The 72,089-nt window shown below is 36.2% G+C and overlaps 2 protein-coding genes across 2 annotated transcripts; both read left to right on the forward strand.

Moving 5' to 3' along the window:
• Positions 1 to 38,316: 38,316 nt before the first annotated feature.
• On the forward strand, positions 38,317 to 47,113 carry pks3 (polyketide synthase; the record flags this gene model as incomplete). The annotated part of the gene is made up of 12 exons (XM_067652593.1): positions 38,317 to 38,502; positions 38,582 to 38,726; positions 38,787 to 39,055; positions 39,115 to 39,548; positions 39,685 to 39,841; positions 39,891 to 40,704; positions 40,752 to 41,947; positions 41,994 to 43,673; positions 43,733 to 43,794; positions 43,995 to 45,738; positions 45,790 to 46,110; positions 46,167 to 47,113. The coding sequence occupies 12 exons, from the start codon at positions 38,317 to 38,319 to the stop codon at positions 47,013 to 47,015; spliced, it is 7,857 nt and encodes a 2,618-aa protein (XP_067508698.1). The 3' UTR covers positions 47,016 to 47,113.
• Positions 47,114 to 47,754: 641 nt separating this feature from the next.
• K441DRAFT_692812 (MATE efflux family protein) lies at positions 47,755 to 49,537 on the forward strand (the record flags this gene model as incomplete). Its single annotated transcript, XM_067652594.1, has 4 exons — positions 47,755 to 48,456; positions 48,513 to 49,004; positions 49,063 to 49,151; positions 49,211 to 49,537. 4 exons carry the CDS (start codon positions 47,755 to 47,757, stop codon positions 49,308 to 49,310), a joined length of 1,383 nt encoding a protein of 460 aa, XP_067508699.1. The 3' UTR covers positions 49,311 to 49,537.
• Between the last annotated feature and the right edge of the window lie 22,552 nt (positions 49,538 to 72,089).

A 72,089-nucleotide genomic window follows, 5' to 3' on the forward strand; every position in this document is an offset into this window, starting at 1 on the left:
TTGCTAGTAACTGTAGGTATATAAGAGTCTTTAAGCTTCTAGAGCATCTAAGTATTAGGGCTTATTTAGCCGTCTTACCTAGAGGGTTATATTATTATAATCTCTTACTATTAGAGGGACCTTCCTACCTTTACGCGACGGCTTTCTATAACGTAATCCACCCCCAAGCTGGCCATACCCCCAAGCTGGCCACCTCGAAACTCACCAAAAATTAGAAAATTCATACTTTAATATCTTAACAACCACTAAATAATAAATTCTAATAATTTAGATTTAGACTTTCATATATGCTCTACAGCTTCTATTAAAGTTGCATAGTAATTAGTTTAGTAGTTTTTAAGATATTATAATTTGGGGGCTAAAATAAAGCTAAATTACTACAAATTCGTATATCTTGAAAAGCACTAAACTAATTACTATGCAACTTTAATAGAAGCTGTAGAGAGTATATGAAAGTCCAAATCTAAATTATTAGAATTTATTATTTAGTGGTTGTTGAGATATTAAAGTATGATTTTGGTAAGTTTTAAGGTGGCCAGCTTGGGGGTATGGCTAGCTTAGGGGTGGATTACGTTAAGGTATCTATAGAGTTTCTATTTAGGTCGTCGCTATAACAGCGCTATCGCACGTTACCTGCCAAATTCTACCAACCTACAATTGGCTCGCCCAAAGCTAGCGCCTTAGCGGCTCACTCTATATATTTATTTACATCGGTCCTAGCGACCCCTTTTTTCCTTCTCCTTAGCTTAGTATCTTCGTAATATAGCATTCGTTTAAGCTTCGGTTTAAAGGCATTTATTTAAGCCGTAATATTATACTAAGCTTACCCTACCTTACCTAGGAAGGCCTTAATAATATCCCACCCTAAAGAAACTTTGTCTGCAACAACGTATTAACACGCTATACTTAGACACTAAAACAACTCTATATTACCTAGGAAGGCCTAGATAATATCCTACCTTATAAGCTAAATAGGACTAGACCTATACCCCTAGAATTAAAACTAAAGCGTACGATACCAACGAACCTTAGAAAGCTAACGATAGTACCTAAAGCAAGCTTATTTAAGAGAGCTGCCTCTACCTAAGAGGAACCTAAAATCCAATTAGGATTAGAAATTAAAGATAATAATAATATTATAGACATACGCAAGCAGATTCGCGCCCTCGTAGCCAGCCAGGAAGCCAATCGTCTTAAAGTAAGAAATATATAAGAAACCCTATAAGAGATCCTAGAAAGCCTCACGGCCCTATAAAATAGCCTAGCTTCCCCTTCTTAAAGCCCTAGCCGACCTATTTACTCCACCGAATATAATATACTAGGGAGTACGGATACAATAATAAAGTAATTAAAGTCCGTTAAGCTCTTTAACCCCCTACCACTATCTAATGGGATAGACCCTACCTTTAAGAATTAGAGAATTTAAATATAAGGAAAGCTCCGCGTTAACCATAACTACTTCCTTTCTAAAGAAGCCAAAATACTCTACGTCTTTAGTTAAACTATAGGGGACGCCTAACAGCACCTTTAAGCCAAGTTTAAGGACGACTTCCCTATCCGATTTATATCTATTAATAAGATAATACGGCACCTAGCGGCTATTTATGTTAACCTAAACAAAGTACGGGATGCCCGTTATAACTATAATCGCCTAATAATAAAACCAAACCAACCCTTTACTAAATTCTAGACTTAATTCCTACACCTTACAGGAGAAGGCCAGGTTCCCCTTAAGAACTACCGATTAGACCTATATAATAAGCTAACAATCCAGCTATAAGAAAAGATCGCTATAGCCTTAGATAACCTACCAACCCACAAAAGACTTATAGCTCGTTGCCTATTATTAGACTTAGAACTAAAGCGGATTAACGCCTACCCTAATTAGCAGAAGCAACTCTGTAATAATTAGAACTCGCCAGCTATACCTATAGAAGCTAGAGCAGGAAGATAGGTTACGACTGCTCCTATACTAAAGGCGGTTACAACTATACACTAGTAAGCCTCGCCTAACTAGTTATATACTATACCATTAACTAGTATTCACCGCAATACTCTAATTAACCCTGCCTCGGCCACGTGCTATAACTACGATAAGCAGAGTTACTTTACCTCATCCTACCCAGAGCTAAAGGATATAGGCGATATTAAGGAGATAGAGGAAGGAAAAACGTCCAATAAGTCGGGAAAAAAAGAACCCTAGGGAAAAACTCCCCCCTAGGGTACCCTATTAATCTCAAAGAGATTAATCTTAGTTAGTTAATAGGTAGAAAGCATTTTACGGTTCTATATATAGTATCTTAAAATAGATATAGAGTTAATACAACCGCCCTTATTAACACTAGAGCAAATAGCTTCGCCTTTATAAATACTACCTATATAAATAATATTGCCAAGTTTCTAAATGCAGAAGCCATCTAACTAGAGAAGCCTGTCTAGGTAAAAGGCTATAACGGCCAAGCCAGTCAGCCCGTTACCTACGTCTTAAAGTTATATATTGCTCTTAACAGACGACACTAATATAGTATCCCCTTTTGCATCCTAGACCTAGGGTCTTATGATATAATCCTTAGACGAAAATGGATATCCTATTTTAATATTTAGTTAAATATATAATAAAGATAGTTTGTCTAGCCGGAGGATAGACTAAGGTTACCCTCCTTTATTAGGGAGATCCAAACCGACTACAAGACACTAGCCGTAAGGGCTAACCCTACCTACTAGTAGAATGTCCGGGCCCGTGACCTAGCCTTTACCCAAAAAAACGCCCGCCACGAAGCTGGAAAGAACTCTATACCGACAAAGATACTCTCCTAAAGCGCTATATTTAAAGAGGACTCTATATATAGAAGCGGGACAGATAGTAATATAAACAACATCTAAATTGCACGGATCCAACCTATATAGAAAAGAACGTATTAATAGGATATAAGAGATAACCTCTAAAAGATATAACAGGAGCTAAAAGGAGTAACAATAACGCTAGTACCCTAGAAGTCCCTAAAGTCACATACGCCCCTATTATTAGGCAACCCCCCTACCATAAACATTACTATAATTAGCGCTATAGCGTTCCACTTTAATATATACTAGAAGGATGATAAGGTTTTTATAATAAGCCTATATAAGATTAACCGAATTATTAATAATAGAGAGGAAAGGCTAGCTAAGGAAACTAACAAGGAACTAGTTAAACGCCTCCTTTTTACCATTTATATAAACTACAAGGATATATTCTTAAAGGCGGCTTTAGATAAATTACCCCCCTACTAGACGTACGATTATAAAATTCAATTAGAAGCTAATAACTCGCTAGGCTATAGCCCCCTCTACTATCAATTAATAGATAAGCTAAAAGCAATAAAGCAGTACTTAATTAACAACCTAGATAAAGGGTTTATTAAGTTAAGTTAAGCCCCTTTTACTTCCCCTATCCTATTTATAAAAAAGCCTAATAGAGGCCTTTATTTTTATATTAACTATCAGAAGCTAAACGCTATTACTTAAAAGGACCGGTATCCTATTCCTTTAATTAACGAGACCCTTACACGTCTAAGCCAGGTAAAGATCTTTACCAAACTTAATATCCGCCAAGCTTTCCACCAAATTAGGATAGACCCTATATTTAAAGATTTAACAACGTTCCGTACCCGTTATAGTTCCTATAAATATAAAGTTCTTCCTTTTAGACTAATAAACGGACTAGCTACGTACTAAAGGTATATAAATAACGTTCTTTTTAATTACCTTAACAAATTCTGCACGGCATACCTAGACAACATTCTTATATACTTAGATAATAAACTTAAGCATTAAGTTTATATTAAGAAGGTTCTAGAAAGACTACAGAACGCGGGCTTATAAGTAGATATTAAGAAATGTAAGTTTAGGGTAAAACGTATAAAATACCTTAGGTTTATCGTAACTATAAAAGGAATTAAGGTCGACCCTAAGAAGGTAGAGGCAATCCGTAACTAGAAGCCCCCTTATATAGTAAAGGGAATCTAGTCCTTCCTTAGTTTTTATAACTTCTACCATCAGTTTATCCGTGACTATAAAATTATGGTAAAACCTCTTATACAACTAACCAGGAAGGATACGCCTTTTATCTTTAATAATAGCTATATAAAAGCCTTTAAAGAGATAAAGGATCGGCTCATCTCTTCCCTAGTCCTTTGTCACTATAACCTAGACCTTAAATTAATGCTAAAAACGGACGCCTCTAATAGGGTCGTAGTGGGAATCCTATTATAGTTACATTCAGACAGCGAATAGTACCCTATAGCTTTCTTCTTAAAGATAATAGACCCGGCTAAGTATAACTATAAAGTACATAATAAAGAAATATTAGCTATTATTTAATCACTCTCCTAATAGCGCGCAGAGCTTAAAGGTACGAACTTTTAGATTAAGATATATACAGATTATAAAGCCCTAGAGTACTTTATAACTATAAAGCAGCTTACTAAACGATAAGCCTAGTAGGCCGAAATACTCTCCTAATTCTTCTTTACGATTATATATCGTTCTAGTAAGTAAAACTCTAAGGTTAATGCCCTAACCTAAAGAGAATAAGACGTAGGGCCCTAGGATAAGTTAAAGACCCAATATTAGACGCGCGCCCTCCTTTATCTAGAACAGCTTAACCCACGGATCCTTAAGGAGCTAGATTTACAGTAAAATAAGCTAGCACTAATAGAGGAGTCCTTAGATAAGCTAATAGGGCTAATTAACTACCTCCTAACTATAAACCGCACGGCTAACGCCCTAAGGGCTCTCCACAAATAAGTAGTAAAAGGAGACCCCAATTTTAAGACGGAGGAAGGATTGCTACTATACCAGAAGCGGCTTATAGTCCCTAACGTTAACAATCTACAGACTAAACTAATCCGTAAAGCTTATTACTAAGTCTCTACGGCACACCCTAGCAAGAACAAAACCCGTAAAATCATTAACTGCCACTACTACTGGCCAAGAATGGTTGTAAATATTAATTAATATGTATAGAACTGCAAAGACTGCCGGAGAGCTATAATCCCACAAGATAAGACCCTAGGACTACTTAAGCCACTCCCAATACTAAAGCGCCCTTAGCAGCATATCTCTATAGACTTCCACAAACTACCTAGGGACCGTAACGGATACGACATAGTTATAGTTATAGTCAACCGCTTTAGAAAACGCCCGTTCTTAATTCCCTATTATAAGAACATCAATACCAAAGAGGCAGCCTGGCTATATGTCCATTACGTCTACTAAATCTATAGACCACCAGATACTATTATGTCTAATTATAGGCCATAGTTTATATTAGCTTTCTAGAATAAGTTTACCCGGATCCTAGGCATTAAGCTAAAGCTTTCTACGGCTTACTACCCCCAGATAGACGGTCAGATAGAGATTATAAATTAGTACCTAGACCAGAGGCTTAGGCCCTTCGTTAACTATTTCCAGGATAACTAGTCTAAACTACTACCCTTAATAGACTACGCGTAAGCAACCCTACCCCATAACTCTATAGGGTTTGCCCTAATTTAGCTAGAAATAGGGTACTTACCCCATATAAGCTTTAACTAGGAAAGGCCAGAAGAACCCCAGACTGTATAAGAGAAGCTATCCTATACTAAGGCCCAATAGTACGCCAAACAATTAGAGGAGGCCTAAACGGTAGCCCGCAAAAACCTAGAAAAAGCTTAAAGGTTAATAGAATAATAGGCGAACAAACACCGTCAAGAGCCCGATTTTGCCCCTAGCGATATAGTCTAGGTTACTATAAGGAATTAGAAGACTAAACGACCTAGCCGTAAGCTGGACTACTAGATAGCAGGACCATATAAGGTTCTTAAGAAGATAGGCAACTCGTACAAGATAAAGCTCCCAGATTTAATTAGGGTTCACCCTATTTTCTTACTAAATAAGTTACGGAAAGCTATAAACAACCTATTACCTAGATAAAAGAATAAGCCTCCCCTACCAGTTTAAGTAAACGGTGACAATAAATAGAAGGTTAATAAAATACTAGCCTATAAGATAGTACGGGGAACGCTAAAATACTATATCTAATAGAAAGGCTACGATCCTAACCTAACCTAGTACCCTGCGTAGAACTTTATAGGCTGCCCCTAAAAGCTTAAAGAATTCTATAACTAATACCCTAATACGCCTAGACCCCCGAAGTACCTAGACAAATAGATGGAATACTAGTATAATAGAGACAATAGGTTACCGGAAGAATATAGGAACAAAAACGCCCTAAAGCCCTAATATAGCTATCTGCCAAATTCTGCCAAATTCTACCGTTTTCTGTTAGTACCGTAAAATTTCAGATATTAAGGAACTTTAACTACCAGTTAAAGTTGTCTAATTAGTCAGATCCATGCTAAGACTTTTAGCAGTTACTCTTTCTAGCCTAGTGCTTCCACTTAGCCCATAATCGCCCTTTGTACTTAGTCTGGACGTACTTATATCCCTTTTATCTCCTTATCTTATATTTTTGTAATCCTACGTTTATAAGCCTAGTGCTACCCTATTTCTAACTAAGCCTAAGGGCAGGCTTTCTTTTAAAGAGGGGGGTGATATAACGGCGCTATCGCACGTTACCTGCCAAATTCTGCCAACCTATAATTGGCTCGCCCAAAGCTAGCGCCTTAGCGGCTCACCCTACATATTTGTTTACATCGGTCCTAGCGACCCCTTTTTTCCTTCTCCTTAGCTTAGTATCTTCGTAATACAGCATTCGTTCAAGCTTCGGTTCAGAGGCATTTATTTAAGCCGTAACAGTCGCGAGATTTTAAGGGAGAATAGTAGTTATAAATAAAAGATATAAATAAATAATCTGGTTCTTAAAGCCGACTACCCTTCTAAAAAAGAGTAGGAAGGATTTAAATGTAAGGGGATCTTATAGATAGGGGGCTATAAGGACACGATTATAGAATAGGATAGATTGGTAAGAGAGATAAATCCTTAAGGAGGTAAGGCCTTTAGGATTGTAGAGATTATATACTATAGGTATATACCTTTAGTACGTAACCAGCGACTATCTAAGGGGTGTCCGGGGGTTGTCCTAAGGGTAACCTAAGGTGTTTGTAATAATATCCCTTATAATATCTAGCTAATAAAATATTGGCAAATACCAATATTTGCAGTGCTAATATTTAATATTTATAATACTTTTAATAAAATAGTTCTAATAGTAACGTATTTATTATATTAAGAATTTGTATATATTAGCAAGTTTTTAAATTAGGTTACGTAATTGGTTATTATATAATTGCGCGCCTTCCTTATATAGTATTTTAGTATTAATTCTAAACGCTACTCTACCTTACTTTACCTTAGCAGCAGTAGCAGCAGTAGTAGTAGTAATAGTAATAATAACAACAACATTAATAGCAGTAGTAATAATAATGTAAGTATATCCTCCGGATAGCTTGCATAAAGCTAGCACCCTTTATATTACGGACGCTTTAAGTATAATATTATAACTACTTAGAGAAGAGTTAGAAGAAGCTAGTTGGTTAATTTAGGTATGGTCTAAGATGGAGCTAATAGAACTATATAACGAGGAATAGTAACCGAGGTCATATAATATGCTACGTATTAAATAAGAGGAACGAGAGGGACTTATATACCTCGCGTATAATATATATATTACGTATAAGAAGGATTTTATAGGAGTACGGTTGTGTATTTAAGGACCCTTAGTCCCTACTTAGATAGTTCCTTCCTTATAGTAATTCTTAGAATATAATTAGAGTTAATCTATTAGGCAACTACTCCACCAGTTATTATTACGTTGTTAACTTTAATTTGCATTACCTATATACCTAGCCTAATAATAAGCCTATCGTAGTACCTGCTACAAGGTTCCGTTATATAATCACTACTTAGTTACGGTATTAAATATAGAAAGTTAAATAACATGCTACCAAAAGCAGCCACTATAACGCCATTAACGGCAGCAACTACTTTAATGTTAGGTAGTACTAGTATGGCAGATACCAACTTATAGTAACCTATAACGGTTAGACAGTTATAAAAGATAGTCAACTAGTTAATAGAGAATAATATAACGTTAGAAAATAGGATTAACGGGATAGGAGTAGTAAAGATTAAGTTACCATTAATTAAGAGATTCTTAGAAGAGAGGTTAAAGCTTAAAGGATTTCTTATATAAATGCACTTTAAGGTTATATAAGAAGGGGTAAAGCTACTAATACCTATAGATCGAATAGCCTATGCGAGATTATTCTTATTAGGAAGAGCACTTAAGTAGTTTAAGCCTTACCTTATAAAAATATAGGCAAACGGAATAACAACCACTAACTAAGATATGCGATTTATATTCTTAAATTAGGAAGAGTTCGCGGAGCAACTTATGTAAATATTTAGAGACCTAGAATTAACAACCACAGCGGAAAGGAAACTCCAAGATATCACGCAACAAACCTTAGCAATTAAGTATACTATATAGTTCCAGACGTTAGCGATATAAGTTAAGTAGAATAATAGGGTGCTTATAGCATAGTATAAGTAAGGACTTAAGGCTAAAGTTTAGGATATAATTATCCTAATAGAAAATATGGACACCCTAAGGGAGTTAATAGATTAAGCGATTAAGATTAATAATTAGATCTACTAAAGGGAACAGGCTAAGAGAGGTTAGGATAGAGTTCTATAGTTATTTAAGGCATAGAGTATGCAATAACTAAAGCTAAGTTAGAAACTATAATATGGTGCAAAGTTAATAGACCTAAGTAGTACCAAAAAAGCCTATAAGAGATAGAGTAAGAAACTATAGAAACCTAGAGGTTAAGGATCTAGTAATTACAGGACTAGGGAGTAGAGGCTAAACTAGGGATCTTAGTAGTAGAAGACGTTTAGGCGGACTCTATAGCAAAGTTAGTGGTTTAAAGTTAGAGCTTATATAAATTGCGGAAAATAAGGTTATTTTATAAGGGATTATAAAGATGGTTAGAGTTACTATATAATAAAGGGAACTAGACTAATAGTAGAAGATATATATATATAAAGGGATAATAGTATACTACAAGGAACTAAGGAATGTTTAATTAAAAGTTTCGCGTTTTATTATAATAACGCATACCAAATTTATAAAGACGCTAAGTACGGCGTAAGCTATTAGCTATAGGAGCTAAAACCTATAAAATATAGAGGAACTAATAAACTATCGCGTAGATCGGATATTAAAGATAATAAGTTTGACGTAGGCGAAACATTTATAGATAATAAGGAAATAAAGGCAGTTTACTAGGAACGTGCAAACCTTAGAGAAGTTATATTAGAAGTAGAGACTAAGACCACCATAGAGCAAGGTTCAGTAACGGGCATTATAACACTATTAGATACGGCATCCATCGCTTTATAAGATAAAAGGAAGAGTGTTTTATATAGACTAAGTAAGCAAACAACTGCTAGTGCTACTTTATCACTTAATAAAGGCAAAAAGCCAAAGGCTTAAGATTCTTAAGAAGAGATAAGGTATACCTAAGGACCTATAACGGATAGGAACCGATAGAGTAGGGCGGTAGCTTAGTTTAAAGATATACAAATAAGCTTAAAATAGAATTTCCTATAGGTATAAGACTCTTAAGACGAGATAAGTAAGATTTAAAACTCTTAAGACAAGATAAGAATACCTAAGCCTAGTTAGACTAAGGCTAGAGTAAAGCTTAAGAAAGAAGCAAGCTTAGGATTAAGAATCCTATAGAACTAAGATTTTAAGATATAAATAAGGACTATTAACAAGATTAGAGAATCTATGGTATAAACAGTAACTAGATTAGGAGACAGGTATATAGACCTAGAGGACTTACTAGAAGAACACAGTGTTTAGCCTAAGGATTAAAGGATTAATACCAAGATTAAGAAGTAAGAAGACTTTAAGGATCCACTTATAAGACGCGAAGGGAAAAAAACTATAGAGGAGTTTAGAGTAAAAATCACCTTATAGTAAGAATAGAAACTAAATAAGAAATCTAGCGTACTAGGCCGTATAAGGGACAGGGTACCTATATAAAAAATCACCAATAGACTAAGAGCAGGCATACTAAGAGCTAAGTAGCTTACTAAATTAAAATAAGAAGAGGATCTAGGGATTCTAACTAGGTTCGAGGAACAACATACTAAAGGCTATTACGACGCAGCAATAAGAAGATACTTCCTTATAAATAAACCGTATATACTCCAGCAGCTGTACCAAAAGTGGTATAGGTAAAAGCACAATAACGAGTAGGAAGATTTCTATATATAGTTAAATAAAAAAGTTATTTAAGACCACCCATTACAGAAAAGGCTATTGATTATATTAAAGGAGCCTTAATTATAATATTAAAGGATCTAGAGGAGCGTTTAGAGGACTAGAGAAGCGAGAGATGCATCTTAATACCTGCGAATAAAGTTGCAACGTTTAGATTAACACGAGAAAGATTTAAACTTAAAGGTAAAGACGAGCCAAGAGTTAATCTAAGACACTAAGTATATTATACATTGGTATAGATTATATGCGTGGATAATATATATAATATATATAAAGCACCTAAAGATAAGTACTGGAAGTACCTAGTAAGGATATATTAGTTATTAGATAAGGCGAAATATAAAAACGCTAAGTATATATATAGTTAGTATTTAGTAGAAGTCTAGGGGTTAGGAGACTTAATACTTTAGTTAGGAAGATTCCTTATAAAAGAATGCCTAGACGGATAATAGTAGTAGGAATGCCTAGAGAATACATATCTATAGCATATCGAAGATAAAAAGCAAACTAAGTATTGGCTAAAGGAGGACTAAGTATAACCTAGATCAAACAGCCAACGGTTAAAAAAAGTAAAGGCCTATAGAACTAGAGGGAACTAGTAATAAAGCCTTAGACCCTTAAAGGAATTTAAGGACAACACCTAAATTTATAAGTTAAGTGGCAAGATTAACAGTTTAAGGCATTAATAGATAGTAGAGCAATGAGGAACCATATCTTACTAATAGCAGTTAAAAGGATAGGATTACCACATAGGAAAAAGGAGCACCTTTACCTATTAGTAACAATTTTAGAAGATCTAATAGCCTATAGAGGAGGCATTATTAATCTTAAAACAGGACCTATTTAGCTAACCATTAAAGGGAGATAAATTAAGATGTCTTTCGATATATTACTATTAGGGAATAATAAGGCAGTACTAGAAATGCCTTAGTTACAGAAATACAATCTAAAGATCGATTAGGTTACAGGTTAGGTTAATATTAAAGATACTTAACGACGTAAAATGCGATAATAAGCTAAAATAGTATAGTACTAAGCAGGAGCAACCTATAAAGAAATAGAGAAAGGGTTAAGCTATATACTAAAGAGATACTATAAGTATGGTAAGAAACTATAGTTACCAAAAAGTGAGAAACTAGGAGAGTATATAGTATAGAACTATAAGATAGAATTAAAACCAAAAATAAGTCTAAGGTTCTTTCCAATCTATAAGCTTACTAAAGAAGAAGGTAGAGTATTAAAAGAGTTTATCTAAGAAAACTTACAAAAGGGATATATTAGACTATTATAGTTATTAGTAGGGTATCTAGTACTATTTATACTAAAGAAGAATAGTAAACTAAGGCTGTGTATTAACTATAAATAGTTAAATAGCATTACCAGAAAGGATAGGTATCCTTTACTCTTAATTAGCGAGATCTAAGATAGAATAGGTAATGTATAAATCTTTATGAAAATAGATCTAAGATAGGCGTACCATTAAATTAGAATTAAGGAAGGCAACGAATAGAAAGCAGCTTTTAGGTCAAAAGAAGGACTATATAAACTATTAGTTATACAATTCGGGCTTATAAACGTACTAGCAATGTTCTAAAAGCGTATTAATAACGTGTTAGGAGAATACTTGGATAAATTTGTTATAATATACCTTAACAATATTATTATCTACTTAATAATTAAGAAAGAATGCGGAGAATACATTAAATAGGTCTTAAAGAGACTATAGAAAGAACAGATGCTAGTAGCAATTAAGAAATGCGAATTCTTTATAAGGAAGACAGATTTTGTTGGATTTATTATTAAACTAGGCTAACTTAATATAGATCTAAAGAAGATTAAGGCTATAGTGAATTAGCAAGAGCCAAAAAACGTTACGCAGTTAAAATCATTTCTAGAATTTTGCAATTACTGTAGAAGGTTTATAGCGCAATAGTTAAAAGATATTAAGCCATTTGCGCGATTAATAAAAAAAGAAGAACTATAGGCATAGGGAGAGGAATAGTAAAAACTCTTTAGAAAAGTTAAAGAGTTATTTACCTAGGAGCCAGTTCTTAAGATCTATTAACTAGGACTAGAGACGGTTATAGAAATAGATATATTAGATTATATACTAGGGGCGTACTTTATATAGAAATATTAAGATAGATGGCACCTAGTAGTATATTATAGTTAAAAGATAATATTACTAGAGTTAAACTATAACATCTATAATAAGGAGTTATTAGGTATAATTATAGCACTTAAGAAATAGAGAGCATTCTTATAAGGCATAGAGAAACTATTTATAGTTAAGACAGATTATAAAAACCTAATAGGATTCCTAACAATAAAGGAACTTAACTAAAGATAGGTTAGATGGGTAGAGATACTTATAGAATACTATTTTAAGATTTAATATACTAAGGGTATAGATAACACACGAGTAGATACTCTAAGTCGGAAAGCTAAACTATAAAATAAGGAAAAGCCATTAGGGGCTTTACTGCGAAAAGATATAGATAGACTAATTAGGTATAATTATCCAAAAATTATAATAACTTAAGAAGAGTTAAGTAAAGTTTATAAGTTACTAGAAAGCTTTTAGGCGTAAAGAATTCTAGAGGCATAACTAGAAGATCTATAGATAGATATATATAAGAATTAAAAAGTAAAGTATATCCTAAAAAGCATAGCAGAATACTTTATAAAGGATTTCTATAAGGAATTAACTTAAGGATATAATAAAGCTATAGGCTTAGTATTAAGACTCTAAGAGGAGTATATTATTAATAGAATTTAGGGCTTAGCGCAAAAAGTTATAAAAGAATATCTAGATTACTAAAGAAATAAACTAATAAGGCATAAGCCGTATAGAGGGCTACAACCTATTAAAATACTAAAGAGACTATAGGAGGTCATATTATAGGACTTTATTATTAAGTTACTAAAGTTAAGAGATCCTATTACCGGATAAGATTATAATATAATCTTAGTAATAGTGGATAAGCTTACGAAGTAGGGATACTTTATAGCGTGTACAGAAGAAATATTAATAAAAGATATCGCTAGAATCTATATTAAAGAAGTATTCGTAAGATATAAAGCATTAAGTGAGATTATATTAGATAGGGATCTAAGATTTATAGCAGCATTTTAGGAGGTATTCTTAGCGGAATAAGGAGTTAGAGCAGTAACTTCTACTATATATTATCCGCAGACAGACAGTTAAACAGAAAGGTTAAATTAGACACTAAAGCAGTATCTAAAACACTATATTAATTACGCATAGAATAATTAAGTATTATTATTACCAGTTATATAGTTTATATATAATATAATACTATAAGAAGGAATAGGTATATTATTATTTAAGGCAAATTACGGGTATAAGCTAAAGACATTATTATTACTATATTAAGCGAAGAAAATAAGTAGTATAGCTAAAGAAAGGATATAAACGTTAATAAATCTTTATATAGACCTTATAGAATTAGTAAAGAAAGTATAAGAGAAAATAAAAAAGTACTATAATGCTAAGAGATCTAAGGGACTAGATCTTAAGGAGGGAGATAAAGTATAGCTACTATATAAAAATTTTAAGAGTTAATAACTAAGTAAGAAGCTAAACTATATTAGATTAGGACCTTTTAAAATTAAATAAAGGATTTTACTAGTTACGTTTAAGTTAAACCTACTAGCTAAAATAAAGATCTACTCTATATAGTATATTATAATGCTAGAGCTAGTATATAGAAATATTAAGCCGCTAGTTTATAAAGCAGATACGTATAGAGGATAGGAAGAAGATAAATAGCAAGTTTTAAAGATTGTTAACTATAAGGATATTAACAATAAAACATAGTATAAAGTAAAGTAGATAGGCTATATTAAGACTACTTAGGAACTACTAGAAAATTTAAAGAATATTATAAGAAAGGTATAGGAGTATTAAAAGAGATTAGGTTAGGCAGTATTAATAAAAAAGAATTACTAAAAAATAAGTTACCTAAGGGGGACCTAAGAAGAGCAGTTGCCGAGCTACTCGGATTTGTTTCCTTCTTAGTTAAAGGAGAATCCGTTTTTTTATTATTAAGTTCCTATAGACCTTATTTTATAAGTTTCTACTCCTTAAAACAAACCTTCTTACAAACCTTCTTAAGACGGAGTAATTAAGCAGACGCTACGATATAAGCATTAAGGGCCTTTTATTCCGCGTTATAAGAACGTTCCAACTTAGCAAGAACTTAAAATAGTTCACTATTTAGCCGTATAGTAGTAGATTAAATATAAGACCCTAAGATAAATTAATTAGGGAACCAGACGACTACTAAGAGTAATAGGTCGCGTATATTTAGCATTAGAGGTAGAGTAAACGTCGTAGGATAAATAAATATTTGCTTTAGTACACTCTAAATAAGAGGACGGTTATTGTAAAGATAGGTTCGCTAACTGTCACGGAACCCCACCGCAGGGGCCTCCATAGGAGAGCCCCGTGCTCTCGCGTACACCTCGCGTACAGCTTATGTCAGCTACGCGTAGGTATATCACCTCCTTACGCCCTCGACCCTTACGATCGATCGCGCAACGTCTTATAGACTCCTCGAATACATACGTCTTATAGCCACTGCCCCGTCCCGTGATATTATATTGCGCCTTTTTACTACTAACACCTAGCCTACGACCAATTCTATATCTTTATAATACTACAGGCGCTGCCAGAAGCAGTGTGCCTATGAGTTACCTCACTTTATACTTCTAAGAAACCCACAATAGTAAGACGATATTTCTTACTAGCCACTATATTAAACCTAAAGAATAATCTAATACCTATACTTAACCTACGACGCCAATTAATCCTAGGAGAATTCGATTTATTAGCCCTAGCCTTAACCCCTAAGGAGATAGACACCAATAATGTCTTATCTTTTATTAACTATATAACTATAGACAAGTAAGCGGAAGGGCTACTACCTATTAAAATCAAAATATGAGACGCCGAGACGTTTATAAAAATAGTAGCACGAGAACCTAATAAATACTACCGCCTTCTATAGAACTACTACCTAAAGCTTATATAAGCCGAGATGCGTACTACCTAAGATCGCGATATTATCTAAGACCTATAAGCTTGTGAGGCGCTCGCTAATAACACGCGTTAAGAAACTAAAGATGACCTCTGTGTGTCTAAACGCGACGTCTAATAGTTAAAGAAGGCTAAGATTGCACTTATTATTACGGTTACTAAAAGAGAAGGCATAATTAAATACCTATAATCTTAGCTTAATGAGTATATTTGTAATAACGCTAGATACCTCTCTACTACATATAACGCCACTTAAGTCTTTACGCCCCTGGCAACTTTACCTACTTAACACTTAATGGAGAGTTAGCGCCGAGCAGCTTTACCTAATAGGAACCCCTACTAAAGCGATGATAAAAGCTATAATGACTAAACCTAAGCTGCTACCGTAGGGTCTAATATATGTTACCCTGATTCCTTAGTTTTTTAGGGAGACCGCAAAGAATATAGCTACTAGAAGATGTAAATCCGCGAGAAACTAACTTAGAGCGCCTGCTTTTTTCCTATAGAAGATACTAAGATTGGCTATATTATTGGGTGAATAAAGGGTATACTATTTAACAGACTCTTTGCTTGATGGGAGACTAATAGCCCCTAAAAGTGGTAGTCCCACTAAGAAGTTCTTAATAATCTTAACCTAATATACCGCGACTACGACCTACTAGCTACTAACTAAGCTAAACTATGTGCCCTAAAGATAAGCCCTACTAAATTATTTAATAAGTTCTATGTTAAATTCCAGGAATACACTAGAGCTCTTACCTGAGACGATACTAAAGACTAGGAAGATCTCCTTAAAAAAGTCACTTATTGCCTTAGTTACGTAGCCGCCAGCTATAACTATAATGATGTTTATAATATGGTAGCAGTTATATAGAAGATTGAACGACGACTGAATTAGATCGCTACTGTAAACCCCTGCCTAAAGACCTCCCTATAGAAGCCCTTTAGACCTACCAAACTATTGACGCCTACTACCCCAAGCAACACTACTGGTCCTAATATTGACCTTTTTATACTAACCTTCCTATAGAAGCTATTAGATGGAGAACATAAGCTACTTTGGAAGCTAAAGTGTTGCTATAGATATTGTTAAGAAGGCTATTATAGCTATAGCCTAAACTGCCTAATGGCTAGGTTTAGCAGCTGCTGCCTAATACCTAACCTAGTACCTTAAACACTAAATATGTTGCTATATGCTACTACCGTATAAGACGAAGACGTAGTAATAGCGGTAGAGTTGGATACGGAAACGGAAAACGCCAAGTCCTAGCCCTAAGTTGTAGGTTAGGACGCCCTAATAATAAGGGGATCTATATATCGGCCTACTTAATAGATAACTTAGTAAAGATAAATAGACGGAAATAGATAGTTTTACCCGTAATAGGAACTACTGCTAAAAAATAATATAAAAGCTGTTCTATAATTAATTGCGGAGCTATTAATAAATTTATAGATACCTAATTTATGCGTACTTATAACCTATCTACCTTACCCCTTACTAAAGCCCGCGCCCTATAACTCGCTGACGGTAGTTATACCGTATAGAAGATTACCTATATAGTATAACTTTACTTAGACATAAATAGGCACCAGGAAGAACTCTGGGCCTATATTATACTACTTGCTAACTACCCTATTATCCTTGGAATGAACTAGCTTAAATAATACAACCCCGCCATTAACTAGAAAAAGAGAGAAGTAACCTTTAACTCTAAATACTGTAGAGAGACCTGCCTAGGATATGGCCTAGCCGCCTTTATTTACTCCCTAGGATACTAACCTAAGGAACCCCTTATTACCCTACCTANNANTAACTNCNACTATNTAAGTGCCGCGGCCTTCTACCGNATAGCACGTAGGAAAGGCTNGACNNTTACNGNAGCNTCCTAATTATAACTATATAAGCTTNATAAAGAATAGGACTACGTCCTCTATAGTAATAGGATAGATATAGTNNACCTNNTAGAAAACGATGCCCCCGTAGAACTCTATGGACTTTTACCTTTAGACTTTAAGAAGTTTATAAAGCTTAAAAAAGGACTTACTAATAAGGAACTCCGTAAGCTCCTCCTTGAGAGGTACTATGACTTTATTAACGTGTGCTTATAAAAGAGCGTAGATATACTCCCCCTATATTAACCTAATAACTATGCCATTAATATTAAATAAGGAAAAATGCTACCCTATAAGAGACCCTACCTAATATTAAAAGATAAACTTCTAGTTATTAAAAAGTATATCGACAAACACCTTAATAAAGGGTTTATTCGCCCCAGCATATCCCTAATAGCCGCCCCTATTCTCCTTGCTAAGAAGCTAAGAGGAGGTATTTAATTCTATATTGACTATAGAGGATTTAACGCTATTATAATTAAGAACTAATACCCCGTACTGCTTATACGTGAGACTTTTAAGCGGCTTAGCTAAGCTAAAATCTATACTAAGCTTAATATTATTGCCGCCTTTAACCGCCTCTAAATATAAGAAGGTGATAAATAGAAAACCGTATTCGCATCGCGCTTTAGCCAATTCAAATATACCGTTATGCCCTTTGGCGTATATAACGGCCTAGGTAGCTTCTAAAGCTATATTAATAACGCCTTATAGGACTACCTTGATGACTTCTACTCTGCGTACCTGGATGATATACTTATTTATAGTAATGACCCTTCTAAGTATATTGAGTATGTTTGAAAGGTCCTATAGCGCCTTAGGGACGTAGGACTTTATATTAATTTAAAGAAGTGCGAATTCTTAGTTATAGAAGTAAAATACCTTAGACTAATTATTACTACTAAGGGTGTCTATATAGACCCCAAGAAGGTATATATAATTACTAAATAGCAAACCCCTAACTGCATTAAAGATGTATAAGCTTTCCTTGGTTTCGCTAACTTCTATTAAAAATTTATATATAACTTTTTAGGTGTTGTAGCATTACTTATAGCAATGATGCGAACGAAGGGCCTTTCCGTAAAAGGAAGAAAAATATATTTATGTTTTATCTGGACGCCTAAATATAAGAAGGCGTTCTAAGACCTTAAAGATGCTTTTACCAAAGTACTTATCTTAGCTTACTTTATACCAGGATAATAACTCTATCTTAAGACTAACTCCTCAGACTATGTTAACGTAGGCGTCCTCTCCTAGATGGGCGACGATGGTTTTTTTTACCTAGTCGCATTCTATTTATCTAAGCTTATACTATAAGAATATAACTATGAGATTTATAATAAGGAACTTCTTATAATTATATAAGCGTTTAAGGAATTCTGACCGGAACTCTTCTTAGTAGAACCTAATTAGCCAACTAAAGTCCTTACGGATTATTATAACCTTAAGTACTTTATAACTACGAAATAGCTAAACTAACGCTAAGCACGCTAGAACGAGTTCCTCTTTGGTTTTAACTTCAAAATTGTATATAGGCTAAAAGTATAAGGTACTAAGCCTGATAGCCTGATACGCCGCTTATAAGATCTTCCTTAGTCTAAAGATGACCTCCGTAACTAGTTCCAATAATAGACGATTTTAAAAGTACGGAATTTGGCCCTAGGTATGCTACCTATAATAAAGCTAACTATACCTTAGCTCTATACTATAGAACTAGAATTACCTCCTAAAATTAATGAGCTTATTACCACGGTATATAATACCTCTGTTAACCTATTACTGTATTAACTTATTGCCGCAAAGACTGCTAACGCCCGTATGCTACCGACTAAACTCTAAAGCTTAGGCCAGATTAATATAGTAGCCTTAGAAGTAAAAGAGAATAGGCTCTATTATAGAGGCCGTCTATTTATCCCTAACTTAGAAAATCTATAACGGTAACTAATCCAAATGGCCTATGACCTCTGATTAAGCGGCCACTTAGGTAAAAGAGGAACCTATGAGCTTCTTAGCCGATACTACTTCTGGCCTAAAATGATAAACTTAGTTAAACGCTTTATAGGCGCCTGCTATAGTTGTAAGCGCGCTAAGGCCTTTAATATAAAGTACTAAGGACTACTGTACCCTCTACTAGTACCTATACGACGATGGGTAGATATCGCTATAGATTTCGTTGTTAACCTACCACCCTATAAGCGATATGGCCGTACCTATAAGAATATTCTTATGATAATATGCCGACTTATAAAAGAGCGCTACTACGTCCTAACTGAAGGCGTAGCCGTTAGCGACGTTACTAACGCCTTCCTTTGTGAAATCTACTGATTATATGGGTTACTTAACTTGATTACGTCCGACTGAGGTATATAGTTTGGCTCTGATGTATAGAGATAAATCTGCCAACGCCTTAGCATCTCCGTTAAGATGTCTATATCCTTTTACTATGAAACTGCTGGGCAACCGGAAAACGCTAATGCTAGTATAAAAGCGTACCTATGATAGGTAGTTGCCTATAGTTAAGATAACTGGGTAGATTACCTCCTACTAGGTGAATTTGCAGCGAATAATTACGTCTTAACTACTATAGGACTTACCCCGTTTTTCGCGAATAAGAGATATTACCCCTGATCTGGTATAGAACCACTAGAACCTATTAATAAGAAACTGCTATATAGAAAATGCCTTAAGATGCTACTTGCTAACTAGTATGTAGACTATATGAAAAATCTACTTAACTACTGTAAGGGAGAAATGGCCTGGGCTTAAGTAAAGTAGGCCTACTTTGCTGACTATTATAGAACGCCACCACTAGAGATGTGTGTTGGCGACTGGGTATAGCTAGATATACGTAATATCTCTATATAGAGGCCTATAAAGTTACTTAATTATAAGAACCTTGGCCCCTACCTAATTAAATAAGTTATTAATAGGGGAGCTGTATATGAGCTAGAGCTCCCGCCTGCCCTAGCCACCCGTGGGATATGGCCTGTATTTTACCTATGGCTACTATACCTTTACTAGCCTAACCCCTTACTGGGGTAGACATAGCCTGAACCCCTACTAGTACTAATCTGAGATGAGAATGAAGATGAGAACTATGAGGAGTGGACCGTTAAACGAATTATTGACTTTAAATACTTTGGTAAAGGCAGAGGATGATGGCTCTACTATAGAGTTATATATATAGGATTTGATATAGACTAGCTAGAATGGCAACTATAGAAAGACTTTGAAAATGCAAAGGATCTAATTAGCGACTTTTACTATGCGAACCTATAGAAACCGGGCCTAAGTAGAGATTTTATACTTAATCCTCTATGGGAGCCCTTATAGAGTTAAACTGTTGTACATTGCTATATAGGGGCAAATTGCCGTTAGATTGCCGTTAGATTATGGTAAAGTGTGATTACGTGACCGGAATATTGTTGAGATGTCTAGGAACTTCGACCGGCGGTTGAAGTTGTCTGATTGGTCGGATTCTTAGATGCTAAGCCTTATTACATGACGTTGTTTTAAGCCTTTAGTGATACCCCCCTTTTCTTCTTTTTTATACCCTAAGTGTCCCTTCTATATATATATAGTAACTATAGCGTCGCCGGAGCTCCGCCTCTATAGGAGGGGGGGTAATATCACGGAACCCCACTGCAGGGGCCTCTATAGGAGAGCCCCGTGCTCTCGCGTACACCTTGCGTATAGCTTATGTCAGCTACGCGTAGGTATATTACCTCCTTACGCCCTTGACCCTTATGATTGATCGCGCAACGTCTTGTAGACTCCTCGAATACATATATCTTGTAGCCACTGCCCCGTCCTATAACACTAACGTAATATAAACTAACCCCTCTTTTAAACAGTAAGAATACGAAGATGGTATAATCTCACTAAGAGATAATATTGCAGCAATAGTACGAGCACGACGTTGGGCGTATAAAGAAGAAATTGCTTTAGGTATAATAAGTAATAATATTAACTAAATTAATTAGACGGATATTATACCTCTAGTAAACAACTTAGAGATATTTAGAATCTTTAAGGACGAAGATAAAGAGAAGGGGGATAGTGTTATAGACGCTTTAAGTATAATATTATAACTACTTAAAGAAGAGTCGGAAGAAGCTAGTTAGTTAATTTAGGTATAGTCTAGGATAAAGCCGATAAAACTATATAATAAGGAATAGTAACTAAAGTTATATAACGTGCTATGTATTAAATAAGAGAAATAAGAAGGACTTATGTACCTTATATATAATATATATATTACGTATAAGAAGGATTTTATAGGAGTACGGTTGTATATTTAAGGACCCTTAGTCCCTACCTAGATAGTTCCTTCCTTATAGTAATTCTTAGAATATAATTAGAGTTAATCTATTAGGCAACCACTCCACTAGTTATTATTACGTTATTAACTTTAATTTGCATTACCTATACACCTAGCCTAATAACGAGCCTATCGTAGTACCTACTACAAGGTTCCGTTACACTTTATAGCTTTATAGGTTTGCTATAGCTTTAGAGCAGCTTATACCCTAGCTTTAGAAGTTTATATAAAGCTAACTTTAACTTAGAGCTCTTGTTCTCTATAACGCCGCTATTACCGCTATTAATACTACCAGTACCAATATTAACCCTATCCTTATAGTAGGATAGTAACAGCTAGCTCCTTACTACTATAGTTTATAGGCTTAGGCGTTACTAGCCCTTCTAGGATAGGATATAGAGTTTATATAAGGCGCGATCTCCCCTTATTAAATAGTATTATACGCGCTGTTGCTTTTAGCACCACTATTAAAGGGTAGAAAGCATTCTAATATAACTTAGAGGATCGCTAATATAGTTATCGTACTTATCTTAGCTCTAAGGTTAAGTGAACTTATTAAGATCCTTAATAATCCGTTTATACGAATTAAGTTCTTATTTAGGCCTAGCTTGCCTATATAGTAACCTAGATAGCTAGAGGGTAGTAAAACTTTTAGGCTTAAGAGATTGTAATTAGTAATCCTCTTAAAGTTATTTAACCTTTTTAAGTGCAGCTTTTTGCTACTTCTTTTCCCAATTTACTTAAATATACTTCGTATAATGTTTAGAATAAAAGATAATTGTCGTAGCGTATAATAGGGATTTATCTAACTTAAGGTAGTATTTATTAAACACCTTTTATCTAATTTAAATCCTAGAATAAAAGAAGCTATTCTTCTTATAACGTTCCTATTGTACGATATTAGAAGAACTTTTAAAAGTAAAAGAAGAAGATTCCTTATAAGACTTTGCTTAAAATGCCTTACAAAAATATCTATTAAAAAGAGAACGTTTAAGATTGTTGCGTTATGGCCCTAAGTCTCTAATATAACCCTCTTAAATATCTAAAGGAAGTTGTGCGTTATATAAAGCGTAGTCCAATCCTATAGAGTAAGGAAATCTTCGCCTAAGGTCTTAGTATACTTCTTTATATAAAGGTTAATTGTTAACTTAAGTTCTAAGGCCACCTAAAGCATTTAGTGCTAGCTATTTTATCTTATATAATTGTCTAATAGAATTTGTCTTTAAGTAAGAGTAATAAAGTCTCTTATATAACCTAGTAAGCTCCAGGTATATATAACAATATTATAGAGTTTACTAAGTATACTAAGGGTTTAAAATTGGTTTCTCCTAGAGTTTAGGTTAACTTTAATTCCTTTTTTATCTTTCTTATCGTATAATAAAAGCTTATCTTCTTAAACTAAGTCTTGGAAGAGGAAGGCCTTAATAGCGAGGTAGATAATATAGCTATTATATTAAATTCGTTAGTATAGAGATTTCCACTCTATATTATAATCTTTCTAAAGATATTTTTAGATTGTATAATATAAGACATTATTTATAGATATATTATCGGCGATAATAGCACTAAGTCTTTATATAGTACTATAGTCCTAGAGTATTAGAAGCAGCGTTTAAAACTAGTCCTCCCCACTATATAATAGTGTTATATAAAGTATAAAAAGGCCTCTTTATAGTCTTTCATTTTGATTAATAAAGTATACGCAGATGCTAAGTAGAAGATATCTGTTTGGGGGCGTCTAAATATCTAGTAAGAGGTAAACCTTAGATATTGCTAATTAAAGTTTCGTTTATATAACGTCCTTCTGCATTATAAATATATCCTAGACCATTTTATTAACTATAGAATAAGTTATTATAATATAACCCTTAACCTTTAGATTAAGGACCTAATAGAATGTATAAAACTCTAACCATTTAACAATTAAAAATAGTAGCCTTTATACGGTTATTAATAAAACAGATGCTATAGTAATAGCTTCCCAGTTAAGTGCAGATTAAAGGACAAGCGCACTAATATTATTTACCTACTTTATATCGCGGAGCTGTATATAGAGATTATAAAGTTAAGTACTAGTTTTCGTATAAATAGGGCCCTCTTACTTTTTAGAATGGATATTATACTTATACCTTAGGTAATATTAAGAATTTATAATAGACTTTAAGCAATGTGCTGTCTTTATATAATACTTATAGTATATACACCTTATTCTCTAATAGTATACAGCCTTATCTTTATATAGTAGCTAGGTATATACCTATAGCTTAAAAGTCTTCTTTTATTAGGAGTTTAATAACTCCTTTATATTAAGGGAGTCTAATATATAATAAAGCCTTATAGCAGGAACTACGGTAGACTTATTAATAGGCTAGGTATATAGGTATAGAATAGTTAACAACGTAAACATAACTGGTAGAGTAGTTACCTAATAAATTAACTTTAATTATATTCTAAGATTTACTATAAAAAAGAGAAACTATCTATAGAGACCGTGTGTCCTTAAATATATAACTCCTCCCTATAGTAAAGGGTTTAGTATATTGGTATATTAGTACGTTAGTACGTCGCGTTCCTATATTTCTACATTCTTACGTTCTAAACTTATAATATAACTAGCTACATAACTTAGCTACCTCTTATCTTATAGCTTAATTAGTTCTAGCGCCTCCTATACTATCTTAACTAACCTATTTATATCTACTTTTAGTAGTCGCACTACTGCTAATATAAGGTCCGTAATACTATCCCCCTCCTCTTTATTTTCGTCCTTAAAGATATCTCCTATCTCTAAGTCGTCTATTAGAGGTATAGCATTCCTATCTTTAAATTTTAATAACCTTTATTATTTCTAATACCTTTTATTAGATCTTTTACGTCTAATTATTATAACTAGCTAGTAATGTTTATTCTATTATTTAGTAAAAGTTATACTATCCTATTCTCGTTATATAGAGAAGAAGTTAGTATATATTATAATCGCAGCTCTATCTAATTACTAACCTTCTTTCTATACTAAATATACGTAAGCGAACATGCGATTGTCCTATAATATTTGATCTATCTCTAACGCTAAATATATATATCTTATTATTCTTTATAACCGTCTAGTTTCTTATCTAATCTGCTTTAGGGTTACGCGTATTAGTAGCGGCTAAAAAACTAGAGAGTAAGCTAGCTAAGGCCCTTACTAAGGTTTAACGTCGTTTAATAAGGCGTCTTAGGCTCTAAAAGCTTAACTAGATACTTATACTTGCCTAAGCCGTCTAATAAAGGTCCGTAAAAAGGTACGCTTAAAAGAGTTACGTTTAGTAGAATAAGGTCTATTTAAACTTAAGGTTAAGGAGGCTAAAAAGGATTCTAATTAAGTTAAGGCGGAAATAGCTAGTATGCTGGTAGTAAATCCCCTAGAAACCCGGCTTGTCTATTACCTTTAATTAATTCCTTTATCTTTAGCTCCTTCTTAATATTACTTAACCTGTTTTCTTTTAATACTTCTATACCTTTCCTATAGTATTCTTTAAATTCTATAGTAGTTCCTAGGTAGTCTTATTATAGCCTATCCACTTAACCTTATACTATATTTTATTATTAATATCCTTATAACTAACAATCTTTAAAACTTACTATTTATCTTCTTCTTATCCTCTATATGTGTCTACTTTATAAACTAGTGACTTAATATTCCTATATACTAGCTCTAGCATCGCAATATACTATATAGGGTAGATCTTTATTCTAGCTAGTAGTGTAGTAGTGTAAATTGGACGACGCCTAGTATCTTGGCATTTTCCTATATTTATACAGCCTTCGGCTTCCTTCCTTCTTTCCATATATATATACATTACAACTCTACCAGTTACCGGAAATACACTCTTTTCTTTCTTTTTTACTAACTATTCTACTAACTAATTACAACCGACTGACTAACTAACCGACTAACTAACTGACTGACTAACAGACAGACGGCACTATAACTTTCCTGTCTTAGAGAGGTCGTACCCTCTTACAGTAAGTTTAACTTAAATATAACCAGTGAAATTCTCTATATAATTTTAAAAGGTTCTAGTTTAACATAGTCCAACTTCTTACTTAATTGTTAACTTTTAAAATTTTTATATAGTAGCTATACTTTATCTCCCTCCTTAAGATCTAGTCCCTTAGATCTCTTAGCGTTATAGTACCTTTTTATCCTTTCTTATACCTTTCTTACTAATTCTATAAGGTCTATATAAAGATTTATTAGTATCTTTATTCTTTCTTTAGCTATACTACTTATTTTCTTCGCTTATTATAGTAACAATAATATTTTTAGCTTATATTCGTAATTTGCCTTAAATAGTAATATACCTATTCCTTTTTATAGTGTTATATTACATATAAACTATATAACTAGTAATAGCGATACCTAATTATTCTGTTTATAATTAATATAATATCTTAGATACTATTCTAGCGTCTAATTTAATCTTTCTATTTATCCGTCCGTTTATAAATAATACGTGGTAAAAGTTACTGCTTTAACTCCTTATTCCGCTAAGAATACCCCCTAAAATACTATTATAAATCTTAGATCCCTATCTAATATAATTTTACTTAGTACTCTATATCTTGTAAATACTTCCTTAATATAGATTCTAGCGATATCTTCTGCTAAGATTTCTTCTATATATGCTATAAAGTAGCCCTATTTAGTTAACTTGTCCACTATTACTAAGATCGCATTATACTCTTATCCAGTAATAGAATCTCTTAACTTTAATAACTTAATAATAAAGTCCTATAATATAACCTCCTATAATCTCTCTAGTATTTTAATAGGTTATAGCCCTCTATATAGCTTANACCTTATTAGTTTATTTCTTTAGTAATCTAGATACTCCTTTATTACTTTTCTTATAATATTCTAGACTCTATTAATAATATATTCTTTCTAAAGTCTTAATACTAAGCCTATCACTCCGTCTTGTCCTTAAGTTATTCCCTTATAAAAATCTTCCATAAAATACTCTGCTATACTTTTTAGGATATACTTTAATTCTTAATTTTTATATATATCTATCTATAGATCTTCTAGCTATACTTTTAGAATTCTTTATACCTAAAAGCTCTTTAGTATCTTATAGACTCTTTTTACTTTATTATTCTGTTAAGTTACTACTAGCTTAGAGTAATTATATCTAATTAATCTATATTTATTTCTATATAGTATTACTCTTAATAGTTTCTTATTATTCTATAGTTTAGCTTTTCTACTAAGTATATCTACTCTTATATTTTTAGTTCCTTTAGTATACTAAATCTTAAAATAGTATTCTATAAGTATCTCTGCCCATTTAACCTATCTATAATTAAGTTCTTTTATTATTAGGAACCCCGTTAAGTTCTTATAATCCATCTTAACTATAAATGGTTTCTCTACGCCTTATAAGAATGCTCTCTATTTCTTAAGTGCTGCGACTATACCTAATAACTCCTTATTGTAGATCCTATAGTTTAACTTTAGTAATGTTATTTTCCGACTATAATATGCCACTAAGTGCTATATATTTCCGTACTTTTATAGTAAATATACTCCTAGTATAAAGTCTAATGCATTTATTTCTATAACTGTATCTAGTCCTAGTTAATAGATCTTAAGGATTAGCTCTTAGGTAAATAACTCCTTAAGTTCCTTAAATAACATCTTTTATTTATCTCCCTATACCTATAATTCCTCTTCCTTTATAAGCCTAGTAAATAGTTTAATATTCTTTAACTACTATGCTATAAACCTCCTATAGTAGTTATAAAACCCTAAGAATAACCTTAATTGCGTTATATTCTCTAGTTCTTACTAACTTACTATAGCTTTAATCTTCCTTAGGTCCATACTAATATAACCTAATTTAATAATAAATCTAACGAAATTGGTCTTCTTAGTAAAGAACTTATATTTCTTAATTGCTACTAGCATCTGTTCTTCTTATAGTCTTTTTAAGACCCATTTAACGTGTTCTCCGTGTTCTTCCTTAGTTATTAAGTGGATAATAATGTTGTTAAGGTATACCATAATAAACTTATTAAGGTGTTCTCCTAATACACTATTGATTTATTTTTAGAATGTTACTAGTATATTTATTAATCTAAATTGCATAACTAATGGCTTATATAGTCCTTCTTTTAACCTAAAGGCTGCCTTTTATTTATCGCCTTCCTTAATTATAATCTAATAGTACGCCCATCTTAGATCTATCTTTATAAAGATTTACGCGTTACCTATCCTATCTTAAATTTCGCTAATTAAAGGTAAAGGATATCTATCCTTCTAAACAATGCTATTTAACTATCTATAATTAATATATAGCCTAAGTTTTCCGTTCTTCTTTAGTATAAATAATACTAGATAACCTACTAATAACTATAATAGTCTAATATATCCCTTTTATAAGTTCTCTTAGACAAACTCTTTAAGTGCTCTTAATTCTTCTTAAATAAGCTTATAGGTTAGAAAGAACCTTAGACTTATTACGGTTACGTAACTAGAAGATTATATAAAACTTTAAGCGGCGCTACTTATCTTTTCCTTTCTTTTTCTCTAGCTTTAGATTCTTGTTTATAGATAATCCAACTATATAAGTATATACGTCTCTTCTATTATATCTATACCCTAATTAATTAAGTCGCTAATAAGTATAGAAAGATAGTAGAAAGTAGATAGTAAGTATTATATTAAGTCGGAAGTAAAGTAAAGGCTTTTTTATCCTTATATAACTTCTCTACACACTAAAGTATAAAAGTAACTAATCCGCAATATCTACGCCGCCTATATAGTAATTATAGTAGAATATAAGGGTAGAAATAGGTAATTACTTTTTATTTATATTATTAAAGACCTTTTAAGTCTACCTAGCACCGCTAGTAGTAAGAGGAGGATATTTTTATATATTATTAATTATATGGCGACCTAGCGATATATAATGTTATTAGCTTTTAAACCCCAAGTTAAGGTAAGGAAACTTACCGTTATTAATAGTACTTATAAAAAGTACTATATTAGCATCCTTTTAAGAAAATTACCTACTCGTTATTAGAAAGTTCCCTATATAATTTACCCTATAGAGTCTAAGCTATATAGGCTAATTTAAGCTCTATAAGTGTCTACTTAATCTACTTAGTAGGCACATTTTCCTTACTATTTCCTACTATAGTTAAAGCCTACTTAATATCGCCCTATTTTTTACACTTTATTCTAGTTATTTAGATAGTTTTTACGCCTTTAATACCTAGGCCTCGTAGTTATATAAAAGGCTTAATACTTATAAATATGTGTTCGTACTAACTTAATAGCACGAGTGAGTCGTATCCACGGGCACGAAATACATGTAGTATCGTATGCTTGTTTGGATGGTAACTGTCGATTATATAAAGCAGACTACGTGGTCTATATACTGATGCGCCTCCCCCCTAATTAGTTAGCACGTAGGTGGTTGGTGCACGAACGCGTATTTACGCGTTCGTACACCAGGTGCTGTAATTATACACTAGCGGTACTTAGAAAATGAAACCACTTGTGTACAGCCTCCATAATTACCTTAATAGAACTATAAAACACATAAGAAAATACATAGGAAATCTCCCCAAGGTGCCGTCTAGGCTGCCTTCCAAACGGTGCCCTAAGCTGGCCGTAAGTTCTGCTTACGGTCCGTAAAATAAACCGTACGGCCTTTTGACGGGCAGTAGACGAGCTGTAAGTTAGATTTTAAGGGCCGCTAAGGCGCTAGTGCTAAGCAAACCAATGGCGATTTTCCATCCTGGGGATGGAAAATTGTGATTGGTTAATTTAACTACCCTATAAAATTCGGTAGGTTACGTAAGTCTACTAAGTTCTACCGTAGCTTTCCACTGTTTTCCACCTATACCGTATAATAAGTCATACGGCCTTCCAACGGGCCGTAGACATACCATAGGTGCTCTGTTAGTCCCGTTCTACCCATTCTATGACTTTTAGGTTGAGCTTATTTATATTAATTAGGGTTTTAAGGGCTTAACACGGCTTTGCCTTAGTTATAGCGTCCGCTAGGTTGTCTCCGCTGCTAATCCATTTAACCTCTGTAATCTTACGTCGTTTATAGGCCTAACGTAAGCACATTAGGTCAACCATAAGCCTCTTCTCTTGTGTCGTACCTAGTTTAACTAGGCAGTTGTAAAGGGACTTTAAATTAGTGCATAAAACCAGGGGTAACTGCTCTAGTTATAGAATCTTCTAGACCGTTAATTTAATTACAGCTGCTATATTAAATCCATAAGCTAGTGCATATAGTTTAGAAGCTAGTACACTACGGGTTACTCATTTGCACTTAATTAAAGACTAGTGCAGTATATTTACGTCCTAATTATGGTCCGTAAGTATAATTATAAAGCCAATTTATAATAATAGGTCTTTGTTATTGGTAAAGGAGGCGTCCGTAAATGCTAGTAGGCTAAGGGAATTCAGGTCTAGTGGTACAAAAGTAAGTCCCCTTACTGCATTGTTAATTTGCTACTAAATGCGCTTATTAAGCTACTTAACATTTTCTTCTTGCGAATCTACTGCCTGGGCCGTAAAGGATAAGTCGTAGGCAGATTCGGGTTGGCAGACTATGGCAATATAGGCGCCTCTTGCACGCTGTGCAGCGTATTAGTCCTTTATATTTACGGTCTTACGGGTCTCTCCGCGGGAACTAGTGAGGTCCGTAGGCTTTACTATAATAAGCTTTAGGTTTTAAGCTTAGCGTTCCTAAATTAGCTTAATTAGGTTGCCCTTTTATATAATTAGGCCTCTATTAAACTTAATTAGATTCTGCTTAGTTAACTACTCTCACGGCTTTGCTAAGAACTTAGCCTTTTATAGTTTAGTTTCTTTAGTATCTATAAAGGTCTGGTCTGCTAGGAATAGGGTATTATCTATTTAAAGTCCAACAATACTAAGGCCGTTTGATGGGCTGTATAAGAGGCAGGGGTCGTAGGTTGACTGTTCTATTTTAAGCTTACTAACGTGATACTGGTGGTATATCTTAAACTAGTGGTTCCTAGCTTCTAGTACTCCGTAAAGAGGTTTTATAACCCGTAAAATTGTTCCTAGTTATAGGTTAAGCTTACAGGGTGGTCGTATAAAGATATCCCTACTTAGGTAGGTGTTGGACTGCACGTAGGCTTATAAGATGTCCCGTAAGTATAGGGCTATAGGTTTAGTTTGCTATAGTCCCGGCGTAAGTACAAGTATAATTCATTAGCTGACTCGTTAAATTATAGGCAATTGCGTAAGGACTAAGTCCTTTCCCTTATCGTTATAAGCTTATACAATAAGCCTTAATTTCTTAAAGGCTTTATTAGTACTAGAGTGCTTAATCTCGTTAATAAAGCGTAAGTTAAATATACGGACGCCTTGCAGAACGTCTTTCTCTATTATAACCGCAAAGATACCCTTTTTAAGTAGTCCGTTAATCTCTTTACGTCGTGAGTCCGTAAACGGGGTTTCCTATACTAGAACTGATATATCCGCAAACAGAGATTGCCTTGCGGATATTCCTGCGGAGGTTAGGTAATTTTCTATTACGGTGTTCTTAGTTACGGGGTGCTTTTAGGGGCGTCCTTAACCACGCTTTACGGTAGGTTTAGTAGGTTTAGTAGGTTTCTAGGGGACTTCTAGGGTAGGTAAGGGTGCTTCCAGTTCGTTTGATTTGGCGGGTGCTTCCAGTTCGTCTAGTTCGACGGGTGCTTCCAGTTCGTCTGGTTTAACGTCATAGGTGTTTTCGGGCCGAAAGTAGGGTTTTACGGACGTGCTTCTAAAGCTAGTTAGCCCACTAGGAAGCTGTACGCAGCACGTCTCGTTTTCTACAGCTAGTAGACGATAAGGTCCATTCTAACTGCCGCTTTCACGCCATATAAGGACTTCAGAGTTAAGCGGGAGGTCGTGTACTAGGGTCGTGTTAGGTCCGTTACGGTAGTATAGGGCGTTATTAATAGCTTGCTTGGCCCGTAGCTTAACTATTTTAGTTATTGCCTTCCGTATTATAGCTGCTTATTCCATAATAGACGGGGCAGGAGGGCCCAGGTTGCTTATCCTTAGGTAGGCTCCGTAAACCAAGAGGGTGGGTACTAGTCCGTCCGGGCCAGCGGTGTCATTAACGGCTTTTATGGCCATCTGTAGAGCTAGTTCCTTTTAGATATCCTTATATTTATCCGTAATAATCTAGTAAGCTCTCTGTAAGGCTAAGTAAGCTCGCTTAATAAGCCTAATAAACTAATACGCCTTAACTGGAACAGCTTTTGTTAATATAGCCATAGCCATAGCATACTGCTAAAATTCCTTGCTGATGAAGTTCTTACTAGCATTATAGGTGATATACTGCGGAGGTCTAACGTATGTATCAATCCAGCAGGTCCGTAAAATATCCCAAGTATATTTTATGGATATATTTTGTAACCAACGGGCGGCTTAATAGTGGGTTACCTTGTTGATTATATATAATACTAGACTGCCGTTAATATATATAATATCCACGTACACTAAGTGGTTAAAGTTAAGGTCCTTATAAAGGGTGAACTTGAATCGGCCTAGGGAACGTCCATATTTCTAGCAGAAGGAGCAGTATTTAGTCAGGTGGTTAATTACCTTCCTATTAATGTTGTCATGTCTAGAGCGTTCAAGGACTCTATACAGCTTTTCAGCTGATAGGTAGCCGAAACGGCGGTATAGGCGGTGGATCTCCGTACTGGTAAGGTAGCACGGGTTATAGTTAAAAGATTCCTAAATATAGGTTTGTAAAGTCTCTCCCTATATAAGGAACGGGTGTCTAAATTGTCGTATAATTAGTAGGGTAATATGCTTACTTCCTAGGGCAGTTACAGGGCCAATTAGGGTGTCCGTAATATTATTATAGTATACCTATAACCTGTCCATGTCTGCAAGATAGAGTAGGAAGGGGGTGTCCGCTTTTATTACGTGGAAGTTAACTAGGCTAATTAGAGTCTTAACTTTAACTAATCTAATTAATGCGGTTAAGCCGATGCCGAATTAGACGTTTACGGCCCCAGTTTGCGTAATATTAATGTCCGTATTGTTATTTATAGTAGTCCTATATATGAGGTATTGTCTATAGCCTACGGTAGACTTCTTAGAGGCACCTATATTGATTATAACACCGTAGAATTCTTTGGGGGTATAGCGTTCTATAGTAATATATATAAATAGGTCCTGCTTGTAATCTATAACGTCTATAATAGGGGTACTTACGAAATAGTTTTTGGGCGTAACTGAGTATATAAAGGAACGGTCGGCTAATACGGTTGTAATATTAAAGGCTTAGCTGTCCGTAAAAGGTCTAAAAGTAGTTAGGAATGTCTCTAAGGTCTCTTATTCCTAAGTATCTAAGTTAAAGTCAATTATAAGGGCTTCTATTAACTTATTAGGGGGCTCTTCTGCTTCCTCTCCTTTATATTCCAAAATAAACTAATTAATACGGCTATCAAGTCTCTTCCTAGATTTGTTATATTCTTCCTAGGTATGCCTTATAGACCAACATCCTTTCTTACCGCACACGAAGCACTTCTGGCTAGTTTGTCTGCGGGGGTATGTTTTTATACGGGGGTTGCTATAGGGGTTACGGGTGGGACTTGGTCGGTACGGGTGCTGCTAGCGGTAGCGGCGGTCCGTAAAGTAGACGTCTAAGTCTATTTGCGGATATTGAATATCTACAACAAAGGCTTAAGTGCTGCCTGGTGGGTTTAAGACTTCATACATTATAATAGAGGAGCGTAGGTCATTAATAAGGCCAGCTAAGGTATCTACAGGCTTATAGCAGGCGTACTTACAGGGCTTTACTTCCTAGTAGGCTGTAATAAGTTTATTATACAGGAAGTCGTCTGTTTAAAGCTTGGTATCAAGGCCGTACTATAGGTGCTAAAGGTCTTTAATAAGAATTTACAGGCACTCTATAGTCGATTTTTCAGTATTCTTGTCGATTACGGTCCGTAGCTTGGTCGTATTCCATTAGGTAAGAATATTACGCTTATATTCCGGTCCTTTAAAGTAGTTACGCGTAGCTTCGCATAGCTTATTAAAGGGAACACCAAGGGGGTTACTTTTAAGGTTAGTATAGTAGTGGTCAAGTGCTAGGCCGCGCAGCATAGTAGAGTAGGCTTGGCTAAATTCCTGTTTAGAAATATCAGCCTTCTAACAGAGGTCCGTAAAGATAGTAAGTTTAAAGTTAAAGTTATCATTTTCACCGCTGTACTTAGATTTGTCGGTATAGAGCTTAGCCAGGTTAACTAGCTCCTTACCATAGGTCTTTACTTAGGTAGGTTGCGGATCTATAACTTACGGATCTGTGGCTTGCGGATATATGGCTTGCGGATCTATAACTTAAATAATAGGGGTAATTTGGTCCGTATTTTGGTTTATAGGGGTATTATAGTCCGTAATTTGGGTTACGGGGGTATTATGGTCCGTAACTTGAGTATTAGGTATACTTTGGCCAGTAAGATTAATTCTAATACCACTTGGGTTTGTGGAACGAATTTAGTTAAATAGGTCAGCTATAAGGCTAGAGATTCTATTAAGTTTAAAGGAGGTAAAGAGGTCGCTAGTTTTAATGTAATCTAAGATCTGCTCTTTAGTCCATTCCGTTTGGTCCTCCTTACGTAGTATATTATATAGAGACCGTATAACAGTAACTCGTTTGTCCCTTTCAACCCATACGCCTTAGTGACGTAAAAGGGTTTGTAGGTTATGGATAGCAGTAGGGTTATAAGCCTTAAAAATAGCTTCCGTAAAGTCCGCAAAGTCTTCCTTATATTACTCCCACAGGTCGTCATTCATAAGCTTAAAGTGTCTGTATTTAAGGATTTTAAAGCTAATATAGTCGTTAACGTCGTTTATAGACATAACGTTAACGCCTTATCTCCACTTCTTTTAACCTTCGCTGACTTGCTTACTAATATCTGCTATACTATAGTGTAGTGTGGTGCGTAGCGGGTAGTAGCAGCTTGTAACGGGTGGGGGAGGTCTTATAACGGTCCGTAAAATCGATTAACGGGTCCGTAATGGTTCACAGGAGGGTAAGAGGTTTCCGCAAAAGGTCCGAAGAGGTTTAAGGTTCGAGGGGGTTGAGGATAGGGGTTCCGTATAGGTCTATATTCGCGTCTATAACTTCCGGTAAACCGTACTAAGACTTAAATAAGTATACAGAGTTGGAGATAAGTCCGTAATCCCTAACTTCCGACCTTCCAGCAGGTCGTACTAGGAGTCTAAACAGGTAGTTGCTGTCGTATATATCGCTCGGGGGGAGGTGTCGAGTAATTGCTAATCTATGCGCGCTCACTGATTAGTGTTCGTACTAACTTAATAGCACGAGTGAGTCGTATCCACGGGCACGAAATACATGTAGTATCGTATGCTTGTTTAGATGGTGACTGTCAATTGTATAAAGCAGACTACGTGGTCTATATACTGATGCGCCTCCCCCCTAATTAGTCAGCACGTAGGTGGTTGGTGCACGAACGCGTATTTACGCGTTCGTACACCAGGTGCTGTAATTATACAATATGTTATTAAGCCAAACTACGTACTTATTCAGTAGATAAAGACATTACTTATTATCGTCTTCCTATAGAACTAAATTAAACACCATTACCTACGTTTTTAAAAGGCCTTTATTCTTAGTAAAGCTTATATTTAAATTAACTAGCCTCTTCTTATTACCTTTAGTATACTATAGCTGGTCTAATATATAGCTCTTATTGGGTAGTACCTTTATTTTAAAGCCTTCTAGTATTAGCTTGGATAGAATATTAATAATTTTAGGGATATAGCCTATAAAGCGTTAGATTATTTTATTAACTATAAGGTAGTTTTAGGGGTATAAAGCTTTCTATAAATAAGCTAAATATACTTAATAAGCTCCTAAACTCTATTAAAGATAAATCTAGGTATTTTATTAAACTTTAGCTAGGGAGGTAAGGCTTAAAAATATAACGGCGCTAGGGCGCATTACCTACTAAATTCTATCGCAATACCACTGTTACGGGACTTATCCATTCTTACATTCCTACCCATGCTTATATTTATCCCGTATCACCTACACATATACTATAATAGCCCCTATATCTTGACCACGTCTATCTAATCCTATTCTGTCTCTTTATTAAACGTCCTAAACTATTACGCGTCAATATACTTAGTATGGTCAATAGCTAGCAATCAAGCTTATTTGCAACTACTTAGTCGATCTATAACAACTACTATATTCTACTAACCCTATAATTAGCTCGCTTACTACTAGCATCTTAGCGACTAGTCTATATATTTATCTACGTTGGTCCTAGCGACTCCTTTTCCTTCTCCTTAGCTTAATATTTTTATAATATAGTATTCGTTTAAGCTTTATATTAGAGGCATTTTTTAAGCCGTAATATTATATTAAGCTCCCCCTACCCTGCCTAGAAAGGCCTAAAAAAATCCTATTCTAAAAAGACCTTATATAAAGGCTTAGTCAAAAGAACAAGAATCTATTAGTAGCCAGTGAACGAGAATTCCAAGACGAGGACTAGAAGAAGGTCGAGGAAAGGACACGTCTATATACATGGCGCCAAGGGTTGGCCGAGCTTGGCCGAGCCCCTAACTAGGGTTTGTAACAGTGCCGTAACACCTTATCTACAACGACAGGTTAACGCGATATACTTAAATACTAAAGTTACTTACCCTATGCTACCTAGAAAGGCTTTAATTATATCCTATTTAATTGGCTAAACTAAATTAGGCCTATGCCCTGGATTTAATACTAAGTTATATAATATTAATAAATCTTAAGAAGTTAACAACTCTCTATAATAACTTAACGAGTTATTAATAAGTTTCTTTACTCTTAAATCGGAAAGACTTTTACCTTAAATCTAATAATGCTTATTTTATTAACTTTAGAGTATAACTATAGAGTTGTAAGCTAAGAAAGTTTAAGTACTCTTGCTTTAAGATATAAAAATAATACTATTATATTTAGCGCAATAAGTTTTACAATACTGTAGCAAAAAACTTATTATAAAATATTATAAATTAAGTTTATAGTAAGCTTACGGTAGGGTCATAGTAGGCTTGCAACGAGTGGGGGTGTTAGCGACTCAGTCAATCGAGGCACGAGCACGGCAAGAGGGGCGCGCAAGCCTGTACGATTGGATTGTCTATAAACGAGGATCCAAAGCTAGAGAAAGGAAAGGAGAAGAAGAGCAGCGCCGCTTGATATTATATACGATCCTCGCGTCACGTGACCGCAATCTGCGGCAGTTTGCCAGTATCGTAACAGTCATGTGACCGCAAAGTTCTGCCAAGTTCTGCCATTTTCTGCCAGTGCCGTGACAGGGGGTCTAAAGCGTGCTTAACTTTCTAAGGTCTACCCGCGGGCGATTTCTCCGACGGAGCTAGATCCCGAGGGTAGTAGGTGGAGTCGCGATAACGAATAAGCGAATAATGTAGGTAGGTTTGTTATTAGCCTATAGGTTTGATTCATCATATACGCCTAGTAGTTTATGCTCGGTCTGTACTACGTTACATTCGGCAAGGTATAATGTAGACTAGAACTAGTCCTCTTGTCCTTTAGTAAGGGATTTAACGGCTTCCAATAGATTAACAATCAGCCTTCTAGATTTATATACCAGAGCATATATTTAAAACTTTTTTAAAAGCATTTATCTATAAAGGAATATTTTTCTTATACTGAGCTTCTTAAATAATAGATGGTAATTCTTTTAGATCTATTTAATTAATTACTATAATATAACCTAATTATAGTATTAGATATAAATAAGCTTTTACCCTACCTACCCCCGCCTTCTACCAGCCGACCTTATACTATTTCTTCCTATAGTCGCGGTTAGGTAGTATTTAAATTAGGTTAAGAGTTTATAGAAGCTTACAGGAGTCTATAAAAGTTAGTAAGAATATAACCTAGTTATATTTTAACTGGTATTAGATATATATAATAGGGTAACGCGTCCTAGTATCCTATATAAAAGCGTTTTAGTTAACCTAAAAGTTTATAAGGAGTTATAGGAATTAGCTTAGAATAAAAATTAGACGTAATTTAGCTATAGTCTAAATAGTAGTAAGTAGAACAGCCTATAAGTAGTATAAAGATATGTTATAAAAACGCGTTTAAGGTTTTACGCGCTATATCTTATACCTCTAAATATCTTATAATTAGCGTTTATACGTATAGAATTAAAGGTAATTACTTAAAGATTAAAATATATTAAATAAAGCAATAATAGCTATTAATAATGCCTTAGTAAAGCTATTTAAAGCTAAGATACGCGATCTAAAATATTTAGTTACTACTAAAGCGACTCCTATAAGCCTTTAGACGCTTTATAGAAGATTTGCTGGTGATAGGGGTGTGTAGGGAGCTGAAACTAGTTCGCGGTTCTAATTGGTGGAGTTCGCAGGAGTTAGTGTGCAGCCTGTGTGTTGCCCCAAGTCACCTGAATCTTCTGTGGAGCGTCGGATTTACGAAATAACAATGAGGTAACAGTTTCAAATCGACGTCAGTATCGACGTCAGCCTTTGCCACCTACTTAGTGTGTATAATGAGGCTCTAGAGCCCCTTGCAATGAGGCAGAGTCATTATTCTTTTTATCTTTTGATCTTCCGATCGACACAATCCAACCTGATTTTGTGTTTGCTTGACCAATTTTTGATATTTATATATACTGCTCCCTGCTATGGCGCCTGCTGCCCACTTCAACGGAAACATGGAGCAAGATCAGCTCGAGCCTCTTGCCGTAATTGGATTCTCTTTGAAGTTTCCTGAAGATGCGATCTCGCCAGATTCTTTTTGGAAAATGTTGATGGAGAAAAGATGCGCATCAAAGGAGATCCCAAAGGACCGTATGAACATAGATGCATTGTATCATCCCGATATCGAAAGACATGATACGGTATATAAGCTTATAAGATGTTTCATTTTAGCCCGTACATATCTCAGTGTTGAACTGATACTAATATTGATTCACTCAGATACCAGTGCGGAACGGGCATTTTCTCAAAGAGGATCTCGGCGCTTTCGATGCCCCATTCTTTTCCATCACGGCCACGGAAGCTGCCGGGTTAGACCCACAGCAACGAATTCTCCTGGAAACGGCCTACAGGGCCCTCGAGAACGGTTAGCATTTCCCTTCTAAACTGGGGCGTTTACGAGCATTTTTAATTGGCCTACCTCCAGCTGGACTGCCTATGGAGAAAGTTGTCGGTTCTAAGACGTCAGTCTATACGGGGTGCTTTACGAACGACTATCAAAGCTTCCTTTACAAAGACCCTCAAGCTCCTGCAAAATATGCAGCTACCGGGACAGCCACTACGATGCTTGCAAATCGCATCAGTTGGTTCTTTGACTTTACCGGTCCAAGCGTCAACCTCGACTCCGCATGCTCTAGTAGTATGATGGCACTGGACATGGGCTGCCTAGGCCTATGGAATGGCGACTCAGAGATGGTAAGTCACGTTCAAGGAGAATTAGAACTTGGCCCGTACTTATAACCACTGCCATCAAGGCTATTGTCGGGGGGTGCAACTTGGCATTCGTCCCTGAGCTATTGCTCGCTCTGTCAAACATGAACGTTTTATCACCTGATGGCCGCTGCTACAGCTTTGATGACCGTGGCAACGGGTATGCTAGGGGTGAGGGTTTCGGGGTCGTTATCGTAAAAAGGATTTCTGATGCCATAAGAGACGGAGATACAATCCGTGCAGTGATACGGTCAACTGGCTCGAACCAAGACGGCCGCACCCCCGGTGTATCGCGGCCAAGCAAAGATGCTCAGGAACGCCTAATTAAAGAAACCTATGCAAAAGCCGGACTCGATATGAAGACGACAAGATTTTTCGAAGCACATGGAACTGGTACGGCCGTTGGTGACCCTATAGAATCGGGTGCGATTGGTGCTGCCTTCAGAAAGTACCGTAGTCCGAGCGAGCCGTTGTACATGTATGTCTTTCTCTTCGCTTAATTTTCCTTCCCTCAATTTTCTCGCCAAGTTCAAAAGGTATAGGTCCGCCCTTCCTCAGAGGTAGTATTGATATAAATTTGGGTGTTCGCTAATCATTCATCGTCTCCGCTTTAGTGGCGCAGTGAAGTCCAATATCGGCCATCTTGAAGGTGCAAGCGGTATCGCTGGAGTGATTAAGACTATCATGGTGTTAGAGAAAGGATTGATACCGCCCAACACCAATTTCGAGAAGCTGAATCCGAAGATTGACGCTGAGTTTCTGAATATCGCGGTATGCTTAGTTATTTGTGAGCCATTTGCATTACTAAATGTTCTCGTAGTTTCCTACACAGGCCATCCCTTGGCCTTCTAAAGGCTTGCGGAGAGCTTCCGTCAGTTCATTTGGGTTTGGAGGTTCAAACGGACATGTCATCCTCGAAGATGCGCATCACCATCTTCGTCTACGAAACCTTCCAGGCAATCACTGCACAGCGCGCGATCCTCCTTCAGCTGTGGAAATGCAATTAATCTCCAGAGAGATTGACTCTTTCTTCTTGCCAAATGGCGAGCTCTCTTCTCATTCTAATGGCAGCCGCTCTCAAACCAATGACACCCCCAATGTCAATAGTACTTCTCATGCCAACGGTACGCCCCATGTCAACGGTACTTCCTCTACAAAAAGTCCTTCCCCAATCAATGGGTCTATCGCAACCAATGGCAACAGTTCTTATTCAAATGGATCAAGCCATGTTAATGGGCTCAAAGAATCAAAGTTACTCGTCTGGTCAGCTGCGGAAGAAGATGGTTTGAAGCGTCTGGCCGCAGTGTACAGCGAGCATTTTTCCCAGGTTGAGCAAGATCCCAGCCAAATAGCAACATACCTCAGAAATCTGGCACATACGTTGGGTACGCGAAGGAGTCTGTTGCCTTGGAGGTCCTTTGTCGTTACAGATTCCATTGAACCGTTGCGTGAACTCGATAACTGGACGACGAAGCGGTCCTCGACAGCCCTCGGACTTGGATTCATTTTTAATGGACAAGGAGCTCAGTGGTTCGCCATGGGGAGAGAGCTGTTGGCGTATCCTGTCTTTAAACAGAGTCTCCTTGATGCCGAGAGCTATATGTTTTCACAGGGTTGCTCCTGGTTTCTATTGGGTAAGTTTTCTTTACTCTAAACTCAGTCACCGCCTAACCTTTAGCAGATGAGTTCCAGAAGGGCAAGGAAGAGTCCAAGGTTAATCATCCAGCATACAGCCAAATCCTCTGCACGGCTTTGCAGGTCGCCCTCGTTGACCTTCTTCGAAGCTTTAACATTTTTCCTTCTGGAGTGGTCGCTCACTCTTCCGGTGAGATAGCCGCTGGGTACTGCGCGGGCTTCCTCTCCCGGGAATCGGCCTGGAAGTTAGCTTATTATCGAGGCGCTATAGTAGCGCCGTTGATGAGATCCAAGCAGAATACTGGCACTAAGGATTTCGGGACTATGATGTCCGTGGGGCTTTCCGAAGCTAATGCTCAGGCCTACTTAAATGAACTGAAAAAGGACTTCGGATACGCCGCCGTCGTTGTGGCCTGTATGAACAGTCCAAAGAATGTTACTCTTTCTGGGAATGAGATTCAGATCAATTATTTGAAAGCGCGTCTCGATAATGAGGGTATCTTTGCCCGAAAGCTTCAAGTCCCTGCGGCTTATCATTCTCCACAAATGAACGAGGTTGCAGCCGAGTATCTGGCCTGTATACAGGAACTTGAGCCCGGAAGACTCCCTCCAGAAGCACCGGTGACGATCATGATATCCTCCATTACGGGCGAGAGGGTCACTCCGGGAGAACTGTGCAACCCAGAATATTGGGCAAAAAATATGGTATCCCCGGTGAGATTTTCGCAGGCACTCTCGAAACTTTGCACGCAATCGACCAAAGACCAAAAAGGGGGGATCGATGGCAGCCATCGTAACACTGTTCAGGTACACGACTTGCTTGAGGTTGGTCCACATTCAACCCTCCAAGGAGCGGTCCGAGATATCTTAAAAGAGGTTGGCAAAGACAAGAAAACCACATATAACTCCATACTAATTCGAAATAATTCCGCTTTGCAGACCACAATGGAAGTTGCTGGTCAGCTCCACTGCATAGGTTATCCCCTTGACGTCGCCAAAGTGAATTCACGCGGCATAGGAGATTTCAAGAGTAGTGTAGTTTTAACTGACCTCCCTGAGTACCCTTTCAATCATTCGCAAAGCTATTGGCACGAATCGAGGTTCAGCGGAACGGGGTATAGGTTCCGCAAATTTCCTCGCCTTGACCTACTGGGAACACCAGCGTGGGATTGGAACCCTCTGGAAGCTAAATGGAGGAACATTATCAAAGTCTCCGAAATCCCTTGGATAGAAGATCATAAGGTTTGAACTCACTCCCACCGGAAATACACCAAGCTCATTATTGCAGATCAATGGCACAATTCTGTACCCAGGAGCTGGCATGCTTGTTATGGCCATCGAGGCTGTTCAGCAACTTGCCGACCAGAGCAGAAAAATAATCGGATTTAACATCCGTGATGCTACGCTTCATACCCCTCTAAACGTACCGACCCGTTCTGAAGGAATTGAAACACAATTCACACTGCGTCCTCTGACAGACTCATCTGAAAAGAATTCTGGCTGGTTTGACTTCAGGCTTTGCACCTGTAACGATGCTGAGTGGTTCGAGAACTCCCACGGGTCAATTCAAGTCGAATATGAAGAAGCTCCGTCAGAAGTCGATGCCGGAAAAGAAACGGCGGCCAGGCTGGCTGAGTACAGGGAAAAATTCAAGAAAGGTCTCAGAGACTGTTCCAGGCCTGTGGATACCGATTTTATGTATGGACGCATGTTGGATTCTGGGTTTGCCTATGGTCCAGCTTTCAGGCCCTTAGTAAATCTGGCTTGCAGTGAGGATGGTCAGGCAACCGCCGAAGTACTAACCTATCAATGGTCCAACAATCCGGATGCACCTCACGCTCAGCCTCATGTTCTTCATCCTACAACGTTTGACGGTATGTTGCAGATGATCTTTAATGCTCTTACACGAGGTGGCGAAGACCCATTTCCAACTACTATTCCAACAAGAATCTCCAAACTCTGGATGTCAAGTTCTGGTTTCAGCCATCCAGATACTGACGCACTATGCTGTTATGCACGATCACAACGGGTAGGTTATCGTGGAACTCAGTCTTCTCTTATTGTGGTGGACAAGGAGACACACATTCCATGCATGTTAGTGGAGGGTATAGAGACAACTCTTGTAGCATCCCACGAAGCATCGGTCTATTCAAACGCTACCGAAAAACAGCTCTGCCACAGCATCGACTGGAAGCCAGATATTGATCTCCTTGACAGGCAGCACACTCTGGCATATTGTGAAAGCGCTCGTGGTTCTGAGCCTGAGCCCGTTCAGTTCTTCGAAGAGGTAGAGTTTCTCATGACGGTGTTCGTGTCCAGAGCCTGGAATACACTACGCGAAAACGCAATAAAAGTTCCCAAGCCGCATCTAGAAAAGTATGTTGCGTGGATGAAACATCAAATGGAACTGCTCGAGACTGGAAAATCACGATATAGTGTGACTGAATGGAAGCGTTTATTGAACGACTTCGAATATCAAGAGGCCCTTTGCGAGAGGTTAGAAAACGGATCTAAGCAAGGGTTATTCTATGTTACGGTCGGACGTAATCTAGTAGGCATGCTTTCTGGCGAGGTAGATCCCCTCAACCTCCTATTCCAAGGTGACCTCGTTGCGGACTACTACTTTGATCTTTGGGACAACCTCCCTTGTATCCAAACTTTCCGGAAGTACCTGGATGCACTCGCCCATAAAAATCCTAGAATGAAGATTCTCGAGGTCGGCGCAGGCACCGGTGCTATGACCAGACATGTGCTGGCCAATTTAATGCAACACGGAGAGGATGAGACCGGAGCCCCAAGGTTTGCTCAGTTCGACTACACTGATATTTCAAGATCGTTCTTTAAGAAGGCCCAGGATAGATTTGGACATAACAACAGGAGGTTGCATTTCAAGGCATTGAATATTGAAGAGAATCCTGTGGAACAGGGATTTGAGGAAGGCTCATATGACTTAGTTGTTGCTTCAGCTGTAAGCTCTACTGCTGACTAGTGGTCTATTAACTAGTCCGCCATGCTAATTTACGACAGGTGATACACGCCACCCACGATCTAGAAGCAACATTGAAAAACGTGCACAAACTTCTTAAGCCGTAAGTTGGATCAAAAGGGTACATGAATGCACACTAACCTTGGAAGTGGTGGAAAACTCGTCCTGTCCGAGATTATTAACCCGGAAACCTTCCGGGCAGGCTTCTCTTTTGGATTACTGGAAGGATGGTGGTTAAGTGAGTACAGCAATGTTCCTTGGAAGCCACCAGTGAGCTGACTTGAAAGGCCATGAGGAATATAGACGATGGAGTCCTTGTATCTCCGAGGAGAAGTGGGATGAGGTCCTCTCCAACAGCGGATTCTCGGGAGCAGAATTAGTGCTCCGAGACTATGCTAAAGAAGTGTGCCACGAGTACAGTATCATTGTGTCCACAGCGCAAGAACCTACGCCTACCACGCCAGCGATACCAAATTCTGCGATTATAGTGAATAAGAACTCTGCCACTCAACGCACGCTTGCGCAGCAAGTTCAAAAGCAACTAGAGTCGCTCGGAAGTGCAACGCAAGGTATTATTTCCCTTGAAGAAGCGATATCAAGCGGGGTCTTGAACAAAGCGGTCGGAATTTTCCTTCTGGAAGTGGACAAACCACTGTTCCCTAGCCTGAACCAGGAGAACTTCGCAGCATTGCATTCTGCACTCATTTCTACCCAGTCACTGATTTGGGTGACGGGAAATAACCGCAAAAACCCAGAGTTCGGAATTGTGGATGGACTTGGAAGAGTGCTCTGTTCTGAAAATAGCGAGCTTGTGTTTACAACACTCTCTCTAGAAGATCCGGTTACTAGCCCAGATCGACACGCGAAACATATTGTCGACATTTTCGAACGTACATCAACATCGATTCCCGACGACTGTGAGTCTGGATATGTGGAACGAGACGGAATGCTCCACATCAGTCGGCTTGTGGAAGCAGCTTACTTGAATCATGACGTCCACATGAAGAGTATTCCGCAGCAGGTCGAGGTCCAGGAATTCGGTGCTGGGCCGCCGTTGAAGTTAAGCGTTGCATCCCCGGGCTTGCTGGATAGCTTGCAGTTTCTCGAAGATAAGGATGTCGACTTTACCGAGCCTTTAGGGCCTGACGATGTGGAGATCGAAGTTAAAGCAGCTGGAGTGAATTTTATGGACTGTCTTGTTGCCCTCGGTCGAATCAATCAGAGCACCATGAGCGCCGAGTGTGCTGGAGTCGTAAGACGTGCCGGCGAAGCGTCTGGATTTCACGCAGGCGATCATGTCGCCGCATCTACCTTGGACACAATGAAAACGATAGTCCGAGCACCGTCGCTATGCTGTGTTAAGATTCCGGAAAAAATGTCGTTTACAGAAGCAGCTGCGCTGCCAATTAATTTCGTCACAGCGTGGTATTCGCTGGAAGAAATAGCGCGAATTCGCAAAGGAGAGACCATATTAATCCATTCAGGATCCGGAGGAACTGGTCAGGCTGCAATCCAAGTTGCGCGCCATTTCGGTGCTCAAGTGTTCACAACTGTGGGCTCCGAGGAGAAGAAGAAACTTCTCATGGATTTATACGACATTCCCGAGAATCACATCCTATACAGCAGAGACAACTCCTTTGCGAAAGGCATTAAGAGACTTACAGGTGGCAGGGGAGTAGATGTTATTCTGAACTCATTAGCCGGAGAACTCCTTGTAGCGTCGTGGGAATGCATTGCACCCTTTGGACGCTTTATCGAGATCGGAAAAAAGGATATCTGGGGCCACGGAAAACTCCCGATGTTCCCGTTCGCAAAGAACGTAGGCTTTAGTGCCGTTGATATCGCTTCCATGCCTGCCGAGAAATTTCCATTAATCCAACGAGCACTAAAGTCGGTTGTAGACCTAGTGGCAGCCGGAAAAATGCATAGCGCTCTTCCTTTACAGGTTTATGGAATTTCTGAAGTCGAGAAATCCTTCAGGTTAATGCAAAGCGGTAAGAATACAGGCAAGATGGTCATTCAAATGAACAGCGAAGAAGCTGTGCTAGTAAGTGAATTCTGAGCGGTATATCTCGATGACCCCTAACCGGCTATACAGACTGCTGCCGACACAAAACCGACATTCAAATTTTCTGCCAATGCTTCGTATCTAATTGCAGGGGGGCTTGGTGGACTCGGCCGAGTTATTACACGTTGGATGGTCGAGAGAGGTGCAAAAAATCTGATCCTCCTATCCCGTTCAGGTCCACGGAGTGAGGTAGCAAAGAAGATGGTCCACGAATTGCAGGCTCAAGGCGTACAAATTGCGACTCCAACCTGTAACGTGGCTGATGAATTGGCATTATCAACCGCTTTGGAGCAGTGTGCTAAGACAATGCCACCGATTATGGGATGTATTCAGGCTTCCATGGTATTGAAGGTATGTGTGCTGGAGTTTGAATAAAAATTGACCTTCAGAATCTCTGACGACGACAGGACTGTATCTTCGAGAAAATGTCTTTTGAGGACTGGACAGCTGCCATCCAGCCCAAGGTCGACGGCACACGAAATCTGCATAATATTTTACCCAAGAATATGGACTTTTTCATCTTTCTTTCTTCAATCGCCGGTATTTTCGGCTCACCCGGCCAAAGCAATTACAGTGCTGGTAATTCTTACCAAGATGCCCTCGCGCAATACCGGGTCGCCAATGGTCAAAAGGCTATATCGCTGGACCTAGGCATCTTTAGTTCAGCGGGTATCTTGATCGACAACAAAGACATGGCTGACAAATTCAACGCACGCTCAGTGTTCCAGCCAGTAACTGAAGAGGAGCTTCTGGCACTTCTTGAAATTTACTGTGATCCCGCGGTGGGGCTTCTTTCCCCATTGAAGTGCCAGCCCGTCATAGGAATCGGGACGATGGCCAGCCTGCGCGAACGGGGGGTAGATGAGGCATATTGGATGCGCAAGGCGTTCTTCCGTCACTTGTACCAGATTGATGGAACCAACTCTGCATCATCAGCATCATCTGGCAAGTCAATTAACTATGTCGCAATGTACACTGCATCCAGCTCGCTCGCAGAGGCAGGGGCTGTTGTATCCCAGGCTTTGATGGCCAAGCTATCGGAGACGCTGTCCATTCCCGTCGAGGAGTTAGATTTGAACAAGCGGATGCATACGTATGGGGTGGATTCCCTTGTTGCCGTTGAACTGCGGAACTGGTTTGCGAGGGAATGGAGTGCTGACGTGGCTATTTTCGATATCCTCGGAGCAACACTTGCTGATGCTGGCATGNTAGCGGCCGGGAAGAGTTTGCACCGCCAGGCTGCGTGGATGGAATAATAGGCATGCTTCTAGGAAATTAATGCAATAGCCAGTTAAAGAAGGTTAAAACACCTTAAAGATAGACTTTAGTTCTATAGCAAAAGTTTGATGTCGTGCCAAGATCCATGGGCTGACCTTCCTCCTGAAAATCCTCCTGAAAATCCCCCTGATATTATGCTTTTCTTATCTACAGCGACTCGCTTCCGGATAAGGGCTCCCGTTCTGCCAGGACTTGGCAGGAGTCAGTGTGCGGCACGTGCGTTGCCCCGAGTCACTTGAGCGTCGGATTTATGAAATACATAAGTCTGGTACATCATTTGGGGATCCTCATTATTGATTCACCTCTGGGCCCATGCACCCGTGCTTCATGTGCTTACGATACCTTGAAGATCACTTATTCTTGCGGACCGTGTGCGCCGTACCACTCGTTCTTACAGCAGTATTAACTGTTACCAGTGGTGTCATTGTGCTCGTCTACCGCACGGAACCAACCTAATCAGTCCTTCACCCGATAACTATTGCCATACGCGAACCGCTCATTCCCGTCACCTTCTAACGTAGCTGATGGGGCTATGAAGGTGTCCCTAGTTACCAAGGTTTTGAACATAGACGGAATTTGTTTGCAAAACCTGCAAACCTTCATAATTAGGGACGCCTTCATAACCCAATCACCTACGTTATTGAAATCTTCTTCTACCTTTTTAACCCTCTTTCCTCAGCGCGCCCAAACGCCCCAAGTTGAATTCCATCGCCCGGCATGGCTCGTCCAAGAGCAGGATCACAGTCAGATTGTCGCACGACAGACATCCGGGTGCTGTCACCCACTGCATTGCACGGTGAATCTTCATGGCGCCATGAATCCACTACCTTAGCACGCACTTCCTGGCCCTTGATCCTGGCTTTCCTCCTGCAATACTCCCTTCCTGTAGCCTCCGTTTTCACTGTCGGTCACCTGGGCAAAATCGAACTCGGCGCCGTCTCACTCGCAGGCATGACCGCAAATATTACCGGTTATGCTGTTTACCGAGGCCTCGCCACCGCCCTCGACACGCTATGCGCTCAGGCCTACGGTTCCGGGCACAAGACGCTTGTGGGGTTGCATATGCAGCGGATGGTCTGTCTTTTGTGGATGGTTACAATTCCCGTCGGACTGATCTGGTTTAGCAGTCCCTGGATCCTGAGCATGATCGTCCCGGAGAAGGAGACGGCTCGCATGGCGGGATTGTATCTACGCATCTTGCTACTAGGAGCGCCGGGATGGAGCGCCTTCGAAGTAGGAAAACGTTTTGTTCAAGCACAAGGCATTTTTACGGCGCAGCTGTGCATCCTTCTTGTGCTAGCTCCGTTGAACGGCTTCCTCCACTGGCTGTTCGTGTGGCATTTCAAATGGGGATTCGTGGGCGCACCGATTGCTGTCGCAGTGACGAATACGCTCCTACCACTTTCGCTGATTGCATATGTGCGCTTCGTTGACGGCATTCAATGCTGGGGTGGCTTCGCGAAAAGCCATTTGAGAACTGGGGCCCGATGATTAGTCTCGCTCTTCCAGGACTGCTGATGGTCGAAGCCGAGTGGCTGGCTTTCGAGATTCTAACCCTATCCTCCAGTTTCCTCGGACCTGATGTTCTTGCAGCGCAGAGCATCGTCATAACGCTCGCGACACTTGCCTCACAAGTTCCCACCCCGCTCAGCATCGCCGCTTCCACGCGTGTCGCGAACTTAATAGGTGCTGAGCTGGCCTCTCAAGCGCGGTTGGCAGCTAAAGTTGCCCTGGCGGGTGGAGTTTGCGTCGGCGCCTTCAACGCCGCTGTTTTTGCGAGTTTGAGGAACTACATCCCTCGACTATTTACGAACGACGAGGATGTTGCTAGATTAGTGGCAACCCTCCTTCCTTTATGCACAATGTTCCAGATGCTCGACGCGCTTGCGACCGGGTGCAATGCCTTGCTTAGGGGCATTGGGAGACAGGAGGTCGGTGGATATGTTTGCCTAGGGTGCTTTTACATCGTATGTCTACGTGTACTCCCGCTAAGTTTTATAATGCGAAGGCTGACAAAGAACAAAGGTTGGGCTGCCAATTTCGTATGTCTTAGCATTTGTCGCGCACTGGGATCTATTTGGCCTTTGGGCTGGACCTTCATTGGCTCTTGGACTGTATGCCAGCTCTCCTCCCACTACATTATTTTATCCCGTTGCTGAGCTAATATTTACAGGGTTGCTGCCATTGAAGCATGCTTCCTGTTTACCACAGGCTGGGATCAGGCAGTCGAGGAAGCGAAGACGAGAATTCCACTACTGCAAAATGGATACTAAAGAAAAGCCTCGCGGCTAATAGATCACGCCCGGGTTACGATAACAAAATGTGGCATTTAAAGTCTATTGGGGTGTCTTTTGGATGAGATCTAATGTACTACTCTAAATCCCATGATAAATGTATATTATGAGTGGATGAAATCTTCAAAAGCGTTTAAGGCGCAATTAAAACTGTCGAGGTCAGACTAGCAGACAATTAAATTAATCGTAAGAGTGCGACTGAAGGCATTTGTTGACATAGGATGATTTACAGCACTGAAATCACGGATCAACTGAAAGCTCAAGTAGGAGAAGATGGAAGCGCTGCCAGACCTTTAAAGCTTAATTCTTACTCCAGCTCAACTGCGTATAAAGCTCCAACACCGCCACTTTATTAAAAATTTTCTGATTCTAAGCCTACTTTTGCCTCGGCTAGCCCATTGGTTCCATTCGCCTACACTCTCGTCTCCAACACTCATTCGTCTTTGCCACTCCAATATTAGCTACAATATTTTCAAGCACCTTCACAAACCCCCTGACTTCCTCAACGGAATCTATATAGTGTACCAAGCTGACTCTAATTATGCCATCTGCTGGTAGCTTCAGCACGTCATGGACCGGTGTTATGGATCTCATTTGCTATAACCTCTGACAAACACCCCGCAACGCAGAAGCAGACAAATGAAACTCTATATGTTGGAAAACAAGCCCGCAACGATATCACGTGATGAGACTTGTGGGAGAAATCTCTTGGCAGGAATCTAACCAATCAGACAACTTCGACCGTCGGTCGAAGTTCCTTAAAATATCTTCAACCACCTATATAGAAAATAAGTAATACACAGAGTTTTAGCCCTATAACCTTACTTTAATAGGTTATAAGCCTGGGTTTGCGCCTAACGAGCTAAATCTAATTACTTTATTATTAACGATAATTGCTATCACGATATTACTACACGGGCGTTAAAAAGTTGTTAAACGTTTAACTAACTTATAACGCCAAAAACCTATAATAAGCGGCTACGTAGCTGCCAATGACGGACTCTATACCGAATATAATAAGAGGATCCTACTAAGGACGAGCCTAGCACAGTCCGTAATTAAATAGCGGTATTAGAGGCTTAGAAGGACCTCTTATTTAGTAGATAACCTTATTATTATTAATAAATAGAATAATAGAGTTTTAAGAATAAAGCCTTATAATAACCGTATTAGTAGCGGATTAGAAGAAGCTTATTAGAACTGCCTATACTAGCTAAGGAATATATTAAGTTAAAACCTATACTGTTATAGCACTGGCAGAAAATGGCAGAACTTGGTTAGCAGAACTTAGCAGATCTTCGTACTGGCAAGTTGCCACAGATTGCCGCATATTGCGGTCATGTGACGCGGAGATCTTATAAAACATCGAGCGGCGCTCCTTTTCTTCTCCTTTCTTTTCCCTAGCTTTAGATTCTCGTTTATAGACAATCCAATTGTATAGGCTTGCGTGTCTCTCTTACCGTGCTTATACCTTAATTAATTAAGTCGCTAACATTATCTAAAGCTCTCTCTACTCTCTCTTTCTAAGAAGGAACTTAAATATATCTATAAGACTATAAATAGGACAAGAATATAGAATAAGACCCTAAGGAAAAGAATAAAACCCTAAGAAAAGGACCTATAAAATACGCACAGACTAGAACCCCTAAAGAAATTACCCAGAATTACCTAATACCCCTATTACTATGCTATAAAATATAGTAGCAGGCAAAGTAGCTATAGGACCCTTAAATACCTTAGATAAGGAAATAATTAATATTTTAACCCCCTAGGTAGAGCTTATAGTAGCTAATACTAAAATTAAATAACTATAAGAGCTGCTTAAAGCTAGAGATATCCCTATATCTAATAATAAGTTATTATTAGATAATTAAAGACTTACTATAGTCCTTTAGGCCTTATTTTAGCGCTTTAGTAGATTTATTAAGGCCTATATAGCATTAAAGCGGTTAGTAAAGGTTATAGATCCCCCGTTACTTATAGATGGAATAAACCTAATATTTAATAATTAGAAGCTTTAATTACGGGATAAGCTTAAAGTTAATACTAACTACTTTCCTACCCCCTAAGCTAAGATAGCTTATATCTTTAGCCGTACTAATAAAGACACCTAGATATATTTACGCCTATAATATACTAAAGACTTAGTAAGCCCCTTTATCTTCTATTTATAAAGACCCTTTTAAAGTATAAAACGCCCGCCTTAGCTATAAAAGCCTAAATATAAAAATAGTAAAGACCTTTTTAGCCTTTTAGACCTACTTTTTATACCTGGCCGGATAGGCCTAGATCCCCTAAGAAGACCTACTACTAGACCTCTTTAATAAGCTTACCCTAGACCTATAGCGGGCCGTATTACTAGCTTATACTATAGTATAGATATTAAAAGAACTTATAGACTATTACCTAGCTATTAACTAAGGCCTTTATTAAATTAAGGTATACGCCAATTAGCTAAAAATTAGAAACCTTATAACTAGGCTATAAGTACTCTAAGAATAGCCTATAATGCCCTAGTATAATTAGCAACCCCTATAGCACTAGCCGCTTAGCCTATTGTTAACCTAGTAGCTAACCGCGCAGCTACCTTTACTATATGTCTAGTGTACACCTAGCCTATATATAGCGACCTCTATATATAGGCCCTTAGTAATTAAGGAGCTTACTTTTTATACGGTTAACCTAGCTACCTTATAAGGAACTGCCTAATAAAGGTAAAGATAAACGAGGTCCTATTAATTTAGGAGGATGGCATAGAGTTAGAAAAAGAGGAACCCTAGGGTTAAAAGGAATTAATATATTATATGTTAATTTAGGTTAGCTAGTTAATAAAAAAAGCTACACTATCCCTTATACTTTATTCCGTAATAGATATTAAGTTTTAACCTTTGCTTTAGCTAACTTAGGAGTAAATACCTTTACCTTAATTAATATAAAGTGTGCTGTAAAACTAGCTAACTTTTTAAATGCGTCTTTAGAGGAACTGCCTAAGCTAATTTCTATTTATAGGTATAATGGATAGGTAGAACTATCTATTATAACTATATTGCGGATTTACCTTTATATTAACGGATAAAGGTAGTATAATATCCCCTTCCTTATTACGGACCTAGGAAGCTATAATATAATTTTAGGAAGAAAATAGCTAGCCTATTTAGGCTTATAGCTAGATATATAGAGTAGACGGCTTATCTAGCCCAAAACTCTACCCCTAACTCCTTCCTTTATAAAAGAAATTAGCATTATAATAGAAAATCTTATACGGCCTTAGATTAATACTATTTACTAGGCTGATGCTATGCGTAGGGACTAGGCCTTTAGGAAAGATATATAGCTTAATCCGCAACGGATCCGTATACTACGCCGCCCCTAGACTACCTATATTACGCTACCCGCATTAAAGACCTAGGAAGTTAGTAATAACTTAAAAAAGCCCCCTATAGAGAGCTTAGGCCCTATATAGCTATAAAAGATAGTAAGGAACATTAGACGCTATACTAAACTAATAGACTAAAGGGATAATTTGCGGAAGATGGAATAGGAGCTAAGAAAGATTATAAACCCTAGACCGCAAAATACGGTCTGGTAAATAGCTATAAGGAAACCTACAGACCTTCTACTAGTTAGTATCTGCTATATTAGCGCCGTAGGATTCTACCAGAACTTAGTTTAGCCTAATACTATTACTTTTATAACTAGCTTATACGAAATTAACCAAATACTTAAGGAAAAGAAAGTAAGTTTAGTGGATAGGAAAGTGAGCTTATAGATAAGGAGCTAGTAGAATAGAAAATACCCTATTAATACCAAAAGTTTAAGGATATATTCTCTAAGGTAGTATCCGATATACTTTTACCGTATTAACTGTACGACTATAAGATTGAGATTGAGTTAGATAAGGAAAACTCCCTTAGCTATACCCCCCTCTATAAATAATCTATTGCTAAGTTATAGGCTACTAAGTAGTACCTTATTAATAACCTAGTAAAGGGGTTTATTAAGCCTAGCTAGGCCCCTTTTACCTCCCCTATTCTTTTTGCAAAAAAGCTAAATAAAGAACTTTGTTTCTATATTAACTACTATAAACTTAATAATATAACCCGTAAAGACCGTTATCCGCTACCCTTACTTAATAAGACACTGGCCTAAATAAATAGAGCTAAGGTATTTATAAAGCTTAATATCTATTAGGCTTTCTACCGAATTAGAATAAACCCTAAATTTATAGATCTTATTATATTTTGGACTTAATATAGATTATATAAGTATAAAGTACTTCCTTTTAAACTGACTAATGGATTAGCTACGTACCAACAATATATAAATAATGTACTCTTTAACTACCTTAATAACTTCTGCACAGTCTATCTGGATAATATTATAATTTACTTTAAAAATAAGTTAAAATACGAGGAGCACGTCTATAAGGTCCTATAATAACTCTATAAGGCTGGCCTTTAGGCTAATATTAAGAAGTTAGAATTTAGTATAAAGTATATAAAGTACCTAGGGTTTATTAGTATAGACGGAATTAAAGCTGGCCTAGAAAAGACGGCTGTAATTAATTAGTAGGAACTACTACTAACCATAAAAGGGATATAGTTATTCTTAGGCTTCTGTAACTTCTACTAACGCTTTATTAAGAACTATAGTAGGATTACTTAGCCCCTTAGCTGCCTTACTATAAAGAACCGACTCTTCTACTTTAACACTATATATAAGTAGGCTTTTAATAAGCTTAAAAAATAACTAGTCTCCGCTCCCTTACTCGCCCACTTTAACTTAAAATAGCCCTTAATGCTAGAAATAGATGCCTTAGATAGTGTTATTACTGGAGTTTATTCCTAAAAGTAGATAGACGGAGAATAGCACCCTATTGCCTACTACTTAAAGACTATAATAAAGGCTGAGCTAAACTACCCAATCTACGATAAAGAAATGTTGGCTATTATCTCTAGCTTTTAGCACTGGCGAGTATAGCTAGAAGGGACCCCTAAGCCTATTTAGGTAGTTTTAGATTATAAGGCCCTAGAATACTTTATAATAACTAAGGCCCTTACGGCCTAGTAAGCGCGCTAGGCAAACATTTTATCCTAGTTTAACTTCCTAATTATATATAGGCTAGGCGCTACTAACCGTGCGGATACTCTTATAAGACGTAAACAGGACCTAAATAACTAGATAGCCGTGAAGATCTTATTATAGACCTAGATGCTACTATAACTAGAGTACCTTAACCCTCGGATATAGGAAGAATTAAGTACTAAATCTCTAAGCGCTGAGATATGTCCTATTAACCTTACGGAATTTAACCTTATTAATAAACTACTGTAAGTAAACCGTATGGACCCTTTTCTATAGGAATACCGTAAAAAGGTAAAGGATGTTACTAGCCTATAGTCCCTTAAAAATGGACTGCTTAAGTACTAGGAATAGCTAGTAGTAGTAAAGGAACGGAACTTACGAACCCGGCTTATTACTAAAGCATATATCTAGGTCTCTACAGCTTACCCTAAAAAAATAAAACCTATAAGATTATTAGTAATTATTACTACTGGCCCGGAATAGTTATAAATATTAACCATTATATACGGAACTGCAATAACTGCTATAGGTTTATAATTCTACAATATAAGACCCTAGGACTATTAAAACCTCTCTTAATACCCAACTGCCTCTAATAGTATATCTTTATAGACTTTTATAAGCTACCTATAGACCGCGATAGATATAATATGGTTATAATTCTAATTAACTGCTTTAGTAAGCGCCCGTTTTTAGTTCCCTATTATAAGAATATTAATGCTAAGGAGGCGGCCCAACTATATATTTACTATATCTACTATATTTACGGACTACTAAATACTATAGTATCCGATTATGGCCCGTAATTTATATTGGCCTTCTAAAACAAGTTTACCTAACCAAAACTACAAAATAGGGGCTAGTTTCTCTACTACCTCTTAGCCTAATCTCCCCAGAAATCTTCTAGTAGGATTAGTAAGGAGAAAAGGGTATAAGGATAGTAAAAACTAGGAAAACCCCCCTATAAGACACAAAATGCCAAGGCCCGGTAGGCCTAAAAAGAAACCTCCTATAGAAATAAGTGATAATAAGTCTATATCTATATTCACTTTTTCTAGCCCTTCTCCTTCTCCTGGCCTATTTGGGACAGGAGAAAAAAGAGGACATCCTTAGTCTTCTACTGAAAAAGAAAACTAAAAACCTACAAAAAAGACAACCAAACTAATGACTTTTACGGCTGGTATACCTAGTATATCTTTCTCTCCCCTTTCTCCAGAATAACACCTATAAAAGGCTCTAGATAGCCTAACCCAGGCCTATAAAGGGCTAGAAGAAGAAGAAGAAGATAAAAAGAAATAAGGTAAATAGCTAGAGGACTATACACGTAGTATCCTAGCAGGAGAAAATCCCTTTATAAAAGGAAAAGAAAAAACAAAAGATGTCCAAAAGGGCTAGTTGAAGAAGTAAGAGCTCTCTGTAAGGAGGTAGCCTCTACTAAAGAAACCTACGCAGAGAGGCTAAAGAAGGACCTCCCTACTTCGTCCTCTCTACCCTCCTCAATACTACTATTTCCTACCCCTTCTACTTCTACTAGAAGTAAGAAAAAGCAGCTATAAGAAAGAAAGTTAGTCCTAGTTATAGACTAAAAGGACTAATCTCTAGATACCTTCTCTCTATGAAATAAAGTTAATTAACTATTTGCATTAAAACTGCAAGTGGAAAAACCTATTTTAGCATCTATAGCTAGAACCAGAGGAAAACAAAATATTCCCCTTATGACTACGGAAGAGTATAATACAGATTTCCTTGTCAAATATAAGGAAATCTAGCATAACTGCTTTACCTTTTAAAGAGAATAAAAACTAGAACTATGGGCTTAAGTTATAGCCCATAGGGTTCCTACCCTACCTTTCCTAGAAGAAGGAGGCTCTAAGCTTCTAAAAGAAGAAATTGAGACTTTTAATCCTATAAGGATACAAGGACTACCTAGATGGATCTTATCTAGTNTAAAAAGACACGATCCATAGACNAGATTTANCTCTATAGTTTTTACTATAGAGAACGAAGAAAAAAGACAAGAAATCCTTAAATAAAAAGAGATATTAATTGCAGGCACAGCTACTAAGGTAGTAAAATACCTTAAAGTCTCTCCTACTACGCAGTGTAATAGCTGCCAAAAATTTGGCTATATAGGAGACAGATGCTCTACTAGGGCCTATAGATATTATGCGGCTGCATATCTATCTAAAGACCACGTCTGTCCTACCTATATAGTAGGGGGCAGGCCTTATAAGCATACTACCCCTCTTTATATTAATTGTAAAGAAAAACACTTTACTAATAGCAAAGACTGCGAGGTTCTTAAAGCAGCTAGACTAATAGATAGTACTAGTATAGAAGATTCTATAGAAGAATAAAATTAATAGAATTCTAGAAGGAGGTAACTCTTACTAGGCTTTTGGGTAAAAGATAGTAGAGAGTAAAAGGATAGAAATAAATTGCAAAAGGATAGGGATAGGGGTTAGGATTTCTTATAGTTTTTCTTACCATTTTCTCATTCCCTAGTAGTTGTAGTATCTTAGTATTTTACTAGGAAACTATAAACTCCTAATTTAGGGGTTTATAAACTACTAGGACATAGCTACTAGTATATATTAAGCTGCCTAGAAAGGATTTATATATATAGAACTATAGCGCTATAGCCCAAGGCTGCATGCGTAGTATTGTACGTAGTATAATATAATGGATATAAAAAAAATAAAAAAAATAAAAACAAGTTTACCTAGATCCTAGGTAACGGGACTAGCCTAGTTATAGCAGGAATATCTCGGTAAAACACTCGACAGATAAATTCTAACGCTTTAACTAAAATCTGCCAGATTAATTGAATTACCGAAGTCCGTTAAAGACCGCGTGCGTATATACGCACGCATCAACCACTAAGCCCCTGACTATTTAATTATATAATTTTCTTATTATTCCTTTCTCTTCTTTACGTGATGTCTTGTTTTTAGCGAGAGCTATATACCCTTAGATTTAGATAGAATTTATATTATTCCTTTAAATCTCCCCTAAAGTCTCTACGCGCCCTTATATTATATTACGTTAATACTAATACCCTTAAAATAGTAAATAAACTTAAATCCGCTATGTTAACTATTATGGCCCTAGTTAGGGAATAAATAACTATAATATAACAGTCCTTTATAGATGCCTTGGCCTAGCAACAAACTATACTAAAAGCTTAGTATTAGTAATTAATTAAAATAATATATAAAGAACTCCATAACGCTAAAGTACTTGCGTTAGAAACCCTAATAATAATACCTATAAATAAAATTAAAATAACTGTATATAAACCTAACCTATTAAATACAAACCCTAAACTAGTAATAGTAGCTTAACCCGTACCTATAATAAACCTAATACCTACTATAAAATTTAAAAAGCTCCCTAACCCTCTAATGTTTAATAGAAATTAAAATAACCTATATCCCTTTATAACTAAGCTCTGTCTTAAACTTTTAATAAACTATAACTAATACCCTACTAAAGCTAGCAAGATTAGCTATAGAATGTCTTATTTAAATAAAGACACTATATAAACTATAGACCTATTCTTCTATAACGGCACCTTCGTTAATTTTAAAATCTTTATTTCTCTATTAGAATAAATATATAATGTTAGTTACATAAGGTAATATCATATAGCTACGGTTTGTAGATAGTATAATAATTGTTATTTTTATCCCCTTAATAAGGGAGGGCGAGGAGCTTAAGGCTCCTCGCCACGTTAGTGCCGCGGCGACACATAATAGCAACTTGCCGCACGTAACGGCAACTTGCTACACGTAACGGCAATATGCCTTATATAGTGACCACTTGCCTTTATTCCTAACACTAGCAACTCTTCTTTTATAGTTGCTATCTATATATATATACCGCTTAACTAGCGGAACAAATATTAATCCTTTTTACTTACTATTGCCATTATAATATAAGTCTCGTTATTTTAAAAATTGCCTTTTAGCACATAGTGCTTTCTTGCTTATAAGTTGTGGGTAGGTATCTTATTTAGAGGGCTGCTAAGGCGCTAGTAGTAAGCGAGCTAATAGCGATTTTCCATCCCGGGGATAGAAAATCCTAATTGGCTAGGTTAAGTTAGGGTCTATAGAATGTTATACTCCTCCCTCTAAAAAAGTCTTAGCAAGAGAATCTAACTAATTAAATAATTTTAACCACTGGTTAAAGTTCTTAGATATCTTAAGACCTTATATAACTAAGAAATTTTTAAAGACTCCCTTTTAACCTAACCTTTAACTCGTATATATAGAGTATTTATATTAATAAACGTCTCTAGTGCCTTATTTAGGTTCGCCTTTATTATTATATCTACTAGGTTATCTTAGCCATTAATCTATTAAATTTTAAAGAGTTTTTAACGCTTATAGGATTACTAAAGTGCTATAATATTAATTATAAGGCGCTTCTTCTTTATAGTACCAAGCTTAACTAAACACTTATAGAGGGAATATAAGTTAGTGTATATAATTATAGGGATAATAGGAAGTTCGAGTTAATCTATAATTATCTTTAGGGTAGTTCCAATTGTAATTGCTATATTAACTCTGCCAACTATTCTATATATCTTTAACGCTAAAATACTTTAAATAACGCGCTTACTTTTAATTAAGCTCTAATAGATAAGATTGCTATAGATTATAAAGTCGTTCTCTCTAGTAAATTCGTTTATAATAATAATCTTATATTCTAACTAAAAGCTAAAATCTTTATTATTTATAAACGATCTATTAATAAATATAAAGAGCTTAGCGGTAGGAAGATTAATAGGCACGTAGAGTAGTCCCCAATTAAGATAGTTTATTTACTAAGAAAGACGTTTATTTAGGGTAAAAACGTTATCCTTAGTTGGTTCCTAATATTGGGTAGTAACGGAGAGATTAAATAAAGCCTTAGATTAATAGATAGAAGTAACATAAGCTTTACAAGCGCGTTACTCTACGTATCCTTACTTTAAGGAATTAACGTTAATAACGTTAATCTTCTTACCTTAACCCTTCTAGCGTAAAGCAATAGAATCCTTATTTAGGGAGAGGATGTATCTATTAAAAAGTAATAGTGTTATTAAATTAAGCTTTTTCTTTGGCTTTGCTATAAGATTTACCTTTACTAGCTTATCCTCTTTAAGAGCTAAGAATTGGTCACCTCCTAAAATAATTATATTATTAGTTTATATGCTAACGATTCTAAATAGGGTTCCCGTGGTTATAATAAGGAAGTAGGGATTAAATATAGAAGTAATTATTAAAAGCTTCTCTTTATGGTGCTTACTATAGGTAGCCTACTAATAAGTTCCTGCCTCTGCAATTCTATATAATAGCTTAAGTATAACTATAATTGTATCTTTAGGATACTGGTAGCAAATTTACTCCGAAAGGTATACTAATATTAAGCGCTAAAGGTGCATCTCTAATTAGGTATAGGCTTAAGTAATATCTTATAAATAAACCGCCATTCTATTCTTTATTAATGAGGAAGCTAATATAATAATAACTTACTAACTAGCTCGTTAAATTATAGGAGATTATATAAGAATTATCTCTTTACCATTATTATTATAACCTTAGATAATAAGCCTTAATTTCTTAAATGGGGCGTTAGTAGCTTTGCCCTTAATCTTATTAACTATCCTTAACTTAAAAATACGAACTTTATTAAACTTAGTAGGGTTATACTTCTTAAATTTAAAAACTCCTCTTATTATTAGCGACTTAGTTAATCGAGATATAAGTACGGCAAAAGGGTCGCGTAAGCCTATACGATTAGATTGTTTATAAATAAGAATCTAAAGCTAGGGAAAGGAAAGGAGAAGAAGAGCAGCGCCGTTTAGTGTTTTATAAGATCTTCGCGTCACGTAATCGCAATATACGGCAATCTGTAGCAATCTGTGGCAATCTATAACAATTTACCAGTGCGAAGTTCTACCAGTGCTATAACATTACCCCCCCCTCTAAAAAAGCCTGCCCTTAGGCTTTGTCGCTAAAAGTCTTAGTAAGAGAATCTAACTAATTAGATAACTTTAACCGCCGGTTAAAGTTCCTAGATATTTTAACACCTTATATAACTAAGAAATTTCTAGGGCGTTTTTGTCCTTATATTCTTTTAGTAGCTTATTATCTTTATTATACTAGCATTCTATCTACTCATCTAGGTACTTTAGCGGTCCGGGTTTATTAGGGTAACGGCTATAGAACTCTTAAAGCTTATAGGGACTACCTATAAAGTTTTATATAGGGTACTAAGTAAGGTCTAGGTTATATCCTTTCTAACTAATACAATACTTTAACGTTCCCTTTATAAGTTTATAGGCTAGCATTTCTTTAATTTCCCATTTATTATTGCTATTAACTTAAATTAGTAGGGGAGGTTCATTCTTTTATCTAGGTAGTAGGTTATTTATAGCTTTCTATAACTTATCCGGTAAGAAGATAAGGTAAACTTTAATTAAGTCTGGGAGCTTAACCTTATACAAGTTGCCTACTTTATTAAAAATCTTATACGGTCCTACTATCTTATAGTCTAGCTTATAGCTAGGCCGTTCTATCTTTTAGTTCTTTGTCGTAATCTAGACTATATTGCCTATAGTAAAGTTAGGCTCGCGCCTATACTTATTCGCCTGCTATTCTATTAATTTCTAGGCCTTTTCTAGGTTTGTATAGGCTACTTTCTAGGCTTTTTCTAAGCGCTTAGCGTACTACTAGGCTTCCTTATAAGATAGTTTTTCGCGTATGGTCTAGAGCCCTTTTAGTCTTTCCCAGTTAAAGCTTATACGGGGTAGGTAACCCATTTCTAGTTAAATAGGGGCAAATCCGGTAGAGTCGTGGGGTAGAGTTGCTTGGGCGTAGTCTATTAAGGGCAATAGTTTAGCCTAGTTATCCTAAAAGTAGTTAATAAAAGGCTAAAGTCTCTAGTCTAAGTATTAATTTATAATTTCCATTTAACTATCTGTCTGGGGGTAATATACTATAGAAAGCTTTAGCTTAATGCCTAAGATCTAAGTAAACTTATTCTAAAAGGCTGATATAAACTGCGGCCCGTAGTTAGGTATAATAGTATCTAGTAGTCCATAAATTTAGTAGACGTAGTGGATATATAGTTAGGCTGCCTCTTTAGCATTAATATTTTTATAATAGGGAATTAAAAACGGGCGCTTACTAAAGCGGTTAACTAGGATTATAACTATATTATATCCGTTATAGTTTAGAGGTAGCTTATAAAAGTCTATAGAGATATATTACTAGGGGCGGTCAGGTATTAAGAGGGGTTTTAATAATCCTAGGGTCTTATCTTATGGAATTATAGACCTATAGCAGTTATTGCAGTTCTATATATAGCGGTTAATATCTATAATTATTCTAGGCTAGTAATAGCGGTCGCTAATAATCCTATGGGTCTTATTTTTTTTAGGGTAGGCCGTAAAGACCTAGGTATATGCTTTGGCAATAAGCTAAGTCCATAAGTTCTATTCCTCTACTACTACTAGCCGTTTACGGTGCTTAAGTAGTCTACTTTTAAGGGACTATAGGCTAGAAACGTTCTTTGCCTTTTTATAGTACTCCTATAGAGAAGGGGCCGTATAGTTTACCTATAGTAGTTTATTAATAAGGTCTAGTTCTATAGAGTTAATAGGGTATATCTTAGCATCTAAAAAGTCTATATTTAGTTCTACCCGTATCTAAAAGTTAAGGTGCTTTAGTTGTAGTAGCACTTAAGTCTATAATAAGATCTTTACGGCTGTCTAGTTATTTATATCCTATTTACGCCTTATAAGAGCGTCTACACGGTTAGTGGCGCTTAGCCTATATATAATTAGGAGGTTAAATTAAGATAGGGTGTCCGCCTAGCGCGCCTATCGGGCTATAAGGGCCTTTATTATTATAAAATATTCTAAGGCCTTATAATCGGAAACTACTTAGATAGACTTAGGAGTGCCTTCTAGTTAGGCTCGCTAGTGCTAAAAGCTAAAGATAATAGCTAGTATTTCTTTATCGTAAATTGGGTAGTTTAGCTTAGCATCTACTATAGTCTTTAAATAGTAAGCAATAGGGTGCTATTCTTCGTTTATCTGCTTTTAGGAGTAAATGCTAGCTATAACACTATCTAAGGCATTAGTTTCTAGCATTAAGGGCCGTTCTAGATTAAAGTAGGTAAGTAAGGGAGCAGAGACCAGTTATTTCTTAAGCTTATTAAAGGCCTACCTATATACGGTGTTAAAGTAAAAGGGCCAGTCCTTATAGGTAAGTAGGCTTAGTGGCTAGGTAATTCTACTATAGTTCTTAATAAAGCGTTAGTAGAAGTTATAGAACCCTAAAAATAACTGCACCCCCTTTACGGTCCTTAGGGGTACCTATTAGTTAATTACGGCCATCTTTTCTAGGTCTATCTTAATCCCGTTTATACTAATAATAAACCCTAAGTACTTTATATACTTAACACTAAATTCTAACTTCTTAATATTGGCTTAGAGGCTAGCTTCCTAAAGCCGTTATAGGACTTTATAGACATATTCTTTATATTCTAGTTCGTTTTTAAAGTAGATTATAATATTATCCAGGTATACTATATAGAAGTCGTTAAGGTAGTTAAATAGTACGTCATTTATATATTGTTAGTATATAGCTGGTCTGTTAGTTAGCCTAAAAGGCAGTATTTTATATTTATACGTTCCGTAACGGGTCTAAAACGTAGTAAGGTTTTCTAATTTAGGGTTTATCCTAATTTGGTAAAAAGCCTAGCGGATATTAAGCTTTGTAAAGATTTTAGCTTTACTTATTTAGGCTAAAGTCTTATTAAATAAAGGCAGTAGGTAGCAGTCTTTAAGGGTTAAATTATTAAGCTTATAGTAGTTAATACAGAAATAAAGTCCTCTATTTAGCTTTTTAGTAAAGAGAATAGGTAAGTTAAAAGGGGCTTAACTAAGCTTAATAAAGCCCTTATTTAGGTTATTAATAAAATACTACTTTATAGCCTATAATTCGGCAATAGATTACTATCGGAGGGGGCTATAGCTAAGGGTAACTACCTTATCCAGCTTAATTTTAATCTTATAGTCGTATAGTTAGTAAGGCGGGAGTATATTAAACGCTGCTTTAGAGAAAGTATTTTTAAATTTCTGGTATTAATGGGGTAGTTTCTATTCTACTAGCTCCTTATCTATAAGCTCGCCTTTCTCTTAGGCTAGGGCTTCTTTCTCTTTAATTATTTAATTAATTTTGTATAAGCTAGTTATAAAGGTAACGGTATTAAGCTAAACTAGGTTTTAGTAGAATCCTATAGCGCTAATATAGTAGATATTAACTAGTAGGAGGTCTATAGGTTTCTTTACGGATATTTATTAGGCCGTATTTTGCGGTATAGGGTTTATAGTCTTCCTTAGCTTATATTCTATTTTCTATAAGTTATCCTTCTAGTCTATTAGTTTAGTATATCGTCTAATATCCCTAGCCTTTCTTTATAGCTGCGTAGGGCCTAAGTTCTCTATTAGGGACTTAGTTAGGCTATTACTAACTTCCTAAGTCTTTAGTATGGGTAGTGTAATATAGGCAGTCTAGGGGCGGTATAGTATACGGATCCGTTGCGGATTAAGCTATATATCCTTTTTAAAAGCCTAGTCCCTACGCGTTATATTAGCCTAGTAAACGGTATTTATCTACGGCTATATAAGGTTTTCCATTATAATACTAATCTCTTTTATAAAGGAAGGTGTTAGGGGTATAGTTTTGGGCTAGATAAGCTGCCTATTCCGTATATTAAGCTATAAGCCTAAATAGGCTAGCTATTTTCTTTTTAAGATTATATTATAGCTTCTAAGGTCCATAATAAGGAAGGGAATGTTATACTACCTTCATCCGTTAACGCGGAGGTAAATCCGTAAGATAGTTATAATAGGTAGTCCTATTCGTCCATTATAACCGCAAATAGGGACTAGTTTAGGTAGTTCTTTAAGGGGTATATTTAAAAAGTTAGCCAGTTTTATAGCGCACTTTATATTAATTAAGGTAAAGGCATTTACTCTTAAGTTAGCTAAAGCAGAGGTTAAAACTTAATATTTATTACAAAATAAAGTATAAGGGATAGTGTAGCTTCTTCTACTAACTAGCTAACCTAGATTAATATATAATATATTAATCCCTTTTAACCCTAGAGAGGAGTCTTCCTTTAAGGTTTCTCTTTTTCTAGCTCCGTACTATCCTCCTAAATTAATAAGACCTTATTTATCTTTGCCTTTATTAAGTAGTTCCTTATAGGGTGGCCTATTTAACTATATAAGAAGTAAGCTCCTTAATTACTAAGGGCCTATATATAGGGGTCGCTATATATAGGCTGAGTGTACACTAGGCCCGTAGTAGAGGTAGCTACGCGGCTAGCTACTGGGTTAACTATAGAAGTTGCCAATTATGCTAGGGCACTATAAGCCATACTTATAGTACTTGTGGCCTAGTTTATAAGGTTTCTAATTTTTAGCTAGTTAGCGCGTGTCTTAATTTAATAAAGGCCTTAGTTAATAGCTAGGCAATAGTCTATAAATTCCTTTAACGTCTATACCGTAGTATAAGCTGGTAATATGGCCCGCTATAGGTCTAGGGTAAGCTTATTAAAGAGGTTTAGTAGTAGGTCTTTCTAGGGGATCTAGGCTTGTTTTACTAGGTATAAAAAGCGGGTTTAAAAGGCTAAAAAGGTCTCCATTATTTTTATATTTAGGCTTTTATAGCTAAGGCGGGCGTTCTATACTTTAAAAGGGTCTTTATAAATAAAAGATAAGTATTTAATTATTTCTTCTTTAGAGATAAAGGGGTCTATTAAGTCTTTAGTATATTACGGACGTAAATACGTCTAAGCGTCTCCGCCAGTACGGCTGAAAATATAGGCTATTCTAGCTTGGGCGTTAGGGAAGTAGTCTATATTAACTTTAAGCTTATTCTATAATTAAAGCTTCTAATTATTAAATATAGGATTGGTTCCGTCTATAAGTAGTGGGGGGTTTATAACCTTTACTAACCGCTTCGGTGCTATATAGGCCTTAGTAGATCTACTAAGGCGCTAGGATAAGGCCTAAAGGACTATAGTAAGTCTTTAGTTATCTAATAATAACTTATTATTAGATATAGGGGTATCTCTAGCTTTAAGCAGCTCTCGTAGTTGTTTAATTTCGGTATTAGTAGCTGTAAGCTCCGCCTAGGGGGTTAAAACGTTAATTATTTCTTCTTCTAAAGTATTTAAGGGTCCTATAGCTGCTTTACCTACTACTATAGTTTATAGCATAGTGGTAGGGGTATTAGGTAATTCCGGGTACTTTCTTTAGGGGTTCTAGTCTGTGCGTATCTTATAAGTTCTTTCCTTAGGGTTCTATTCTTTTTTTTTAGGTCCTGTCCTTGTAGTTCTAGTAATATCCTTAGGGTCCTATTCTATATTCTTATAGATATATTTAAGTTCCTTCTTAGGAAGAAAAAGTAGAGTAAGCTTTAGATAATATTAGCGACTTAGTTAATCGAGATATAAGCACGGCAAAAGGGTCGCGTAAGCCTATATAATTAGATTGTTTATAAACAAGAATCTAAAGCTAGGGAAAGGAAAGGAGAAAAAGAGTAGCGCCGTTTAGTAATTTAATAAGATCTTTACGTTACGTAATCGCAATATACGGCAATCTATAGCAATCTGTGGCAATCTATAGCAATTTACTGGAGCGAAGTTTTGCTAGTGCCGTAATACTTATAATAAGACTGTCAATCTCCTACTTATTAAATGCTTAGAAAGGAGCTCCTAGGGTTATAATACGACCTTTTTTTAGAGCTGTTTTGCAAGCTTAAAGTTTGCCTTCTCCTTAGCTGTTATAAAGGCTATTAATAACTTAACTTTATTCTTAATAGCGGCAACAAATTGTTCTTTAAAATTAATAAGATATTGGCAATTTTGTAATCCCTTTAGGCGACCTCTACCGCGTCATAGTTATAGCGTATCTACTATAATTATATTAGGATTGTAGTCGCCTTCTAGAGTATATTAATTATAGTTCTCCTCTAAAGCATCTTTTAGGGCATCCTATAAAGGCTTAGAATTATTATCTTTATAGTAAGACTTAATAATAGTTAAACGGAATTAAGTGGGTCCGTAAGGCATCTAAATAGTATAAGTTTAACTATTAATTATAATAAGTTGGTGTAGGCCTAACTATCCTCCCTTTTTACGCTATACGCATACTTTAGACTAGAGTAGTAGATTAAGCGTAGTTAATATATTTAGGCCATTTCTTATTCCTAGTGCGTTATTGACCTAGCGTATAGCGTAGAGATATCGCACCTCCTTTATTGCCTTGTAAATAGCCTCGGCTTATTATATAATAGAGGGAGATAGTAAAGAATTATTAGTTATTTAAGGGTAGGCGCTAAAGACTAGTAACGTAGGTATAAGTCTATCTAGGCTAGCGGAATTATTAATAGCTTTAACAGCTATTTATAAGGTAAGTTTTTTACTAGCATCCTTTAGTTCTAAAGCGATAATCTTATATACGCGGCGTAATGGCGTATAATATCGCTCTACTTTTTTAATGCTATTATATGCCTTAACGGGGACTTCCTTAACCTTAATTACTATTGCCTTTATCTATTATTAGAACTCTATAGATAAAAAGTTCTTTCCTATATTATAGATAATTTAATTAGGGGGGCCTAAATAGATATTAATCTAGTATAACTAAAGGGTATCCTATATATTTCTGGCTAATATATCTTTTAAGAAACGCGCAGCTTAAAAGGAGGTTAAGAAGTTAATAACTTAGAGCACTAACTTACCGCTAAAATATATAACGTTAATAATAATACAGAAGTTAAAGTTATAGTTATCTTTAAGGGTAAACTTAAATCGGCTAGGGGACTTCTGGTTTATTTAGTAGTAATAGTAATACTTTATAAGATGCTCAATTGCCTTAACCTTAACTTTATAGCCTACTTACTAAAGAACCCTAAGTAATTAATAAATGGATAGGTGGCTAAAACAATGGTGCAGTTAGCGTAATTCTAACTTAGTTAAGTAGCTCTAAGCAATACTTTTTTCTAGTTAACAAAGGAGCAACTAGGGGTAACCCTACTTGCGTATAATAGGCACCTAATTATCTCTTTAAATAAGTATATTCTTAAGGTTATTAAGCCTAACGCCTAACTTATTTATATTTTTAATATAAAATAAAAACGAAGTGTTCGTAGGAATAATATAGAAAGTGATGTATCCTAAGGGGGTTTAGACCCTAATTGTGCTAAGAGAGATTGTAATACCTTTACTAAAGCGAATTGTATATTAGCCTGCCGTTAATTAGTCGATTTAAATAGAGCTATTAAGCTGCTAAAGAGCTTAAACTTAAGGTTCTCCTGCTATAGATACTCCTGCAGCTCCTATATCCGGCATAATACTATAAAAGACGTACGCTGAGTATTTATCGTCGAAGGAAAACGTAGAACTCTCCTTTAGCTCGTTAAAGATATCTAATTTTATAATAGAATGGAGCGTAGATTAATTATTAATAGCGACGGTTTATATACTATCTACCTTACTATACTTAGTGAAGTATTAGTTAGGGGAGTAGTTTTTAATTTCTATATTTATAAGGAGCTATTTGACCTTATTAACCTTACCCTTAAGATCTTCTACGCCTTTATATTAAACTAGGAAGTTTTAGAAGTAGGCCGTAGTAACTTTATAATTTTTAATATTTCTTATACTCTAACGGAACTTATTATATGCCTCTTTTCGCTTATTAAGGGAGTGTCTAGTTAACTAGTAATTTGGCTTCTTATAAATATAGCACTTCTTCTAGTAATTACTTCAAAATGAACCTCTATAAGGGCCTCTATAATTACCTTATAGTTAATATTAATTATACCCTCTTCCGTATTCCCTACCACGGCCACTATATATTTAATTAGTCTAGTTATAATCGTATTAGTTAGGAATACTTAGTTAGGTAGGGTTTTTGGTATAGGACTGTTAAGATTCTTGTGTTTGTATTATAGTACCTATAGTGGAGCGTAGCTTAGTATATACTCCTTTAAACGTATCCGTAGGTTTATATAGCGCTAAGTTGCACTTAGGAACGCTATAGCATGCTAAGATAACCTAGTCCCTTAGGCTGTTTTTATTTTAGTAAGTTTTGGTAAGGCCACGTTAGATTTTCTAGAGTTTATTAAAGAGTAGTTAAAGGCACTCTAAACGAGTCTTTATTAGGTTAGAAGTAATAACTCTCTAGAATATAGTTTCCCGCCATTTAGATATATAAAGTTGGCGATTCTTATTAGTCTTAAAGTGAGCTCTAATAAGCTAAAGCATTATATTAAAGCTATAGTTTTTACCCGCAATATAGTCGTAATAGAATGTTACTGCCCGTCCTTTTAATATAATAGAGAAAGCGTAGTGGTACTGGTGGTATTAAATTCTAACCTTATTGCAATAGTTATAGAAGACCTATAGTTTTGCTCTAAGTATATTGTATAATTTTTCTCTAAACTTTTTCTCTTTATCTAAATATACCTTTATTAGATTCGTAACTTCTTATAATAAAGGGTTACCGGTTAGCTAGAGTAGAGGAGCTAGAGGCAGTAGAGGTAAAGGAAGAGTGCCTTTAAGTAGGAGAGTATCTTTAGGTGGGAGGGTAGCGTTCTAGGGGTTTTATTCCAAATTAAAGTTGCCTTTTAAAGAATATAGGTTGGTTTTAGGTTTCTGTAGTTAACGTATAATCTTAGCTTTTGCCTATACTGGTTCTTCTATACTAGTAATAACGGCCTAAATATTACTAGTAATTGGGTTACTGTTCTTAGTAATATATACCCTATTCCTATAGAGGAAGTCTTAAAAATCTTAAATAATATTAACATTGCTAAGTGCCTAGGTGTTAGCGGCCTATCCTATAAAATCCTCCCTAAAATATTCCTATAGCTGTAAATTAGCGTAATATCTACTTTAGTAGAATATAATACGGTATAGGAGAAAGCTATTAACTTATTTTGTAGTATAAGTTATTATATTAAAGGTAAATTCATCCTAATTTTTTTTAATGAGTTTCGCGTATAAAGCTACCCCTAGTAGTAAAGAGTCTTCCTAGTCATTTAAAGTAGGCATAGCCATGTTTTTAGAGGGAGGGAAGTGTTATTAGTTTAGGGATTGTCGTTTAGTACGCGTTCATAATGTATACTTATCGTTTAGTACACGTTTGTCATTTAGTACGCGTTTATAACGTGTATTTGCGATTATAGGGCTTAGGACTAGTTCTAGCCTTAAATTATAAAGACTTATAAAGTATATTATTCTACGTAATAGACGCAAGAATCTATAATCTAGGGAAAGGCTTAGGACTAGTTCTGGCCTTTAGATCCTTAGATTTGTAGAAGAGTTTTATTTAAGGTTTAGGACCAGTTCTAACCTTAAAAGACAGCTTCCTCTAGCATAAGTAGCACTGGTATAGTAGCTTATCTCTTCTTAGTAGAATACCTAGCTATTCTATAGTATAACAGTAAAGTTAACTACTAATTAGTATTAGTTATATAAGGTAATATTACGTAGCTACGGTTCGTAGATAGTATAATAATTATTATTCTTATCCCCTTAATAAGGGAGGGCGAGGAGCTTAAGGCTCCTCGCCACACTAGTGCCGCGGCGACACGTGATGGCAACTTGCTGTACGTAACGGCAACTTGCCATATATAACGGCAATATGCCTTATATAGTGACCACTTACCTTTATTCCCAACATATAATAACGCTAGCTGCGGATATATAGCTATTACCAAATTTAAAAACCTATAATAATGGAACCGAGACTTTACTAGCTTTTTTTGGAATTTTTAGGCCTTATTAGTGAACTGGATTAAAATAAAGCCGCTAGAGTTGCTGCTCTCCGTTAAGCTATTTTAGATAAAATTAGAGCATAGTTAGTAGGCAGAGAACTACTAAAAGACTTACCCAAATTTACTATAATAAATTAATGAATTAATAAAGACCTCTAATATAATAAGTAGACTTATTCTTTAAAGCTAACTATATCTTATACCTAAAACTCTATAAAACTAATATATACCTTAACGCTACTTAATTCTATATACTCTTAGGAACTAATAAATAAAGAATATAAGCCGTAAATAGAGAATATTTTAGATATAGAAAGAAGGGATATATTTAAAGGGATTAATAAACTCACCCTTTTAAAAAGGTCCGCCGTAGCTCCTTTTAGTCCTTAAGTCGCACTTATTCTACAAATTATACTTAGTCGCTATAAAGTATCTTGCCTTTAGTTAACTTAGAAAATAAATTATTCTAGGGCTAAGCTGCGCCTTAAAATAAGAAGTGGAAGAGTATAAGTATCTAGGCTCTTCTAGCGCTGATATATAATATAACTCCCTTAATATACTTAGCGAAATTTAAATACTTAAAAAATGGAAAGAAGTATAAATTCTTATAGATAGCGGAGCTACTAGTATAGGCTTTATTAATATAAACTACGTAAAAACTTAACGCTTAAATTTAAAGAAACTTAATAAGCCTTAAGGCCTATAAGGCTTTAATAGTAAGCCTTTAATATACGGCGAACTAATGCATTACACTCTTATAAAGATGTGGATAGGCAAATACCTTAAATACGTTTCCCTATTTATAATACCCTTAAAGTATTATAAGGTAATACTTAGATATAAATAGCTAAAATAATACAACCCTTTAATTAGCTGGGTTAAAGAAATACTAAAATTCCATATAACCTACTGCCGAAGTAATTACTTAAAATACTACCTGCCCTACGAACATGTATATAACTATTTAAATTTAATATAATACAAATTACCCTTATTATAAATCTTAAACTAATATAATAAAGTTATAACTGCCAATTGCGGTAAAGAATGCGAAGATAATATATTGAAACCCCTTAAAATTTATATAGTATAAGCCATACCCTTTTATTTATTAGTAAGAAAACGAGACTATAAGATCCTTGCTATAATACTAGAAGATATTAAAAAGGTATTAGAACTAAAGCAATATATTAACCCCTAACCTCTTATACCTAAAAAATATTATAATCTAATTAATACGATTTGCAGACTAACTACCCCCGTATTAAGATAAGTATGATTTTAAAATAGAACTTAAACCTAGTATAATGCTAAATTTTGGCCCGTTATATGGTATATTATAAGAAGAGCTGCTTATAATGCGATAATACCTTAAAGAGCACCTAGAGAAAGGATTTATTCGCCCTAGTTAATTACTATTCGCCTTACTTATACTATTCGTTAAAAAACCTAAAGGAGGCTTAAGATTCTATGTCGATTATTAAGCTCTAAATATAATTACGATTTAAAACTAATATTTAATTCCTTTACTTTAAGAAACGCTTAACTATTTAGCGAAAGCATAATACTTTATAAAGCTTAATATAGTCGCCGCCTATAATTAAATCCGTGTTTATAAAGGAGATAAAAAGTATATAGCTTTCCGTATATAATAGGGACTTTTTAAATACCTAGTAATGCCGTTTAGTGTAAAGAACGGTCCCGGTACGTTTTAATAATATATTAATAATACGCTTCGCGAATTCCTTAATATATTTATTACTATATATATTAATAATATCTTAATTTATTTGTCTTTGCTTTCTAAGCATTAGAAGCACGT

This window comes from Cenococcum geophilum, assembly GCF_001692895.1.
Source record: "Cenococcum geophilum 1.58 unplaced genomic scaffold K441scaffold_4, whole genome shotgun sequence".
In the NCBI taxonomy this organism is placed as follows: Eukaryota; Fungi; Ascomycota; class Dothideomycetes; order Gloniales; family Gloniaceae; genus Cenococcum; species Cenococcum geophilum.